We start from the raw sequence: 60,948 nt of genomic DNA on the forward strand, positions 1-60,948 counted from the left end.
GAATGATGCATACGCATGACATAACGAAACAGGGGTATAATACATGGTAGACAGGACAAGGGAAACATATCCAAACAATGTCCCGACGGAGAACAGACACGAACAGGGCAGCTTTATGCAATCATACACCGGTGAAAACAATCAGGAAACAATAACACAGGACTAATATGAAACTAATATGAAGCACAGCACATGTGCACACAATTAATTTAACCATCTGATTTTAACCATCACTTGGTGAGCAGTGGGCAGCCATAACAGGCGCCCGGGGTCAGTGTGTGGGGACGGTACTTTGCTCAGAGGCACCTTGGTGGATTGGGATTCTAACCGGCAACCTTCTGATTACGTGGCCGCTTCCTAAACCACTAAGCCAACACTGCCCCGGCTAGGCCACCACTGCCCCAGCTAGGCTTCAACTGCCTATGATGTGATGGAGTCACCTGCAACGGTTGTCTGTCATTCAAGCCAAAGCGGTGGAGTCGGCTGCGAATGGTTTGTCTGGAGACCCTAGTACCACTGCATCTCGTAAACAGGCATGCGGCTGGTTGGCAGTTGCATAACGATGTCTGAGGGCATAGGTCCTTTGATACTGGTCATCATTGCTGTCTGTCGCTCATGGGGCTCGACTCCTGGGTCTGTCATGAACAGACCCCAATTGGGGTATCACCCCAATACAATTGCTATATCCCAACAATATCTGAAGTGAAACCAACAATGTATATCCACTAAGTCTCTCACAATATCCCTAACCTATTGTGAGTAGTGTATATATATATTGGAATATATGATCTCATGTATGTATGTGTGTGTGTTTGTGTGTGTGTATATGTACGATGATAAGTCCAATTAAGGAAAACTTAACTTATGTTTTTAGTAATACATTACTTTGTTTCCCCCCTGAAAGATTGCCACCTTGTTGTGATCAGGGGGGTTGTGTGCCTCAGTGCCCTAGGCTCAGCCTTAAGGTGTCCCATCAAAGCTGGACAGGGTAGAGGCCTGAGAAAGTGCAATCCAGTTACATGACAAAAACAGTTATCCAGAGCACCGCACCTCATTTAAATTATAAAAAGAGGCTTGCAAATCCATTTTTGGGGCTGTTTTTAAAATCATAGCTATGTTAAATGCCTATTTAGGGTCCATTGAGGTTTATTGGGGCCTGTATGAAACAGATATATGAGCCCTGCAAACCAACCACAGAGATGAGCAATGGTGCTAAATATGTTCACATGAGCTCGGTGAAAACACAAGAGTATGTTTGACATCTAAAAAGAAAAATTGCGACACCATCATAAACACAGGCAATGGAGTCCTCATTTTAAGCCTTGTGGGGGTCATAACTCACACGCTGCACAGACAGCTTAAGAAGGCATTAGAAATTGATTTAAAACTGCAGCAAACTTAACAAGTGCATTTCAAGAGAACTGGTGTCTTTTTTCTTTCATTTTTTTTTTAACAGCTCAGAGACAGAAACATAATCTTGCGCCAATAGTCCAAGCGACCATTCACTGAAAACACAGATCCCTGCTCATCAGTCAAGACAGAGGAAATGACTGTTCACGGCTGTGGGGAATCTTTCAGAGCAGAGGGGAACTCTGGAGAGACTTCAGGTTGTAAAGGAGAAGCATCTGTCTCTGCTTTCTAATAACAAGATTGACAGATGGCCAGAACATTCATATCTTCTCCTTCAACCATCCCATCACTTGAAATATACACTTTTTTTTTTAATCTGTGAACATTTAAGGAAAAGCCTATTTGATATTTTAATGATTCTCAAAAACGAGGTTATTCAAACAATTACCTAGATGCAACACTGAAAACAATTTATGGTAATTATGAAAATGATACCACAATATTTAAATGTTATACCTGATATGCAGATGTCTTGCAAAACATATGTTTTTACAACCTTTCTCGGTTTAGTAATAAATAATATATATTTGTACACAAGCACACTAATACAAATACACCAAAGACACACCAACACACCAGCTGAGTCCATTTCTCACAAGCTCTTCCTGTGTGGAAAGATATGCATATTATTACACAGGGGTCAAAGGTGACCCCTCCCCAAGTTCTCTTAGATCAAAGTCATGGCTGCCATGAAGATTGTTCTGTCTGGGAGGCTGCCATGGCGATGAGTCTGTCTGGGACTCTGCTCACTGGCCACCTGCCCGGAATTCTTGGAGATTCCAGATAGACACACGGAACTCCATAGCCATGGACCATCGAGGTCTGATTTTGATTGCTGAATTGAATGAATGATGCCATCTTATGGGATCAATAGACAAATTGCATGAAAATGTAAAACACATCTGATGATAACTAAAAACAAAATGTCCAAAAAAACTAAACAAAAGAGCAACAAAATGATCATTGACTGAAACAATGGTTGCTGTGTTAAAGCACTTCCATAAACACAGCATGAGGGTGGTCTTCATAGGCCTTAGTAACTGTCAGCAACCGAGTTAAATGTGGAAAATGCGAGGGGAAAGAGTGAGAACTGTGGGTAAAATGCGAGCTTCAGTCTTTTCCATTTCCATCTCCTCCCAGTTTTACTGAAGTTGAAGGCACGTGCTGGTCTCTGTCATTTCCCTCCGGGCAGCACTAGCCCTCTACATTGATCAAACGAAGGAAAAAGGCCACACGGATCTAACGCCAACGTCTGTGCTCTGACCCTGTCTCAAACCATCCTTTTCAGATGGTGACAATGTAGCGCCACTCTGCTGACACTTGCACCCGGCCCTGAGTCACACTCTCGAAATGTCATGCAGTGCGGGGAACGAGGGGTCCAGTACTGCTGGATTCAAGCAAGGGCATGAAGATAAGGCTTAATTTGAGTGTTCAGGCTGCTACTGGCGGGGTCCTTTTTTCATTGTTGCATCTCCATAGTTGTGCTGTATTTTCATGGGAATTGGGGCAGGGGAAAAAGTTATGTGGGTATTTTCCCCAAAAGCCAGCTTGAATTGGAGGACTTGAAAAATATACACTGCTTCTTTAATCAAACAGAACCTGAAATGATCTTAGTGGAACAGATTCTTGGCACATTTGAGCTACATGTAGCTCCACCACTATTGTCATGGTATGACACTCTTTCCTTCTGGCAATAAGTGATAAATCAGCAGTGAAATTAACATTTCCTATCATTTCGGAGGTCAGCAGAGAGAAGATTGGTGACTGTAGACACAATGTCGTTATCTCCTTCTTCATCCAAGGATGCGCAATCTCAGGACCGGTCCAGAAGACCGGTTTCACTGGTCTGTCATAATTTCTGGAAGAATGCATTTTGTGTGTTTCACCTGTTTTCCAGCACCTACAGTCTACAGTTATCTGAATTCAAGAAATTCATACTGGCACAAGTCCACGTCTGCTCCTTTCCTAAGCGTCCTGTTTTCGCTCGCTCTCTCCCCTGAAATGTATGCAGATAATATAAAAAACAGTTCCAGATGTGCTCGTAGTGGAACCATTTGAATGAATCAACACTCTTTCAGACAACACATTTCTCTGCCCCTCACTCTCTGATAGACTTTCACTCTCTCACTCTCTTCTCTAATAAAAGATGAAACTGAGCCCCGTCATTCAAGGTGCTAACAGTTGAAAATGGCCACACTTTCCCATCACTGTGCCCCTCACTGCCTCGCAGAGGAAGCAGATGGAAACAGATGTGCCTCCTCTGCAGTGCAGAGGTATAATTAATTACCAAAAAAAAATTAATTACCAAAAAATATGCTCTGTTTCTCTGAAGTGACAGAATGAAAGAGGATGAAGCCAGCAGGCAGATTAGCATTGAGGGTCCATGCCTCTAAAGCACATCACGGCTGACATTTATCAGAGTGTTGTGTCAGGAACCCAACAGAGCCCGTGATTCCCCCGCCAAAGTCCTGTTGTCCATGTCACCTCAGATTCCTTCCATGAAGGAAGAATTGCAAAATCGCTTTGAGCTTGTGTAAATCCGGGGGCAGGATGTCATCCTGGTGTGAGAACAGTCATGGTACAACACTGAGAATGGAAGATGATTTGGGGCAGCTATGTTTGTGCATTTTTACAGTACATGACCATAGTTCATTAAGACTGACAAAAAACATAAAAAAAATAATAATAATCTTAACTTCTGACACTCCAAGCCTGTGAGTTTGAATCCCAGCTTGTGTGTGTGAAGTTTGCATGCTGACGCCAGTTTCTTCTGGGTTCCTACCTGTCATTAAAAGGAATGCACGCTAGGAGGTTTGATGAGTGAGTACTTTTTGATGTCCTCTTTTAAAACTTCCATTTTTGAAGGCAAGTATTTGCTTTTTATCTGAAAAGACATGTCCATTTTTTATAGAACGTAATTAACTAGTGGTCACTCACTCAACCACTCAACCGCTTATTAACTGCGTATTTGTATTACATGTCCAGACTCTGATCTTTTCAAGTCTGCAATACCATGTGCAGGTGTTCTCTGAGTTGGTTGTGGCCAGTGCCATCTTCTATGTGGTGTGCTGTGGTGGTAGCATGAAAGTGGCAGATAAGAAGAGACTGAACAGGAAAGCTGGTTCTGTGATGGGTGAGGAACTGGAACACAGGGAAACAGTGGCTGAAAAAAATAACATTTTCCAGACTTCAGTCCATCTTGGATTATGTAGATCACCCACTCCACAACGTGGTTAATGAACTGGAAAGTACTTTTAGGCACAGACTGACCAACGTAAAGTGCTCCACTGAAGTTACAGCCTTATTCCAAAATAGATTAAATGCATTTTTTCCTCAGAATTCTACACTCAACACCTCATAATGACAGCATGAGTTTTTGAGGTTTTGGTAAATTTATTAAAAATAAAAATACTGAGAAATGTGTATTCATAGCCTTTGCTCAATACTTTGTCAATGCACTTTTTGTCAATGCAATTTCAACCTCAGGAGTTTTTGAATATGATGCCACAAGCCTATCCTATCCTTGGCCAGTTTTGCCAATTCCTCTTTGCAGCACCTATCAAGCTTCATCAGGTTGGATGGGAATTGTCAGTGCACATTATAGGGTCCATTATAAGGTCTCTCCAGAGATGTTCAATTGGCTGGGCCACTCAAGGACATTCACAGAGTTGTCTTGAGGCCAATCCTTTGATTTCTTGACTGTGTGCTTAGGGTCATTATCCTGCTGAAAGATGAACCATCACAACAGTGTCAAGAGCACTCTGGAGCACATTTTCATCCAGGATGTGTCAGTACATTGCTGCCATCATCCTTCCCTCTATCCTGACTAGATGAAAAACATCCCCACAGCATGAAGCTGCCATCACCATGCTTCACTGTAGGGATGGTATTGGCCTGGTGATGAGCAGTGCCTGGTTTCCTCCAAACATGAGCATTCACACCAAAGACATTAATCATTGTGTCATCAGACCAGAGAATTGTGTTTCTGAGAGGCTTCAGGCGCCTTTTGGCAAACTCCAGGCGGGTTGCCATGTGTAATTTACTAAAGAGTGGCTTCCATCTGGCCTCTCTGCCATACAGGCTTGATTGGTTGATTGCTGCAGAAATGGTTGTCCATCTAGAAGGTTCTCCTCTGTCCGCAGAGGACCTCTGGAGCTCTGACAGAGTGGCAATCAGGTTCCTGGTCACCTCCCTAAGACCCTTCTACCCTGATCACTTCAGTTTAGGTGGCCAGCCAGCTCTAGGAAAAGTCCTGGTGGTTTCGAATGTCTTTCACACATTAATAATTTAATCTAACACATTTAATCTGTAGTGACACATTGTCACTATGGGGTGTTGTGTGTAGAATTCAATGGAAAAAAATATTTAATCTATTTTGGATTAAGACTATTACATAAATGTGGAAAAAGTGATGGGCTGTCAATACTGTCTGGATGCACTGTATTTGACATTGAGATGTACTGGAGTTATACCAGAGGTGGACAAAGTACTCACATTCATTATATACAATTTATGTTATCTTTTCAATTACATTTTTCGTACATCTATTATATAAAATCAAGTTTTATTTTTATTTTGGAATGCCATACAATTAAATTATTGCAAATAGACAAGGGATTCTAGTCAGCCTGACTAGTCAGCATACAGGCTCATCTGCCAGAAGGACAATAGATCGTGTTATTGACTTCATCCAGGAGCAATTACAAAGTCCGGAAATAGTACTTCTCAAAGGGACATAACTATATCTGGCACATTGATTCATATGACAAGTTAAAAACTTTTGCCGTGTGTAATGGATGTATCAATGACTTCTCATGAAAAATTATTTGTCTGAATGCCTACAAAACAGGCAGTGACACAAGAGATACTGAAGGCTATTTTATAGAAGCTTTAGAAATATTACATAACTGTCCTAAACTTAATATACTCTGTATTAATGATCTAGCTTCTTACAAAAAACAAAATGTCTCCCTCAAACAAATGACTGTACAATGCATGCATACACAACATTCTTAGTCAGATTGACGGGTTTTTCCTCATAGTTTGATGACAAGAAACGCAGAGCAAATTAACTTTCTTGTAGTTAGTTATCTTACTTTCCAAGGTGCTTTCTCTCTAGATGCCTGGTGAATGTAAATCCCAGCTATGGTGGGTGCAGTGGTCGCCTAGTGGTTAAGGAAGCAGTCCCTCAATCAGAAGGTTGCCAGTTCAAATCCTGATGTGCCACTGAGGTGCCACTGAGCAACGCACCGCCCCCACACACTGCTCCCCACTGCTCACCAAGGGTGATGGTTAAAAGCAGAGGACACATTTAGTTGTGTCACCGTGTGCTGTGCTGCTGTGTTTCACAATGACAATCACTTCACTTTCCACAAAAAATTGGTCTTGAGGCAAGTCAAGAACTACAAGAAATGTTACTCCACAAGGGAAAGTTGTACAGTTAAAATTTGGAAGTACTTGCTTTTACTGCATTTTTGCATTATTGGAACAAAACATACAACACTAATTCGTCTGATCAGCTTGTAGAACCTCTAGAATAAGGAACTGGTTAAATGTGACAGAATGAAACACAACTAAGCTGACAACTAAGGTAATCTGTTTATTTTTAATTGTACCACTACACACCCCACGAACCAGCATGGTAGGTGTTCTGACACAATGTACCAAGTACATTGACAGGGTTGGTTGTAGCCTAGAGGGTAACACACGTGCCAATGAACCAGAAGACCCAGTTTCAAATCCCGCTTACTACCACTGTGTCCCTGAGCAAGACACTTAACCAGGGACACTGTCCCTGTAACTACTGATTGTAAGTCGCTCTGGATAAGGGTGTCTGATAAATGCCGTAAATGTAAATGGAAGTACATTTACATTTACATTTAGAGCATTTATAAGACGCCTTTATCCAGAGCGACTTACAATCAGTAGTTACAGGGACAGTCCCCCCCTGGAGCAATTTAGGGTTGAGTGTCTTGCTCAGGGACACAATGGTAGTAAGTGAGATTTGAACCTGGGTCTTCTGGTTCATAGGCGAGTGTGTTACCCACTAGGCCACTACCACCCCTGAAGAAAATACATCACCTATATTTGCCAACCAAGTTGTGACAGCCTTGCTCATCTGCCAATTGGCAAATGATGAGGCACATTATGCAAGACACTGGATATCTACATTTTAATTAGGAATGAATTTATGTTTTGAGCTCTTGTGATTATGTTTGTGGCATAGAAGCTTCTGATCAACTGTCCCACAGCTGCTGCCACCATTGTCTACACATGCATCTTGAATAAAGACTTGCGATTGGATCTCCCTTGCCTACTTTATATGGAATCATAAAACTGAGCCAGTAGATGGTAATAACATGAGATTACTTTGATAATAAAGCTGCATTTCCAACATGGGAGGGATGTAAATTGGGAACATCAGGTATGAATATGGGCCATATCTTGTGTGTTCACACCTTTACTTAGGACAAACCAACAGATGGATTGACCTGGTTTGAAGAGCGTCTTCATGCTTAATTGTGTGTTCAGGACAGCGACTCTGTATAATACTGTCAGCTACATGAAGAAATGTTAATGGCCTCACTTTATTCTCATTGGGGGCTTGATCAATTTGGTCAATATAATTTGCTCGGTCCCATCCCTTTTAATGTATGCAACACGACCTTTGATGCTTTTATTGTAGACCCATGTAACTTTCCATACACCCTTCATACCCTGGAGTTCACTTCCATTATTAGCCCCAGCCATGTTCAGAAAGAAAATATAATGATTGACAAGAGCTAATTTTACTGCTATTCAATAAATCCAGCTCATGGTAAGGAAAGTATGTACTATGGGATCCTCTGTCTAGCCTTTCAGTAATAATAAGTAATGTATTTTTAATCCCATTGCGGGCCCTTTGGTGTTGTGTTACACGGTATAGAGAGCCTCGTAGGCCTGGTCTTTCTATTTCTTCAGAAAGGAGCAGTTGCTTGACTCATTTTCCCTTGTACCTGCCAATCACCCACCTGCCAACCACATCACACAACCTCCAAAAAGAGGGGGGAAAAAGAGTAGGTTCTGACCGTGTCGCCACGGTGAGCAGTAAATCCTGTCAGCTGATGTGCAGGCTGGCCATGACAGGGTGGGAAAGGAAATGGCTGGTTTTTATGGCGTGGCCATGGATAGCAGCCAATGTAAAAGGAGAAACAGCATCTGACTTCCTGCTGTCAACCCTGCTATATTAGTATGAAGAGTGCCATCATCAGACACACAGAAAACACACACAGGTCAAAGGCAGCACAACACAAGCCATTCCCAAAATTTTTCCTGGTTCCTTTAGTAGAAAATGGTTCCAATCTCCTGCATGTGGAATAAACTCTAATGAACAGGGATCAAGTGACGGCCCTGCTATTTTTCACTCACTTACACACTCTTTCAATCATCACAATGAAGGCATATAATCACCACATGCACACACTCCTTGTCTCTAAATCACCGTTACCATACAACTTGAACACTCCTAAACGTTCAATCAATACACAACTGGCTCGCTGTGTGGTCCCCGAGTGTCCCATTTTCAGGACCTACAGCACAGCATAGCCCGCAAGTATTAGGCTACCCATTAAAGCACAGCACAGCGCAGTACAGAATGTGTAGTGTATTAGCGGCGTGTAGTTACCCTGACACAATGTGCTGCGGAGTGCAATACAGCTCCCTATTGATTTACAATCCAATTTTACAATGCGCTGCGCAGCACAATGCATAATACAGTAATCTACACATTCCAAATCAATTTACAGAACACACACATACACACACACATACACAACCAAGCGTAGCGTGGCCAAGCTTGGCAAACTTTGTGAGAGGTGGAATAGAGTTTATAGGAGATCTGGTGTGTCATTAAAGGCACACATTCACATGCGAGACAGATTAACACACACAAACACACACACTCTAGTCTCTATTCACATAAAATACTTTTAATTACTCTGGGGCACGGTGTGTAGGCTGGACTGACGTCACTGAAAAAAACGGGTGCGAGGGAGAGCGATGAGGGCAGGAAAGCAAATAGTGAATACAGACTTGGTGCCATGGAAAGAGGACAAGAAACAATAAGCAATAAGATCAAAGTGAAACACGTATGAAAATGTTCATATTAGTGAAGACTGATTGTGTGACATGGAACGAAGCAACAATGAATGGAGTGCATAATGTAAAAATGAACGCACTGAAGGCAGGATGGAACTAGGGTAGAAATGCACAAAGAGATGGGAACTTCTCTTGTGGAAAGGAGGAATTCCGCTGGCATACTTCTGGAAGGGGAGATGGAAACTCAGTATTTTGTTTTCTGGAAAATGAGTCCAAGGAGACCTGTAACAGCCAACAGTAAATAATAACAACACACACACACACACACACACACACACACTTCTCCAGAAGACCCATGTTCATGTTGTCCATTGTTGCATGGGAGCAGATTGTGAGTTTCTCAGGTCTGAAGGAGTCTGGCTGCAGCGGAGAGCCAGACCTCAGCGGACTCGGCGGCATGAGGTCATCACTGGGCACCGAGCGCCTAAACATAAACACATCACGCTGTTATCCTACACCAGTTCCAGCTAATCATTTTAGGCTAATGTGCAGTGACAGCGTGACATGTGCACAGCGCTGACCTCACGGTGCAACGTTTCCAGGACACACTCCTGAGGTGAGAGTGTGTTTGTGTGTTCTTGTGATAAGAGTTTCTGTGTGCATGACATTCTGGGAGAAAATAAAAACGTGAGACCTCATGCTCAGTGTTTACGTGCATATTCTGTGTGTGTGTGTGTGTGTGTGTGTGTGTGCGTGCGTGTGTGTGTGTGTGTGTGTGTGTGTGATAGATGAGTGCAGCTGTGAGCCTCTGTGGATAGGTAATAAATCACACACAGCTTCATCCATCTCCATTTCAGTGCACACAAGCACTCTAATTCCAATCCTTTTCACTGCTTTAAAAATAACACACACACACACACACACAAATGACACAAACACACACATGCATGCACAGGACAGGGAATGACCTGGTGCATTGGAGGAGAGAAGCATGTGTGTGTGTGTGTGTGTGTGTATGGTGAGGGTGGTCAGTATGGACAGATGTGGGGCGGAGGACGTTGCTGACTCAGACAAAACACCAACCTACTGTTCCCTATATTTTTTTTCTCTCATGTGAAACATCCACCAGCTCTCTCTCTCTCTCTCTCTCTCTCTCTCTCTATTTCTCTCCAACAGTCACTGACCCTCACTCGTACCCTTCAATATTGTTTAAAATTCCTGTCTTTCTTTCTCTGTCTCTATAGAATACTGAACTCATTATTTTCTTACCTCTTACCCTCTCTCTTATATTAGTTAACACCTTTGGCGTGTGCAAACACACACTCTCTCCCTCTCTCTCTCTCTCTCTCTCTCTCTCTCTCAGTGCAGAAGCATGCAGACTCATCTCGGCGGAGAGTTATGTGGCTTTGAGAGAGCAGTAGCAGCGTAGGGAGACGGATCGGGTTCCGCAGGCATCACTTTAGTGCGGCAACTGAGCTCCTAAGTGGCTTCAGGTGAGCAGCACATGAGCAGCGAGCGTCCTGCACGTCCACGCCACTTTAAACAGCCACGTGTTACAGCCTGTACCTCCCGTAGCTGCTAACAAATCCAGCATCTTACAAAAAAAGGCAGCAGAGTGGCATGATGGTGCAGGGGAAGGCGAAGCTCATTCGCTTTCAGTTACTGAGGTTTCGGAGAAGGGTTAGGTTTACGTTTACTGTGTGAGTGTGTGTGTGTGTGTGTGTGTGTGTGTATTCTGGATCACATTCTGTCACTTGCTGGGCACAGCATGTTCCAAAAAAAAAGAGAGAAAACAGGGCGCAGGAAAGAAGAAAAAGAACGTCAGACTTTTTTTTTTTGTGAGACCACACACTTCTTTATCAGCGAGAACCCCCCCCCCCCTGATGGAGATGGCCATCTCATTAATTTATGATGGCTATAAACGCTGCAGATATCCGACTGCTCAGATTTTTGGCCGGTAGATAAACATCATGAAGCAGTGGGTGCAGAAAATATGATGCCACTAAAGGGAGGGGAGAAAAATGTGGACAGGCTCTCTGATAAGAGTGTGTGTGTGTGTGTGTGTGTGTGTGTGTGTGTGTGTGTGTGTGTGTGTATGTGTGTGTGTGAGAAGTGAGAATGAGAGAGAGCTAGAGTGATTAACGAGGCTGCTTGGTTGATGAAGAAGAACTTAGGTTCACAACATCTCATCACCAGCTGAAGCCCTATCACAGTTTAGTCAAAACATATCCACCTACGTCTTTTCAACTCTGTTCCTCCTTAATTCCCAAGAAATGCTACACATTTCATCTTACAATAACACCAAAATGCCATACACCTAATTGAAACACACAGATATGGTGTTATTCAGTATCACATTTTTTTTTAAGTGAGGGCAGGATGGCTAACCCAAAAATACTGTCTAGCTATCTATACATAAAAGCATCTAATGTAAAATAGAGTGGACATAAATATGTTATCTGCATAACAAGCAAGAAGTTACATTTTGGCACCAAAAAATGACCATATCCTGATATAATCTTTGATTTCTGATCTCTGTGTCATGTCTATTAAGAAAATATTTTTGTCATTTTAACTGTAGGTTTATATTTGTTATGCATCGCTCAATGGTCGTCAGACCTCAGTCTGATTTTCTGACCAATAATATTCAAGATACTCCCAATTCTATTGGGAAACCAACCAACTTTCATGTTTTAGTTTCATTCACCAGTGTTAACAGCACTCTATGGCCTACTAGGATCATAGATTTTGTATTTCATTTGAATAATCTGGACAAAGACATCTGCAAATAAGGAGCTATCAGGGATAACAAAAATACATTCCAGAACTTGATTCTATCTAATGTATAATAATTTGTTGTTATTATCTCCAACCAAAGTCGGTCAATATGTCTGATGACAGAGCTCTGACTGGACCATTCCAGGACACTTAGCTTGCATATTTTGGCTGTGTGTTTCATGTCCCTGTCATGTTGAAAGGAGATTTTTTTTTCTTAATCTTTAGCTTTCTGGCACCAACAATTGTTTGGTATTTGGACTCATTCGTTTTCTCATCTGTCTAGTCCCAGACATTTCCCCTGCTTTTTTTCCACAGTGGGCCCGTTATGCAGCTACCACCACCACTCTAGATCAAACACACCGTGTTTTGGGTGGCGTGCCTCATTTGTGCAAATATGTCTTTAGTTATGAATAACAAAATATTTGAAATCTGGTGGTGTTACTAGCATAGCGCTTAGTGTTCCATTTATTACCTTTATTTTTACATACCTCCTCCTTATCTGCAGTCTTATCATTCGAGGTCCCAGGGGTCCTGAAGAATATGACAAAGAGTCCTGAGAGAAACAACCTGTTTTGTTTAGGTGAAGTAACTAAAATGTGTAGGTGTACAAATGAAAAAAGTTTAGAAATCAATACTAAACACTAAAAATGCTATAAAACATGAGATGGGAGGAAATTATAAAAAAAATATATACTGGCACCCCTGGCTTCACCCACGTTCAATTGGCCCACCACCATACTTATACTAAGAAAGAGTTTCACTATGAGACATGGTTGTTGCAACCATGTTGAATAATATTGATACTGGCTCTCCTGAGTTTGCTGTCATCCAATGGAAATGCCTGGTCAGAAATAACTGTGAACTGTACAGTTAGGTTCCCACTATGGCACAATATCTTGCCCCAGACTTGCGGGGTAAAGACCAGCGGATACCTCCACTAACTGAAAAATGCACCTCACCTTATTTTCATCCCTTAATCTGAACCTTGGCAAAAGGAATGTAGCTCGGAACGCTGGCTCTCACGGCTTCGGCTGATGGATAGCAGGAGTCATTGCGGTGATGACAGAGTTTACCTGGAACATGTCTCACCTCCCACAGAACGAGCCAACCCTCGCCTGGCACTCCGACCCAGTATGCTTGTGTGTGGCATGAATGAAGGAATATTAGAGCCCAGGCTGAAGAGGACTGACAAGACCTGCAACCCATCAGGAGATAGTCTGCAGGTGGAGCGGGGGCAGAGCTTCTATTTTTTAGTGCTCTGAACTAAGGGCAGTGGTGGCCTAACAGTTAAGGAAGAGGCCCCGTAATTACAGGGAGTGCAGAATTATTAGGCAAATGAGTATTTTGTCCACATCATCCTCTTCATGCATGTTGTCTTACTCCAAGCTGTATAGGCTCGAAAGCCTACTACCAATTAAGCATATTAGGTGATGTGCATATCTGTAATGAGAAGGGGTGTGGTCTAATGACATCAACACCCTATATCAGGTGTGCATAATTATTAGGCAACTTCCTTTCCTTTGGCAAAATGGGTCAAAAGAAGGACTTGACAGGCTCAGAAAAGTCAAAAATAGTGAGATATCTTGCAGAGGGATGCAGCACTCTTAAAATTGCAAAGCTTCTGAAGCGTGATCATCAAACAATCAAGCGTTTCATTCAAAATAGTCAACAGGGTCGCAAGAAGCGTGTGGAAAAACCAAGGCGCAAAATAACTGCCCATGAACTGAGAAAAGTCAAGCGTGCAGCTGCCAAGATGCCACTTGCCACCGGTTTGGCCATATTTCAGAGCTGCAACATCACTGGAGTGCCCAAAAGCACAAGGTGTGCAATACTCAGAGACATGGCCAAGGTAAGAAAGGCTGAAAGACGACCACCACTGAACAAGACACACAAGCTGAAACGTCATGACTGGGTCAAGAAATATCTCAAGACTGATTTTTCTAAGGTTTTATGGACTGATGAAATGAGAGTGAGTCTTGATGGGCCAGATGGATGGGCCCGTGGCTGGATTGGTAAAGGGCAGAGAGCTCCAGTCCGACTCAGACGCCAGCAAGGTGGAGGTGGAGTACTGGTTTGGGCTGGTATCATCAAAGATGAGCTTGTGGGGCCTTTTCGGGTTGAGGATGGAGTCAAGCTCAACTCCCAGTCCTACTGCCAGTTTCTGGAAGGCACCTTCTTCAAGCAGTGGTACAGGAAGAATTTTGCATCCTTCAAGAAAAACATGATTTTCATGCAGGACAATGCTCCATCACACGCATCCAAGTACTCCACAGCGTGGCTGGCAAGAAAGGGAATAAAAGAAGAAAAACTAATGACATGGCCTCCTTGTTCACCTGATCTGAACGCCATTGGGGGTTCCTGTGAAGAGAACCTGTGGTCCATCATCAAATGTGAGATTTACAAGGAGGGAAAACAGTACACCTCTCTGAACAGTGTCTGGGAGGCTGTGGTTGCTGCTGCACGCAATGTTGATGGTGAACAGATCAAAACACTGACAGAATCCATGGATGGCTGGATTTTGAGTGTCCTTGCAAAGAAAGGTGGCTATATTGGTCGCTGATTTGTTTTTTTGTTTTTGAATGTCAGAAATGTATATTTGTGAATGTGGAGATGTTATATTGGTTTCACTGGTAAAAATAAATAATTGAAATGGGTATATATTTGTTTTTTGTTAAGTTGCCTAATAATTATGCACAGTAATAGTCACCTGCACACACAGATATCCCCCTCAAATAGCTAAAAATAAAAAAAACTACTTCCAAAAACATTCAGCTTTGATATTAATGAGTTTTTTGGGTTTATTGAGAACATGGTTGTTGTTCAATAATAAAATTATTCCTCAAAAATACAACTTGCCTAATAATTCTGCACTCCCTGTAGAAGGTTGTCGGTTCGAATCCCGATTTGCCAAGGTTCCACTGAGGTGCCACTGAGCAAAGCACCGTCCCCACACACTGCTCCCCGGGTGCCTGTAATGGCTGCCCCGGGGTTAATAACAGTTAGACTACAAGTTCTGTATGATTCTGTAGGATTTTTTTTCTGTTTCTTTGCTTCAGCACCATCCATGTTTCACCTATGTAAATATTGCAAATAATGTTGAAAGTAATGAACATTTAGTCTAGGACTAGGCTTAATCTATGAATAGGAAACTGACGCTGTAAATCTCAACCTACTAACCACACTGATTTCAGTTGTTGAGCAAGCAGATGAATGTCTAAAAAAATCAGTTTCATTAAATCACCATGGAGCAACTTGTGGAACCTCTTTTTACAAGAAGATTAAGATCATGCTCCAACTTTGCAACAGAGGGATCACCTGTACAATGCAGGCTCTGTAAAGGTGCCACTATTTTCAGAAACATTTTATGGCGGTTGCAATAATAGCATGAGGTTGTGCAACATGCTACAAATGAAAAACGATTAGTGGTCCTGTTTATTTTCATTCCATGATGTGCAGTCTCCACTTCAAGACACCTTGCTCTTCATCCAGATGGCTCGTAGCTGCTTATAATGATCTTCGCACAGTCGTGTCAACTCCAGCAGCCCAGATTGCTTTGTGGACTCAGAGGGTGGTGACCGGAGCGTGGTGCCTTCACAGCTGAAGGCCATTGTATGAAGAAAGAAAGCACTCATTTCTTATAGCTCCATTCAAATCTTCATTAAACCTTGAGGAACTGGGACAGAAAGGAACTATTTTCATCATATGTGTAAATGGTTAAGTAGAAACAGAGGAGTTGGCTTTGTTGCTATCAGACATTCTGAAACATAACATCTACCATATCTGATATGAAACCTTGCCCAAGAATGTGTTTATTTATGAGAAAATGTAAGGTTTGTGAAAGCTCAGAGATTCGCAGGAATCTTTGTGCTGATGAATCACAGTATTGCTACATGTTCGTCACACACAGTTTGAATTTATGGGGGCGTAAAAATGTGTAAGGCACTGAGTACCCCTATGTGATTCTATCCCAGCCCTTCAAATTACCTTAACTTTGAGTGTAATTATGTTTTAGATCAACATTTTAATAGATTAACTTACTTGTGTACACATAAACACACACACACATAACACACGTAACTTGCTCTGCCCGGTTTGCTGTGATACATTTCCTCTGTTCATTAGCTCTAATCACTTCTAAGTGCTTATTTATTATTTACAACTTTTCATATAAAATCGTAACCTATTACACACATTTAAACCTGTAAAATCTGCCCAGGGAGTTGCACAACTTAGCTCACGAAAACACAATGTTGCTCAGACACATGGCTATAACCAAATGGGGAAAGAGAGTGACAGAGGGCCTTATTTGGAATGTGCTTAAACATTTTGAAAATTTTTAGAACATAGGTCGCGCCAGTTTCTCACAGTACTTACAGCTCCCAAAATTCCAACTGTCATCAACATCACAAGTTTGATGTTGGACCATGAGAATAGTTTGTAGCTGTTGATCATAGTCATATGGGGCAGTAGTGGCCTAGCAGGTAAAGAAGGCACTTTTTAGGACCCATGCTCTTAGGTGATAAGGTGCCAGGGACACCTAGGCGTCACACCAATGCAGACCACAATAGCCTGATAGCTATAGCTGTTTAGGTGAGTTAAAAATTGCTGCATTTGCAACACTGGTGAAGACTCCAATGATAGCTGTACTAACAATCCCAATAAAATAAATTTCATGACCCAATTAGTATTGAAAGTGATTGTAATACACTACAGAACAGCACACGGTGCGCACAATGAAATGTGTCCTCTGCTTTTAACCATCACCCTTAGTGAGCAGTGGGCAGCCATGAAAGGCACCCAGAGGGAGCAATGTTTGAGGATGGTACCTTGCTCAAGGGGACCTCAGTGGCACCTTGGCGGTTCAGGATTTGAACCCGCAACCTTCTGATTACGGGTCCGCTGCTCACTAAGGGAGATGAGTTAAATGCAGAGACCCCATTTCACTGTGTGCACTCACTGCTGTGCCGTGGTGTGTCAAATGTGACAATTAATCACTTTCACTTTTTTTTACATCATATATTAAATCCATACCACATAGCATAAACAGTGTCTTATCCAATTATTTAGGACTGTAGCATACATATTAATTAATGCAACAAAGACATTAATCTGTCAACCCAACCCAGAGTAATGTGTTACAGATAACTGGACCTTTTCAATTCATCCATGTATTATCTCAAAAATTGTTAAAATTGGTTAATAATTTATAAAGGTAGTAGATTTATGTTTGCTATTGCACTCTCAAATGCTGCACCATAGTTTCAAAGAAACAAAATTTGAACCCTTCTGTGTACTGCAATATAACCTTTGTGACAAATTTGGGTGAATGTTGCATCACTATGTTATTAAGTTGTGCTCATATCATTAAAACAAAAGATGTCTAACTTCATCAGTAAAGCCCATTGCTGGCTAAATTATAACAAAATACAAATGTCAATTTGTTTAAATTGCATTCCTGAGCACTTTTTTGGACTGCCTAATACTGAAACTAGTAGAAAGTCTGTTTTATGCTAACAGAAGCTTTGTGATAACATCTTGGGTGTAGGACAATCTGACATTTTCTTGCGGCAGTGGTGGCCTAGCGGTTAAGGAAGCGGCCCTGTAATCAGAAGGTTGCTGGTTCGAATCCCGAGCCGGCAAGGTGCCACTGAGGTGCCACTGAGCAAAGCAACGTCCCCACACACTGCTCCCCGGGTGCTTGTCATGGCTGCCCACTGCTCACTCAGGGTGATGGGTTAAATGCAGAGGACAAATTTCACTGTGTGCACTGTGTGCTGTGCTGCTGTGTATCACATGTGACAATCACTTCACTTTTTAGATTTTCAGATTTTGCCTTGCATGGCAGTCACCATCCAAGCATAGAACTGTCTCCATGTTTAAACAAGTTTCAGCAAATTTCCTTAGCCTCCCCCTGGAGAGATCTTTTCATAGGGCCAGGTCGGTGGCCGTTTGTGTAACTGGTGATCTATTTTTTCTCTGCTTGAACATGGTATTGGATCTTTAACCCGCTGTGGAGGACAGTGAGAGAAAGAGGGGCAGAGATGATGAAAAATGCAGTGCACTGATTCGCTGTAGTGGTTTCACATTCTCCCAGGAGCTGATGCCAGCGAATTCATGTGGCTGCATTTACATCATATGTAAATCTGCGTGACAGAGATGTTGAGCTGAGGCCTGTTGTATGCTTTCTGATAAAGGCAGCCACAAGAAAGGAACAGACAGCACCACAGTATAATTAATGAACATCACCACATCATCACTGATCTCTCCACAATCATGTAGGAATTTCAGATCTGAAACTTCTCATTAAAATTCCGTTTTTTTTTCCTCACCTGGATGTTTCCTTGGGGCTATTACTTTCATAATCTGATAAATCCATGAGTCTGTTAATCCTAAAAAAAACAAAAACCTCTTAGCCTTCTGCTATCTTTATCTCCACAACATCAGTATCCCCACACAACTGTTACATTATAATGTTGTTCCAGGAAGAACTGAAACATGGAGACATCTGATAATTGAACGTCTGATGGGTGTGTTATTGAAAGATGTGTAAGGTAGTTCTTGACCTGTCCTTGTTTTTAAAAGAGGCTTGGTAATAAATTTGACATATTTTGACTGAACTATTGACTTGACATATAATTGCTGAATAAAACATGGTGAAAGGCTCCATTTTATTTTACTAATATTACTCCACTACTCTATTATTTTACTCCATTCGTCAAAGAAATGGTCATCTCTAAGCTCGACTATTGTAACACTCTTCTGGCTGGAGCTTCTGCAGTTAGCTACACTCCCGCACGCCCTCTCAGATCTGCAAACAAAACGAGACTAAAAATTCCCTCTTCACGGGGTCTCCGATCCCAATCAACTCTGTTCTCCTTTGTTGTCCCTGTCTGGTGGAACAACTTGCCCTGCTCCATTCGACCAGCCGAGACTACCACCACCTTTAAGAAGCAGTTGAAAACCCACTTGTTTAAAAAGTATTTAAAACAAGTCTAACACGCACACACACTCTAGCAGTTAACAATTCCCTTGCATGTTCTAATCTTGACAAGTTAGGCCTTATCAGGGCTCTTTGTTTTTGTAATTCATAATCTATGGAAACCGAATGAGAATTGCTGGTGTCTTCCTCTTGTAAGTTGCTTTGGATAAATGCGTCTGCCAAGTAAAGTAAAGTAAAGTAAACTTTGAGTTTAAACTGTCTCTGTTTTCTTCACTTCACTAATATCTATTTAGTTACAACTATGAGAGCTTGTTACAAGACGAATGTGTCCCAAATTTTAAGATTAAACAAGAGAACATCTGCACACCCAGGGGCTAGAAAGCTAAACTAAAGAAGAGAGAGAAAACGAGTGTGAGAGAGATTGTTGCTAATGAGTTAAGTAAAAGACCTATAATCAATTCCCTTATTGACCAGGCTTCTTTATACAAAAGTGATAGCGCATATATATATATATATATATAAACATACATTTATATAGACAAATGCAGTGCATTAGCCTTTGTTTTTTTGAGGTTAATAGAGAACATAAAAGCTTCCCTCAGTATGGGCTGACTGAGGTCAGTCTTTCAGCAGTACCTCTGTGGAAAATGAGGAAAGCACACTTGACCTTGTTCGTGTTTTCATAGGGTCATGGCTTCCTCTCAATATCCACAAAGCCCTCAGTCCCAACAGCTCAAAGCAATAGGGGGGCCACATGCACCTTGGCCCTAAAAATCCCCCTGGGCGCCCCAAACCTTCAGGACGGGGAGATTATTCACTCGGAGACAGGGCTTAAACTAAACGTGCGGAATATGCTCGGTATTCTCCTCCCCCTTTCCTCTGCCTTTCTTCTCCTTCTCCCTGTGTTCATTAGCCCCCTCTACTCACTTTCACCACTACTCCGGAATAACCCCTGTTACCCCCTTTCCAGACACAAGACCCCAAGCCATGTTCTCATTTCAGTAACATTTTTAAGAAGAAGCACTGCAGACATTTTCTGAAGATGTGTGTGTGCATAATTTGCAACTGCATAACAGATGAATTATGAATTTATGCAAGACTTAAACATCACCACCAAAAAATGAAAGCGGATGTACACAAAAGGGAGACAAACAAAACTTCTCGGTTACTAACCATGCAGGTCAAGGGTTTCTCAAAAAAGTGAACATACCCATGTTAAAATGCCTGGTGAAACTGCAATGAATAATTTTAGAAATGTTTCACCTTTAAAGACCTTGACAATTCAACAGAAAAACAAACAAATGTTTTTGTTTTTTTTTAAATAAGCTGCTTGCATAAGTGTGTACACCCTTAAACTAATACTTTGTTAGAACACTATTTGATTTAATTGCAGCATTCAGCAAATTGCTCTTGACACTTGATTGGTTCCCATAAACCAAAAACTTGTTAAGAAGCATTATGTTGCTCAGTAAATTTGTATTGTCATTTGATAAAGATTTTCTCCTTTATGTCAGGGACATGCCACCACAAAACATTGATTGTGGTCTTCGTCCAGCTTCTTCCGATTTGTGCCACGGTGGACCAACTGGTGTGGTTGTCCATACAATTGACATATCAAAGGTTATTCTGCCGGATGCCCTTCCTGACGCAACCCTTTTCATTTGGGATCAGCACAAAGGAACACACTGTCACATGCATCCCCAGTAGCTGGTTCGCCACCAAACATTCATATTTCTTAAAAAAACTCACTAACCGGAGTTCATATCTGATACCTCCATGCATTCCATATCAAGAGAGATTTTATCATTTAGAATCCAGATAAATTAAATCTACTCAGGCTAACCTACTTCTACCGCCTGAGAAAACCTTAGACATCACAGAAACTTTCCAGCTACGCTTTGCATGAAGTGCATTACATCAACTCATGCATCAAAGCAATGTGTAGCATGAAGCTTTACACTGATCTTTTAAAAAAGCCACGTCATATTAGGCACAGACCTCTGCCTCAAAAATCGCACGGCTTGGTTAACACACACTCGCCAGATCCTATGTAGACAAACACATGGGGCTGTCGGAGTTAATGGTTTTTGTTCTTAAAGTGTGGTTTTGTGGTAAGCCACAGTTCAGTCCTGTCATCAGAAGGGTCTGTGCAGACGGCCACATTACAGACAGAACAACTTTCATTTCTGGATTTCACTGCCTGTCTGGAGTCACTTATTTCACAATTTTGATTAAAAAAAAGTGTTTAAAATGTTTATGGGTAACGAGGTTGGGACCCAGAAGAGCACAGAAGAGCAAATAAACTGTGGCCCAGTTAGGCCAGTTAACACCCAAAAGTTTCACTTTTAGATCAAGTGAGTGTGTGTGTGTGTGTGTGTGTGTGTGTGTGTGTGTGTGTGTGTGTGTGTGTGTGTGTGTGTTGTGTGTGTGCGTGTGCGTGTGTGTGTGTGTGTGAGGGAGAGAGGGAGAGAGAGAGAGAGACAGTGAGCGGACAGCTTGGTCTAAGTGTTAACACAAAAGGTGGCCTGCATCTCTTCAGTGGATCTTCTCACACTGTTCTTCAAACTGCCTCTGTGGTTAAGGCTATTCAGAGCTTAGGCTATTCACAGTGTTATACCAACTGCTTTGTTGAACCACACAACATCTACTACTCCTTTCAGGCAGCTTAGGTTGTGTAGTCATATTGGTCAAACTGGTCTTAAGTTTCTTTGTGTACATTTCAAAATGCTAAAATATCCTTTTTAAGGATATTTTAAGGATACGATCTAATAGGGATCCAACTATAACTCTGAAATGTAGATTCCTTTGATATTACTAATTACGTATGAGAAGAAACACAAGTTTCATTAGTTTAATATGTATTATTATTACAAAAAATTTAGACAATAACAGGGATAGCCCCAAATAACAAAAATTGTCAGTAGAGGGTGTTTCCATCATTTGCCACAATGACAGCTTGATAGCAAGCTCACTATCCTCATGATACCTCATGTTGTTGAGGTAAGAACGTGCAGTGACTGAGCCTTGTACAATAACCATATCTGTTTTGCACTGATTGGTGATGCCTGCCCAGACTCTTGCACCTCCTCCACCATGTTGACCTGTATCGCTCACCTCGCCTTCTCCAGCAACGCTGACGCAACACTCATCAGTGAACAGGACAGTAGACAACTGCTGCATTGTCCAGGTCATATGGTCTTGTGCCCACTGCAAACATTCATGGCGAATGGTTTGTCTTGAGACCCTAGTACCACCGCATCTCGTAAACTGGCCTGCAGCTGTGTGGCAGTTGCATAACAATGTCCGAGTGAATAGGTCCTTAGGTACTGGTCATCATTGCGGTCTGTCACTCATGGGGCTCCACTCCCGGGTCTGTCATGAACTCTGTGACTTGATGCAAGTCTGCTGATGACACTTTGAGACGCACCAAGTTCACGAGCAACATCTGCCTGCCTGCCACTGACCCGAAGGCGCACCATGGCCACGTGACGCTGCTCATCAGTTAAGTGATGTGTGTTCATGGCTGTTTGAATGATGAACTTGGAATGACTAACTGACAATACCAGCTTTTTATACCCACATAATGTTGAAATTGATGCCACATTGAGAAAGGTTGTCTCTTGGTATTGGCCCCAATATAAGGTACACCTGTACACAATGAGACCATTACATGGAAAACACAAAATGATGTGTGTCTATCACCCCAATACAATTGTCTCCCTATCCCAAAAATGTGTGAAGTGAAACAAACACCATGTGTATGACATCCACAACATCTCTCACAATATCCTTAACTTATTGTGAGTAGTGTATATGTTAACAAAAATGTTTTAATTGTGATCATGATTAAACTATAATGCCAAAAAGAAATGCTACCATTTACTAGTGCCATAATAACATAAAAGTGCACAGAATAACTATAGAAAATGTGTGTTCTATATTCATACACATAAGGCCATAACGCATAGTAATGTGTGTATGTGTATGTGTGTGTGTGTGTGTGTGTATGTGTGTGTGTGTGTGTGTGTGTGTGTGTGAGGGGAGAGAGAGAGAGAGAGAGAGAGAGAGATGATGGAATACTCCCAGACTTAATCAATATGGCTGCCATTCAACAACAATACCCTATGCAGAAAGCCCTAGTACGCTCACCCCGGCGGAAACACCTACTCCCCGCTAATCATTTCCACATTTATTTCCACTGGAATGCTGATTCCTCCCTCAATTTACTCTTTTGTTCTTTCTTTCTTTCTTCATACACAGAAATGGTGCCAGGAGCCTTGAGGGGTTTAGACAAGTGGTTTTGAAAATCAAATCTGAAAAATTTCACTTCAAATACAATCAGCATTTCAAATTATTTGGAGAACTGCTGCCAGGTTTTATATGTGGGTCGGTTTCCATGTCACCCGTAATGGCAGTTTATTCTATTAAACATCTAATGTTGATTAATGAAATGTACAAACCGGTAAGAGGCTTAGATCTGGGGCTGAATGTTCTTATCCATCAACTTTACCCCAAAGGCCAAAAATAGCTTTATTAATTTTCGCCTAATTAGAGCTTCTCACCGCAGGTTTATAAGCCCATCAAAATGCTTGTTTAAAACTGTGAGCAGTAAAAAGCTGTGTAAATGAGTGTAGTTTCTCTTGGAGCAGCGCACCCAGGAGGGTTATGGCAACGTTTACTCTGCATGTGCTCATGAACTTGAAGAATGCAAAAGACATGTCAGAGTCACACGTCTTAAAATGGCATGGGGGGAAGGCAAAGGGGCTTCAATAAGTGAAAGCTTAAGATGAAAAAATAGACAAATACAGACACCCAGATCAGGCCAAAGAGGGCTCAAGATCACACGTGTGATATGACAATTTATTTTACTAAGAATAGCTTGCCTAACCTGCATGCGTTTGGACAGTGGGAGATAACTGGACCCTTTTAAATTCTTCTTCCTCCTTTGGCTGCTCCATTTGGGGTTGCTACAGTGGATCAACTGGTCTGGCTGTCCACAGAACTGGTCTGGCAAAGTTCCCTTCCCGGAGCAAATCTTCCCATTTACCCGGGCTTGGGACCGGCACCAAGAAATGCAGACAAGTGGGTACCCAATGGCTGGGCAATGGAGGCACTTTAAATTAAAGGTTGGAATTGAGAGTGGACTTACTGGGGATGCAATTCAATACAATTCACGATTTTAACTTCAAGCAAATCTGCACTTTTTTCAAACGAAATGCAAACAAATGATTGAAAATGTCAATTTGTTTGTATAAACTGTGGAGACTAAAATTGCATTATGGTAATTTAAACAAATAAAAATAAATGCAAAAAATACATTTACATTTACGGCATTTATCAGATGCCCTTATCCAGAGCGACTTACAATAGTTACAGGGACAGTCCCCCTCGAGCAATTTAGGTTTAAGTGTCTTGCTCAGGGACACAATGGTAGTAAGTGGGATTTGAACCTTGTTCTTCTGGTTCATAGGCGAGTGTGTTAGGCTACTATGCTACTACCATCTTTCCACCCTTTGCTTCAAGTGATTAAAATCACTTGAAGCAAATACACTATATCTTGAAAGTGTAGCTGTATTCCAACATTATTACTAAGTTTGCCGTCTGGGTAAAGCACTCAACGTGGAGCCAGTCACCGCAACATCCACAAATGTAGATTAATTTTTTTTCACACTGCTGTGAGAGATTGGCTGTTTCCCCTTTGGTCACTTGAGCACTAAGTAGCATGTTGAGGTGGCGGCTTTGACTTTGACTTTCTAAATCTAAATAAATCACAGTTTATTTCTAATCCTCACACATCGGTATGGCTTTTTTGCCGAGTCACGGTGCATTGGTACAGCACGTAACAGGACGTAACAATCCATCTTTTTTGAAACTTTGGTTGTGCACCTGCTGTGTACCACACTGCCTCTCGTGGCCAGATGAGGAACTGCATGTACAGCATGTCTGAACTGCAGCCTGACGTTATGTATTGACTATGCTTTCAGTAAAGTGTGCCCCTCTGTACCTGATCTCTCTCTCCATAAGTGAGTGAGTGTGTGTGTGTGTGTGTGTGTGTACATCGGGACCCTGTTCGATGGTACACTACGGATGGCTTAATCTCGGGAATTTGTAAATTAGTCTATAAAGCAGGCTGCTATTTTTTAAGACTTTTTTTTCCCAAAGCAGACTGTTTTCTCAGACAGAGAAAGTGAAATCTTGGGCCTGGTTTCAGGTTAAAAGCCTTATGACATGCACAACTGACAGCTTTACAGCTTTCTTCATTCTGGGTAAGATTGGGACAAGACAGAACACCACAGCCATCACCCTGCAGAGCTTAACTAACTGCTTCCTCTCACTGTCAAGCAGCGTAATGTGAAACCACTCTGTAACTTACATACAGAACTTTAAGCATTCTGTCAAATGCTGAAGGAAATTAGTTGCTATAGATATTAAATTAAGTAGTTATGGTTATGATTACTTTTGAATCTGTCTTTTTTTGTATACTTCAGTAAGGGTGAAATTGAGGGACCATTTGGCTGATTTATCAGGTTTGTTTGGTATAATAATGGGTCTGAAAGTGGGGGACAGTGAAAAATGTGTGAACCAAGATTACTACGGGGCACTACCAATAAAAGCAGAAAATGATCCAAGTGGGGCCGCTTTCTACTGCATGCCAGTTTCAGGTTCTCATTATCTCTCTCTTTCACTCACACAGTCCAACTCATATATAGTCAAAAGACCGACACACCAACAGACAGACAGACAGATCGAAAATCTGTGTGCTATTGCACTGCCACCCAGTGGAATCTAAAATTATAAAAAGACAATGTCACTCAGAGCTAAATGTTGGAGCTTTTAAACTGAAAACACAGAGTCATTAATAAAATGGCCATTCATAATGCAAAAGAAAACACGCACACCATTTGATAATTATATAGTTACATGCCATAAGACAGCTCAATATATTCATGCATAATGACAAAAAGATGAGACCACATGCGTGGCCAGACGCTTCAACCGTAGCACATTCTTGCAGGCACCACAGAAAGCCACTACCTGCCAAGAGTTTTATCTGTTCCTGCAACAGTCCTTCTGCTGATTTATGCCACTGTGCTGAGCAGCTCCACTCATTTGGCCAAGCACAACACTGTTCTGTAAGTTATGATTTCCAAACCAACATGACAGATTCCCAAAGACAAGCCACCGGGGCTCACTTCACACCAGTGAGATCAAACTGCACAACACATCCAGTCTAAAACTGTCCAGTAATAGCTGATCGAAGGAAGAAAGGCAGTGCTGCGTACAAGGAGGACAGAACTATTTTTTATGTGCTGGACACATTATGATTTCTCAAGACACCAAAGGCATTTGTGTGCTCCGAAAGAAAATAAAAAAATCTTTGCAGTCAGTGATATTTGTCTTGTGAAGGACATGAAAAATTCCATTTAATTCAGATTTATTACATTCACAGCTTTTTCTGCACCTGACATCTACAGGGAACATTGTCATGCCTAGAACTGAACACATTTCATTTAACACTTTTTAAACTTTATTATTGGAGGAGAGGATCTGCAATATATGCGACCTGGTTCAGCACTTAGATGTCTAAAGCGAGAAACTGGTATTAATTATGAATGCATTAAAGAAGAGACTTAATAGTGGTGAATCAGACCTGAAGAAAAATAAAGTTTTAGCCTTGTTTTGAACACGTGAGAGTTTTTGGAGTGTACGTGGTGATTATTGCCTAACCGCGGGGCTTTGTAGGAGCTGCCTAATTTCCATTTAATTTCTTTTCTGTATTGCCTTAGCAACAAATTCCACATACATTGTTTGAAAATGAAAGATTAGCAAAAGACAGACATGTGCACTCTACACTGGCAATGCCGGGGCTCCAGTGATGTCAACGAATAAAGACTGAGCCCAGATGTATGTGACTGCGAAAGAACAAAAAGCATGTTGGCTCACAGCATCACTCCCAAACAGCGGCAGAAAGCGACTTTGATAAACAGCAGATCTTGAGCAAGATGATTAAAAACACAGCGGGGTCGCTGTGATCCAAACGGGAGAAATTCCTGGACACATGAACTTTGGTGCCGGCTCTGGTTCCACTTTCATGTTCGTTTTAATTCCTTCTGCAGTACAGTCTGAGCCCATTAAATCCAGAATATGGTCCAAACGGAATCATTTGAAGATGACTAAATGTATTCATGATGTATGGCCAACAGGAACATTTTACAAAGACAAGAGGCAAGGATCACTGTTTATTTCCTTGTATGTTCAGAAAGTATAGGTGTACCTACATTTATAGGTTCAATAATTGTGTCATTCATGTTGAAACTATGCAAAGTACAAAAACTATGCGTATGAAAGCATTGGAAAACATTTTATGGCTTAATTCTGTTAACATATGTGGGTTGTACTCCCTCTGCTCCTTATTCACTACCAGTTGCTCTATACTGTTTTCCACAGACATTACTGAAATTCGCTGTGAAAGTGATTGTCATTGTGAAACACTGCACCACAGCACACAAAATGTGTCCTCTGCTTCTAACCATCACCCTTGGTGAGCTGTGAGCAGCCATGACAGGCGCCCGGGGAGCAGCGTGTGGGGACGGTGCTTTGCTCAGTGGCACCTCAGTGGCACCTTGGTGGATCGGGATCTGAACAAGCAACCTTCTGATTACGGGGTTGCTTCCTTAACCGCCAGGCCACCACTGCCCCATGTAGATTATACAAACGCGATTCAAGACCTTTATTAAGGCAGCATGAATTAGCTTTGGTAGGCATGGAACTATGGACACCATGCTATAGAAATACTTTTGTGGGCAGTGCACAGTTACCCCCTCCCTCAACCTGTCCTTTAAAGCTCACGTGTCAGAGCTGGTCAGATGTAAGGACTGGTGGACACCGCCATCTAGTGGTCACAGCTCATAGTAGTAAAGTCAAGATTCACCAACCTACCAACCTGTCACATGACGACTCCATAGATGCCAGGAGTTAGGCAGGCTTAGCCACGTAATAGTACCAATGATGACAAAATGTAGGTGCATCACATTAATCGTGTGATGCATATGTCTGTCTTATGTTTAATGTTTACTACATTATGTATAATTCATAAATAGTTACTATTCTATTATTATTATTATTAATTAATGAGGGAGCAAATCATAAATAACCCCCTACCCACATTGTTAATACGCTGACTGCCTCATTTCCTCTCTACTCTCCCTTCAGTTTTAATATTTAGTCACACTGTCTCCAAAATGGATGTGAGTAAAATCTTGTCCACATTGAAAACAACAATGTTCTACATTGTTCTACTGTTTGTGTTCAAACCATGGAGGTCTTGTAGCACATTCATCTGCAATCTGCCTGTGCACTTTTTTTTTTACAAAAACAGGACTTGATATGTTTAAAACTATAAATGTGTGCTTGCACCAAGTCAATGTGATCAAGAGGTTTTTATTTAACAACGCCTAAAGGGGGTCCACAATTCATGCACTTCACCAGGTAATTTTGTGCTCCTCGAGAGCTGCTATTGCCTGTTAGGTGTTTAGTCCTCCCTGCTATTGATGGTCTAATTTCGGTTAGGTTTGTCTGATCCTCACACTAAAAGCATCTTTCAGATGAGTTTTTTCAAACACAGTTATAAATATTTTTAATTTCTTCGCCTTTTCATATAAATACATTTATATCCAAGCAAACCAGCAGCAGTGTGGGCTCCACTGTGAATCTCTTGTAAGCTTTATATGTGTGCATGGGTACATTTTGTTATTGCAATGAATGCGTGTTGAGATCTTAAACCTATAATTCTGGTGTTCTAATGAGTGGGTGGGTCTGTGGCTTCAGTGATGTTGCCATGATGTTACCATAGATACACTGTGTGAAGGCCAACAGAGACTACGGTATCTGCCTCCTGTTCTTTTTGAACCCCAGGGATTAGCACCACAGACAGCTCTTAACCAAACACTCACTTTTATGGGGCTATATATAACACATAGCACACAAGCATGTCTTTGGGATTTATGAAGATGAGTTGAATAGAAAAACAAAAAAAGACTGCTTGCAAGTTATCTGTCTTTGAAGATTAGAAAATAATTTGTTGGAGTGTCATTATTTCTGAAATCCAGAAGACCACCATTAATGATTATTATTGAAAACACAACAGTTTTAATTAAATTATAAAATGATTCACTTTCCGATGTGCCATTATTACACACCCACGTGTTATAAATGCATCTGTCTGTTGAATTAGCTTCATAAAACTAGAAATGGGGTGTGGAACAGTATTGTGCACAGAAGAAGTCTAAAAGGCACATGGACAGACCAACCAACCCAAATGGCAATGCAATATTGTGTGGTGTTTGTCTGTCTGGATGATTGATATCTTTCCCTCATGGATGGTTGATGATCGTGAGGCCTGTATCCATGCTGTCCTTCTGCCACCTCTATGTTTCTGTCTGTATAGCAAGCTGAAAATGACACAGTTTCACATGGCCATCACCAGCTCTCTGAGACATGTCTTCTCACTTGCTAGAGTAGCCACAAGTGCAGCCAAACTAACTGCAGTGTCTAGACCTCAAGCAATTGCAATGGTTTCGACATAACACATGTTTTGTGTTCAGTAAACAGCTCTTTGTTCACCAACATACATGTGTGCTTGTATGCACTACAGTCACAGTAATTAATTTATCAAAAGATTCATTGATTATATTCATTATCATAAATTTTACAATTTATTTTTGCTGGGTTGCCACATCAAATAAAAATGTCACACAAAGATTAAATATATAATTATATAAAATATATAACATTTATTCAGCTTATTAACTGTACATCATTTGTAATTGTTTGTAAATGAGATGTTTTATCTATGTGTAAAGACATTTATAAATTATGTTTCTGAGAGCCTGCTCCCTTTACATGTACAGAATAAATACGAATTATGCTGCTTGTTTTTGCTATAGTTCCTTTTTTTGTAACATATGAGTTTTTCAAATGTAATATGCTCTCTCTGTTCAGTTTTGGGCATTGATGTGCACACATTAAATCAATATTGGCCTAGATCACAGAGGCTGTAGTTCTCTGAGTCTTACTTTTTTACAGACTGTTGGATTCCCACTTATGCATAAATACACATAATGAGACATTCTAAATTAGCATAGATACTGTCTGTTACCATGGGAAAAGGAGATACAGAAATGAGATCTGTTCCCAAAGGAATAGTTTGCCATAACATCATTAAAAACGCTGCCTTGTATTAAAATTATTTTAATCATTATTGAACAAAATGTACATTTTGTACATCTTGAAATAATGCAGTGTTGAGAGGAAATAAAATGTTCATCGCACAACATTGGTGAAAACAGTGTGGTGTGAGAGAAGGGATGAACCCCCAAACAGTTTAACCTCTAGATTAGATTGTGTCCTTGGTGCCTGTATTTTGCTTAAGGTCTCACTGCAGGACCATGTTAACACGTCATGTTGCATTGTCTCTCGCTGTCTCTCTCCGATTTCTCCCCATGAACAGAATGCATTTTGGATGGATATGCCTGATATGCAGGTTTGAAGTAGTAATTCAACAAATAATTGAACATTGAACAAATACGTATCAAAAATGTAACAATGATGGGAGGTAGCTTGACCATAATGACATACCACTTTTATAGTAAACACTCTCCATAGCACCATACATGAAGCTTTTTTTTTTTTTTCAAAATTATAGACAAAGCTATGTAACAACGTAAATTGTAAACACAAGTACAAACTGATGAATGTAATCAAATATTTACAGTTGGAAAAATCTGATTACTTCCTTCAGTTTCAGAATCAGAATATCTTTACTGTCATTGTACCAAGTACAACGAAATTAGCCGGAGAGGTATCTTCAATACTGTGTGTAAAAGCTAGCTTAAAAAGAAGACAAAAAGCAAATATATAACACTAAATATAATACAAATATATACAAAATAGAAAATTAAAAGGTGAGGTAGAAACCTTATTGCACTTTTTTGGCAAACAAAAAAGTGTCTTCAACACACAAAACGGGAAAAATCATGGATCTAGTCTTCAGTCGTCCATCTCCAGCTACAGACCTCATCACCACCCCACTTCACATCTCTGAACACTTCTTTCTGTCCTTCTATATCACCTTGCCATCTCCACCAAAAACCAACAATCATCACCTCACTCTGTGCAATCTCCATTCAGTCTCCACCTCATCCGTTGCTTTGCATGCTCTTTCACTTCTAATTCTTGAATCAGCCACAGACACTCATGTCCTTGCTCTCTTCCAACATTGAACCTCTCTGTCCTCTATAATCCAAACCCAGGAGGGTTTCTCCCACTGCTCCTTGGCTCTCAAATGCACAAATTAGCAATTGTAGGGGAAAGGAAATGGAGGACGTCACAGTTAGACTCAGATTTGTCATTATATTGTCATCTTAAAATAAAATTGGCAGTAACTTCTTCAAAAAAAAGTTTTAACAAATTCACTGGCCATATTCCACCACTGATGCTCATGTAGTTTCTCCTCACTGGAACACTTGACATCAGCTGAGATCCTACAACTCAACATCCAACCCAGCCACCTGTTCACTGGATCCAACCCTTCCAAGCACTCTACTCAGGGCTCAGTACTTGGCCCTCTCCTGTTCTCCCCATACACTAAATCTCTTGGGTGAGATCAAATCCTCGCTTGGATTTGTCCTATCACTGCTATGCAGGTGACACCCAACTTCTCTTTTCTGCCATCAGATGTACACATGCCCACCAAGATCTCCTGCCTGTCTGACATCTCATCCTGTGTGATAGCTCATTATCAGAAAGTATTATTTATTCAGCACAGGTGAACACATCTCCTATTGACTGATACTCGTTGTCTCGAACCATGAACCAAGTCCCCTACCATAGTCGTGGGATTTCACAAGTACACGCAATCTATATTATTACAAAATGTGCTCTCTTGCGTTCCACAGCACTGAGCATTGAGCGCTTTTTTGCGTGGAAAAAAAAGAAGAGAGAAACAGCCCGTCGCCATGACGTCACGCCGGGAGAGCGCAGGGGAAGGACGGGCAGAATGGCTACCCAGTGCCGTAGCTCCAAATGCACGGCAGAAAGGAAGGGGTTTCGGCGGGAACTCGACTCCTGGCGCCACAAGCTGATACACTGCGTGGGTAGGTCGGCGGAACTCGACCCCCGCGCTGCGTGTCCGGCCGCCAGCTCGCTGGAGCGTTTAGCCAGGTAGCTAGCGGGCTGCAGCTAGCCTGCTAGCCCGCTAGCCTGGTCGCTCAGCCCTCGGGCTGTCCACTCTCCATTTTCTTTGTCCCATTGACTCGTTCGGCAATCCGGGCGAATTCGGGATTATCCGGTGTTCCTTGTTTCAGAATGACGGAACTGTGCCCGTTCTCATGCGCGGTTGTTACGCGCTCTTAATGTGCCGCCAATGTTATTGAACTCGTTGCATTGATAATTGCGCGGGTTTATGTGATTTGTGAGTAAATCTGACTTGAATCTTCAATTATTCAAAATGTGTATTCATCATAAACGAAATGGCCGAACACGTTGCGGTAGCGAATTGTGTAAAATGTGTAGTAAAGCTTCAGAAGGTTGCAGCTTTATAGTTTTTGAATACGCATAATTGCTCGTTTCAGCCTGAATCACATCGACATATATTTTCGCTCGTTGTTGTTCTGTTGAAATCGCGGCGAAAGTCTGCATCCATGCGACCCTTGTGGTCTTGGAAAGAGAAAGCAGCCTTATCGCCTTCTAGCTGTCATGCGTTGTCACGAAACCGACGATTTCTGTCGCAAAAGCGGCAGAAAAATAGACGCCTTGTTGCAATTACACTCCTATATAAATGATTTACTATGTGACGTATGCATTTGTATACAATACATAAAATTAAAGATTGCAATAGTTGCTAGGTGTGAGTTGCTCTTCGATGCAAGTTGATTGAACATGGTTTTGCATAAGAGGGCATTTAGCAAATATTCAGTGCAGATTCATGTTCATTTGATGAATTGTCTTTTGTAGGGTTTGAAAGCATACTGGAAGGAATCTACGGACCAAGACTGCTTAAGGACCTCAGTATATTTGATGGTGAACTTTTGTCCTGTAAATCCCGCCGTGTTTTTTTTTTTTGCTAAACCATCTGCAAAAAAAAAAGAATAATTCTGTGTTGCCACCAGTTTCCATACCCAGGTTAATAAGTTACTTCTGCTTTGGTAAAACTGCAAGTTAGTTCTGTTTCATTTTTCAGACTGTGAGCCTGAAGTCAGCAATGATTGGTCATTGGATGCAAATTGTTCCTTCTGTAATCTTCAGCTTGAAAAGCTAAGTGTAAGTTGAAAAAATTTGGTTAGCAGGTAAAACAGTTGGCACCGTGACACTCAAGTCTTGTTCTCTGTATTCTCGTTTTTCTATGAAGCAGGACCACAATCCCACAGTTGCCTCACCTCAGTCTCCTTCCTCTGCGGAAACCCCGCCACCTCAGGGCCAGTCCAACGCTGGAAAACTCCAGTGCCAAGCAGACCAATTCCTCAATGCAGTTTTTCGCAAGAAAGGTACTTTCAACATCTACAAACATTATTCATTCGGAAATCAATTATACCTCAGATGGACTGGTGGTGCGTACGTATGATGATAAAAAGACATCGCGTGAAACAATGTTAATGCAAAAACCTCGGGGTGGTAGCGGGTAAGACACTCACCCATGAACCAGAAGACTATAAAGACCCAGGTTCTAACCCCACTTTACTATCATTGTGTCCCTGAACAAGTCTATTAACTCTGAGTGTCTCCAGGCGGACTGTCGCTCTGGATAAGGGCGTCTGATACATTTTATAAATGTAGAACAAGTTAATAGTTTGTACAAATGCAACCTAGTGAATTTAACTCACAGGTGCCCAGGAACTTATCAGCATTTGAGTAACTGGGAATAGAGTGAAGACAAATGTATAATTAGATGCTTTCAGGGCGTGAATCAAAGCATTTTGTTTTTTTATTTGTGTTGGAACAGAGTTGTCACAGAGCTGTGACTCCAACATTCCTCACGTGGCTCGGGAACTGATGAAGAAAATGATCAAGCAGTTTGCCTTAGAGTATGCATCCAAGAGCCATGACAGCAAGAACAATGTCTGCGATGACCACGAAGACCCTGAATGCTGCGGTCTCCCCAAATGTCCTGATGAGGACATGCCTCTGGACCTCACTGTCAGTCGCAACCACCTGGAGGCTGACTATGGTAAGACGAAGGGTTCTTACACTCATTAAAAACAGTCATGAAATTTGAAAAGGAAAATTTCCAGGAATACAAAATAGTTATGGAAGGGTAATTGAAATCTGACTGACAATGTTCACTGCTCAAAAAATAAAGGGAACATCCTAGATCTGAATAAAATATTCTGATTAAATACTTCGTTTTTTTACACAGTTGTACGCGTGGCCTGCTGGAGGTCATTTTGCAGGGCTCTGGCAGTGCTCCTCCTTTTCCTCCTTGTAGAGAGGTAGAGGTATCGTCCTGCTGCTGGGTTGTTGATGAGCTGCAATACCTGAGCCACTTGTGTGGGTTGTAGACTCCATCTCATGCTACCATGAAAGCACATCCAGCATTCAAAAGTGACCAAAACATTAGCCAGTAAGCATAGGAGCTGAGAAGTGGTCTGTGGTCCCCACCTGCAGAACCACGCCTTTATTGGGGACGTCACCTGTTGTCTATTTCATTTGAACAACAGCATGTGAAACTGATGGTCAATCAGTGTTGCTTCCTAAGTAGACAGTTTGATTTAACAGGAGTGTGATTGACTTGGAGTTACAGTGCGTTGTTAAGTTAAGTGTTCCCTTTATTATTATTTTTTAGCAGTGTATAACAAAGTACATAGTTCCTGTCAGACTGTACAAGAAACGTTTTTCAACGTTTACAACTAGTGCAGGTCTATAGTATCTTAGCTAGCTTTACATAGTGAAGCACATCACATGCTACTACATTTCTTTCATATTCCAGCACCTCCGCAGCCACGTGACTCTGTTTTAAAAGCCATGTAAATTACAGATGATTATATTTGCTCGAACCTGATGGGGGACCATTTTACTCTGGCTTGGGCTTGCTTGAACAGAACATGAACAACAGTCACAGAAACATGTGGTCATTTAAAGTTGCACTAGATTTATTGAAAAGTCAGTTGTAAAAATCTGTAAGAACCCTGAAGATCAGTTTGACCCATGACTTCATTTGAACCCTAATTGGACTTAGACTTTAATTGAACCTACATACAGTTACACTTGGCAGCTGTGTTCATTTCTGGTTTGGTTCTGGTTGTTGTTTCATTTTTCCACAACAAACAGTATGACGTGGTATATTTGTGGGGTGCGCATCTGGTTACAATGCTTCTCAAACCACTTTCTGAAGTGCATTTTTGCATTTTACAATGGCAGCGTCTTTAGAACCAGTGCACATTATACAGATCATGTACATTGGGTAGAAATAATAATGTGTACATGTACAGGTAATGGCTGTCTGAGAAACTATTGTAGTTATGGTATTTGAAGTATTAAGTGGAAACCTAATTATGACTGATTGCATGAGGTAAAGTTTTGTTGGCCGACTCCTGTCTGAAGTAAAGTTAAAGTGAAGTCACTTGTGATACACAGCAGCAGTGCACACAGTGAAATTTGTCCTCTGCATTTAACCCATCACCCTGAGTGGGCAGTGGGCAGCCATGACAGGCACCTGGGAAGCAGTGTGTGGGGACGGTCAGTGGCACCTTGGCGGATCAGGATTTGAACCGCCAACCTGATTACGGGGCTGCTTCCTAAACCGCTAGGCCACCACTGTTTATTAAGTCAAAAATATCAACCTCAGAATCCAAGATAGCTGTGCCTGTATGCTGTGGCTGTTCAACATATGACTACAGCTTTCGCCATTGTTTGTTTTGTGTTTTTATTATCTATCTGAGTATTTTCTTTGACATTATTAGACAATCTGTAACTGTTGCAATGGAGGGCTGAGTATCTGTTTTATTGTGGTCCTCCATGGCATCTGCTGTATGAAGATTTACTTGATTTTGCACCAAAAAAAGCACAACAATTTAGTACCCAGTCCTATAGTTATGTTGTTTGTGTTGTGTTATGAACTTGAATTATGAACATTGGTGGTTATCTTTGTTTTCTGCATTGTACTGGATGCCATCAAGTCATGACTTCATTCTCAGCTCATAATGATTTTGTTTTGAGGTCAATGGAATTATCAACAATGAGGCATTAATCAATTATTCTGTGAAATCAAATGTCAGTGCACGTTAACTTTTATTTCTTCCTCCAAAGCAGATGGCGTGCTTGACCTCTCAAGAAAAAAAACTGTTGGTTCAGCATCAACCAATGCATTCTCTCAGAAAACTGTGGGGTGAGTACCACAAAGCTCTCGTGTTTATTTTCCTGACCGTTCCACATTTTTGAGGTGCATGCATTCATTGGAACTATAGTGTGTACCAGTTTTCATCATGATCGATATCGTAATCTGATTGGCACAGTCAGGTTTAAAATACTTTGCTTTTAGTATGATGTGTATGCAAAGTCTTAGTTTTTGTGGATGCATGTGTTTTGTTAGTCAGTTTATAGATTTTACTGCAGTTTTTTTTGTTTGTTTTTTTTGCACTGCCAAAGGGTTGACTCTCTTATCGCTTGTTCGGAGGTAACGTCACATTTGTCAGCAGTACAAGATCATACATGTAAAGCTGAAGATGTATTGGTTTACTTTGTATTCCTCTTTGTATTATTATGTTGATTCAAAGTAATCTTGGGAGCAGTAGGATTCATGCCATGCAGTCCTGCACATTGCTGCAGCTGCAGCATTGCAAAGAATAGAAGGGTGACCATTTTTTTAAACGTTTTTTCATTGCACATTTGGAAAGGAAACGTCCTTCCAGGAAGTATCGTTTGCATCATAAAAACACACACACACAAAAAGTTAAATCCCCACAACTCAGAGCAAACCAGTGGGATACAGTGATGTTACCCCCAAAAATGGGCAAGGCATAAAGGAGTGGACCCTGAAAGTGTGCAAGTCTAGTCATTCGTCAGCTCATCACCCCCCCTCCGTTTCCCTCCATCTACCCTCCCCCTCCTTAGGAGACTGCAGAGAGAGGACTATTTGGAACGCAGCTCTGAATTTTCAGAGGGTCTGCTTTCGAAGGCCTTGAAAGACATTCAGTCAGGATCACTGGATGTTCACAAAGCAGCCATACTTTACGGTATACCTCAGAGAACCTTGCTGCTCCAGCTGGAGACCTTAGCATACGAAGACTCCAGAGCCCCGCAAGGCACTGCACCGGACAACGGTTCCGATGCCGGTACATGGGAGAACAGGGAAGCACAGCTTGTGCTGCAACGGGTGGCCGCATGGGCACGAGCCCAGGCGGAACGCACAGACCTTGGTAAAATGCAAGCAGAACACTTTGATTTCAGGCTTCCAGCCTCAACCTCATACTTGCACCAGCTGACCTTGGAGAAGGTGGTCACCCAGCTCCGGGAGAAGAACGAAATCCTATTTGCTGCCACTGAGAACCCTACGCCTCCACCTAGTCCTGCCACCACACATATCAAAATCCCCCAGGTGCGCATGGGAGCCCAGCCCAAGCCCCAGGTAGATCTGGGGGGCTTAATGGATGCCATGCATCAGGTTTCCAAAGCCTCAGCCTCCGATAACTCTGCAGTGCTTCATAGGCTCAAGGTCATCCTGCCACAAAATGTTCAGCTGGAGGCTCCTGCATCCCTGATGCAGTCTGCAGCTGAGTCCTGCCTCCTCCAGGCAGACATCTCCACAGCGTTCTGCCTCAGCAGCATACGGAACCACGGGAGCGTGGGCAGCGGCGAAGACGGAGATGACGGGGATCGACGTGACAAGCAGCCACGGAAGAAACGCGGGCGCTACAGGCAGTACGACCACGACATCCTTGAGGAGGCCATCACCATGGTGATGAGTGGGAAGATGAGTGTGTCCAAAGCACAAGGAATATATGGAGTACCTCATAGCACCCTGGAGTACAAAGTGAAGGAGCGGATGGGGACCCTCAAGACCCCGCCAAAAAAGAAGCTCAGGTTGGTCGAGCAGGGACAGATGGTTGCAGCTAATTCAGGGACGGCATCCAGACGGTTCTGAAGAAACCACAAATCCTCAACTCTAAAATGAACACTTGAATCTTACAGGTTGTATTTACATAGAACATTTTCCAAAAATTCACAACACTTGCCTTTAAAAACCGTCTGTTCAGGGTTTGCACTGTGGGACTTAAATCTCTATATAATATATTCAGCTATGATAATATTCTGTAAAGCACTGTTTTTTTATATTTATACTGTAGCTCTTGGATTTTAAATGGGAACTTAAATATGTCTCTTTGTGTTGTGCAGCTTTTACACTGGGTAGCCAGTTTCAACTAGACAAACTAGAGACCCTAATGTCTAATGTACCCAAGGATGTGTACAGTGCATCACTTCTTCCACATTTTATGTTACAGCCTTATTCCAAAATTGAGTTAATTAATTTCCCCCCCTCAGAATTCTACACACAACACCTCATGATGACAATGTGAAAAAAGTTTACTTGAGGTTTTGGCAAAAAAAAAATTTTGGCCAGTTTTGCAGCATCTCTCAAGCTTCATCAGGTTGGATGGGAACCGTCTGTGCACTGTGCATCTCTTCGGAGATGTTCAATCCGATTCAAGTCTGTGCTCTGGCTGGGCCACTCAAGGACATTGAGTTGTCCTGAGGCCACTCCTTTGATATCTTTCATTGTTGATATTGTTGTCCTGCTGAAAGATGAATTGTTGTTAAAGAGCGCTCTGGAGCAATTTTTCATCCAGGATGTCTCTGTACATTTCTGCAGTCATCTTTCCCTCTATCCTGACTAGTCTCCCAGTTCCTGCAGCTGAAAAACATCCTCACAGCATGATGCTGCCACCACCATGCTTCACTGTATTGATGACCAAAGACCGGAGAATTTAGTTTCTCAGAGTCTGACAGTCCTTCAGACGTCTTTTGGCAAACTCCAGGCAGGCTGCCATGTGCCTTTTACTAAAGAGTGGCTTCCATCAGGCCACTCTACCTTACAGGCCTAATTGGTACACTGCTGCAGGGATGGTTGTCTTTCTAGAAGCTTCCCCTCTGTCCACATTGGACCTCTGGCAGAGTGACTTGGATTCTTGGTCACCTCGCTGACTAAGGCTCTTCTGATGGAGACCAATGTTCTGTGTAACAGCAGTGCTATGCAGCAGCAGAAATGTTTCTGTAACCTTTCACAGATTTGTGCCTCAAGCAAATCGTGTCTCGCAGGTCTACTGACAATTCCTTTGACCTCATGCTTGCTTTGGACACTGTCAACTGTGGGACCATGTATGAACAGGAGTGTGTTTTTCCAAATCATGTTTTCTCCACAGCCGGACTCCAATTAAGATGCAGAAACATCTCAAGGATGATCAGAGGGAACATTTTGAGCTTCATGGCAAAACCTGTGAATACTTTCTCAGTTTTTTTTTTTTTTTTAATAAATGCCAAAACCTCATTTTGTCATTATAGGGTATTGTGTGTAGACTTCTGAGGGGGGAAAATTTAATAAATTTTGGAATAAGACTGTAACATAACAAAAAAATGTGGAAAAAGTGATGCGCTGTGAATACTTTCCGGATGCACTGTATATTGCAAAATGAAGAATCTCAAATTCCTGCAGGAGGTAATTGCATAGCATGGAAAAATCTGATTTAAAAAGAAAATCGTAATATTTATTATTATTTATTTAATTTTGTACTCTACTCAGCAGTCTAATTTGGAATGCATCTTAATGCATGCTGGAGATGTGCACATTTATTTTAAAAATGAAGGGGAAAACTAAGGAAAAGGGGGGGAAATAAGAATGGTAAGTTCTAATGAATGTGGGCTGTTTTAAAAACGATTTATGGTTGCATTTTTACTGTACTCCTCTACTACAGACCTCGTTGAGTGTTTTTTTACTGCTTGAACTTAAATGCTTATTAGAAATTTGTTTATTCGTTTCAGTGTTTTTCTTTCTCACCTGGATGTCAAAGGGCACCATTGCTTTATTTGTCTGCTGTAACCAAAATATTAATTCAGGGTCACATTACATTTACAGTGCACAAAGCTACTTCAGTCACAGTTCCTTCTGACGTCAGTCTTTTCTACATTCGCTCTTCACTTCCTAATGGACAAGCATTATGATTGCAGGAAATACTGTTGATGCCAGGCAGTGTGTTTTGATTCTGTTATTTGCTGTAAACCATACCAACTGTAAATGCAGGTATTGTATAATAGCATGGAACTGACCTCTATTGATGCAACATGAAGGATGAGATTAGTATAAAGTGTGTATTGCAGAGTTTTTAATGTACTGTGTTTGTCCCAGTATTCAGTATTGTGAATTTCAGTTTTTTTTTCTCCTTAAAATGATTATGCTTAAATCTAACTCAGCAGTTTACTGAATGTTCTTTACCTTTTCATTACAAATTCACAGTGCCTGTCTGCAGTACTACTCAGCTATGTAGTGCAAAAACAGCTCTCAGTAGTTTTACCACACATTCTTCAGATGTGTGTGTTAGTTTACAGATACAGCATCTACTCAGATTTATTGTAGTGTATCAGCTGTCCTCAGAATATCACTCAGAGCCTTTCTTGTTTGTTTGTTTGTTTTTTTAGATATATATTGAACCATTGCAGGTATATGAAATGACTTGGTAACCACCTATTTATGCATAAATCAATTGCACTATGATTCATAAATTATTTATATGGAATTGCTATAGCTAAATGTTTGGTGTCTAAGTGTGATTTATTTATTTTGTTGTAGTCTGAATTTGTGATTTTAAAAAATGACGTAATTGTATAAAAGCACTTTGCTTTTGCACATCAGAAACATGAAATGTGCTTTACTGCATGCATGCATGGCAGTAAATGTCATGGAGAGAAATCTTTATTTCCCCCATTTATGCTTGACTTGTTTTCTATATTAAATCATTTTAAAATGTAACCCTTTTATTAATTATATCAAGTTTAAGTTTCTGTAGTAATGTTGCAAAAGTTTTGTTTGTGAGACCCTTTCTTGTTCATGTTTCAGGGCTGTTTCTCTGCTCTCTTTTTTTCATTCTACTTAAGGTTTGAAATGTTATAGACTGGATCACTCTTTACCTCAGTTCAGGCACTCCTGCTTTTTTTTTTTTTTTTTTTTTTTTTTTTTTGAACGAGTTGCTCGCAAAGTTTTTTAATTGATTAAATTTGTAAGTTTTTACAGATTTATGAGATTTGTTTAAGCGTTGCAACAATCGTTATCCTCTGCCTTCAGTAACATTTCAATAAAAATACATAAAACATACAAAATATATGTATCAGTTTCTGAATATTTGGGTAGGACTTTCTTCTATTGCATACTGTTATTTTATCTTTCTCCACTGAAGTTCTCCATTGAAAAGCCTTTGGTTTCAGATTGGGGGAAATTTGTTTTAGGGAGAATTACAGTAATGTTTCATTTACGCATTATAATCTCTCTGTATAGTTCCCTGGAATCATCTGGATCAAACCAAGTCCAAGAGGTTGAATCGGAAGATACTGTGTTGAGATGTGTCCTGTCCTGTCTTTGTCTATACCACAAACAACTTCTGTTCAACATCCTGATGTGTGCCCGTGAAGACTACCTGATGTCGGTGGCCTTAAGAGATGCACAGAGGCGGATGGCTGCCTCACAACCCCTCTGTGTGAAAAAACAGTGTGAAGAAGTGCCATGTGGCACGTGCTGCCTGCATTCCTGCAGAGTCACGGCTTGTCCCTCGATTTCTTTGTGTCTGAAAAACCTCCACAGCCTGTCCTGTCAAAGCATCACTCTGAGTTGCATCAACAAAGCCTGTCCCGCCTCAGCCATCTGTTACACGCATCACAAAACGTTGCCATGTGCTTACCACTCTTGCGCCAATCATAGCTACATTACCCACGTGAGGGGTGTGGGGAACGTCCCTCTTGTCCCACAGAATGTGAGCAAAAGTCGCTGCAGCCCATCACCACCACCTCTGTCACCCATCCCTGTGGAAAATGATTTAAAAGTGACAGGAAGCAGCACAAGCTGCTGTGCTCAGGACAACAAACCGCTTTGCATCCTGCCACCTTCCCTCGTACCACATGAAAAGGAGGGTAAGGACATGCGTGTGGACATTTTCAATCAGACAGATGTTTGCACAGAAGAGAGCAAACAAAAAGCGGGCCTTAAGAGTGAACCGCAGGAAATGTGCGAACAGAATGGATCTTTGGGCGATTTAATGAACCGGTTTACAGAAAAGCTGAAATGTGTCACGCCACCAGAGGTGGAGCAGACGTTGTTTCTACCGCCTAGCCCTGACTGTAAAGATGACGTACACCTGAAGGAGATTATAACAACAGTGTTGCACAGTGGCAGTGACAATGATTACAACTTGAACGAGCTTTTCCAGCAGCATGAAAGCAAATCGCCACAGACCCGCTCACGTAGCAGACAGGTGGCACGAGCTGCCATGACAGATTCTCCTGATCAACCCTCTGCCCGTCGCCAGAATTTACAGATCAAGAGGGACCTTGCTAGGTTGCATCCACCTAAGTGCAGGAAAAGACTCAACATGAAGAGAAGTATGTGTGCTAGAAGCAGTGAGTTAGAACAGATCTCAGTCTGCTCAGAAACTGAATTTACTGAAAATTCAGAGATGGATGTAGAGGAAGACCACTTAGACCATCTAAACTTTGCCATTAAAGATGCTAAAATGCATGAAAATACAACCAAGAGTCATAATAGCAATAATGAGATCAAAGAAGAATGTGAAATTATGGTTGCAGAACCCTCTGAAGCTGGAGATGAAGTGAACACATCAAAAGACAGTAAATATCTTAGGTCAAAAAGAAACATAGTTCCTCCTCAGCGTTTCTCATTATATGTCACAGAACCTAAGAAGATGTACTTGTACTCATGCACATCTGAGAACATCCTTAACAGGAAAAGTCAGAAAGTAAATGTTTTGAATGAGGTCAGTTCCTCCACTGGCCGACCCTTCAGCTCCTTAGATGTCAACTCACATGATACCTTTGTGTGCAAATGTAGTCTTGACACTCCACTATGTGAAGAACCAACCTGTAGCCACTTTCCACCAACAAATCAGTTTAATGAATCAGATATTTTGAAGAGATTGCACACTGATTCAGAGAAGAAGAATGAGCAGAGTTGTCCTTGTCCAATGGAAAAATCTCCCTTCACACAAAGTCAGGTCATTGATCTACCAACTGGAAGCAGCTTTGACTCCAATTTGGATGCTAGTGCAGAAAGCATACCTGACACTAAAGAAGATCAGCCCAGAATTTCCTACACAAGTCCAATAAAACTAATGTATGTGTCAACAGTGGTCAGTGAGCAGGGACTTAAATACAATCTCAAGTCTGCTGCATTTGGCCTCTCACATGTAGAAGCATTTGATCCATGTGAAGCACCATCATGGGAAGGACCATCTGAAGTCACTAATACCCAGGACAGCATCTTTACTACACCCTCAAAGGTCGGGCAGTGTGGAAGAGACAAAAATACTTCTCCAAAACACTTGTCTCCTCCCGATGGACCAAGATTTACAGGCTCCTTGGACAATGAGAACCCTGCATCTCCATCTCTCATACGTGAATCAAGCCCTTTAAAAAGACGTCCAGGACGGCCCAAAAAGTTAGGGCCACAGATGCAAAAGCCTGCTAAAAGGCCAATAGGCAGGCCTCCCAAGAATAAAACTGCGAGTTCTAACAGTGCTACTGTAACAGGTGACACGAGTACATCAAAAGATAACAATTCTGACATTTCCACTAAGAATCTAAAAATTACAGTTGTTTATGGAAGATCACGAAGGACAAGGAGGCTTGTTTCTGAGGACAACAATCATACCAATTCAGAAGAGAATATAAATGAAGGAGGCTGTGGCCACTTAAATCACAACCACCATCTGAAAATGGAGACAACTTTGAAAGAGAATGTTGAAGAAACTCCTCCACATCCTGATTTACCCAAAGACAATTCAGAGAATTTTCATTTTGTTAGACCAGTCAAAGAAAAGAAAGCCTTAACCCATGCAAGTGGAAAAATCAAATGCCAAAAGCAAACTGGTATTATGACCATTAGGAAGCCGGGTAGGCCTCCAAAAGTCAAGATTTCAGGCATCTCTGTAACCGTTACTACTGTATCTCCAAGGCAGCGAAAGATCCATGTGAATAGAGACATGAAGGAATCCCCTCCAAGCAAAAGATCCCTCATAACAGAATATAATCCTCCCAAAGAGCCAAAGACAATCAGAACACAGGAAGATATATGCAAGGAAATGACCAATGACAATCAAAGAAATAGTGAATTGAAAGTCAGGTTCTCGGTCAGAGAAAAAAAACCTTCAATTCACCTGCTCCACTCAGTTGCGACTTCAAGGTCCATTCGTCACAGTAGTGCACTTTTGCGTAGATCTCGCAAGCTCCTCCTAAACAAAGCCAGTAGTGGAAGTAGAGGTGATGAAAAGCCTCAAGGAACATCAGGGAAGGCACTTTCTAAACACACCGCTAAAAATGTTAAAAGCATTCAACACATTGGTCATTTTTCCAGAATTTCTGTGGAGTCCATATTTACGTCAAATGCACCTTTCAGGTGGTGGCCCATATCGGCATCGTCAGAGACATTGAATGAAGAGTTGTCTAAAAGAATCAAGCTCATGTCCAACACATGGGTTCCAAGTGCAATAGAAACAAGCAAACTTAATTTAATCGAGAATGGTGGTGGTCCAAAGCCAGAACTGAATGAAAAAGGCAATGGCTCCAGCAGAAGAACAGCTTCAGCAGTGAGGATGCTCTTTGAGAAGCACTGTGACATGGATAAACTGGGTGCCTGGTTCATGCAGACCACAGAGACCCAGTCATTGGCAATTGTCAAAAAGGCAAGTACAAGGAACCCATATGAAATTGTCCAGTACAACCCAGTGATGAGTGCAAGCAGGGTTAACGTCTGTCCAAGTACCCAGGCGGAGAGGCTGAAAAAGCATGCTAAGAAATTTGCAATGATAGTTCCAAAGAGTCCCATAATGCATCAGAAAGCCCAGAAGATGATGTGCAATATAAGGAGGTTGCGTGCTAAGAGATGCCTTCAAAGGCACCCAGCGCATGCTGTTGGTGGTCTGAGGAGACTCCTAGAAGCTAAAGGTGATCCTTGGGGAAGATACAGAGCAATATTGCATAGAGTGAGGTCAAAGTTCACAACTACACATAAAATTGTGACGGCCCAAGATCTAATCAAACAGAAAACTGCATTTAATACTGGCACCCAAAAAGACAGAGATCTTTGTTTCCTAGAAGAGTCCAATTTGTCTCATAATGCTGGGTGGGATTTCTTGCCTTCCCTCAAACACGATCACACGACCAACCTCTCTGATGAACAATTCGGAACAACAAACATTAGCAGAGAGGTGAGGATCAGCTCAAAGGCATGGAGTCCTGAATCACTGAAGGAATGTAGGGTGTTCTTGAAGAAGATTAACTCCCCAAACAACGAACTGACTGCTGAAGAATGCAACATTTGCACAGTGGAGCTCTGTGATGTGCTGCCCTCCAAGTACAGCACAGAAGCAGATTACAAGGACGAGGCCAAGAAGGCGGCCCGGACTACGTCTTATTCCCAGACGCCCTCCTCACCCCAGAAAGGGCAGGATGTGGGCAGAGGGAGAGGGCAAAAGCGGAAACGTCACAGAGGTAGCACGTCACTGCCGGAAAAAAGAGCGCGACAATCTAGGAGCTGCAGAGGATTATCTGCAAAGAAGTGGTGTGACTTTGTAATGGGTAAGGACTGTATTTAATTTTTTTTTATGCTTGCAACATTAAAATCCTGTGACTTTACATCAGTACAACGTAATCCAAATACACATACAGTAAACCAGAGTACTCTTTAAATTCTGTGTGCACTGTAGCTCTGTAAATTCTGACTTACGTGCCGTGTGATGGAGAAAGGATCAAATAAAAGGCCCATTGATTGACTTGACCTTGTAAGTTACTACAAATATAGTAAGTTGCTATATTTGTAATTACAATGCATTATCATTATGTTTTTCAGGAAGCATCAAATAAAGCAAGTTCCTGTTACTGTACTCAAGTGACTATGTGACATACAAGGTGCCTTTCCGTGGTCCTCAGAATTCTGAGAGTGTTTTGACACTGAATCTCAGAAAGTATCATGTAGCATTAACATTTAAGTTAAGAAATGTTGTGGTTGCACTATTTAAATATTCTATGTCCCCTTTTTCTCTTTTTAAAGAATAAATGTAATATTATATTTCATGTAGCTGTTTTGTCTAAAAAGTTATATTGTTTTTGTTATTTACAGTATTTACCCCCTATTTCTAATGAGATTTAATAAATGTAGTTAAACTATACAATTAAGGCTCATTTAAAATCAAGCCTTTTCTGCTATTTGTTACTGAGTGTAACAACGAGTAGCAGTTAAGTTTGCCAGAATGCTGATGGAACATAAAGGTTCTAAATCCAGTGTTGACGTTCCATTATTGTGAATGTGAATAAGATCTACCTTCACCAACCTGTATTGGTGACAGTGCTGTTTGTAATGGCACCAACTGATATATGTTCAATATTCGTCATAAGAGTTTATTTTTATTGTTTACTTGTGAGATCTGTCCAAGCATTATCAGGCAAATGCTGTCACAAAAGCATTAATGTTCTTTTTATATGCAGTGTTTTGTTGCACTATCCAATTGTAGCTTTTCCCTTCTCCACTCTAGTCACTCATATGATGTGCGTTTTTAGAGGTGCAATTATTTACACTTTTTCTCAGTTCTCTTAAAATGTATAGGATGCAAACCATTTTTAATTTAAATATAAAGCTTTATGTTCACATGCAAATGTCTGCGTACAGTACTTGTTGCTGTATGATTTCTCGGTTGATGGTCAAAATTCCATTAAGTAATTAATTACTGCCACGTAATTGTTGTCTGGTTTAGTTTTTGTGGCAATACCTCAGTGGCACATACATTTTGGAGTCATTATCGTGTTCATGTAAAGTAAACAAACAATTTCTGACCGTATTGTGCCCTGAGCAATTACATAAAATCTGTTTGTTTCTTGTATGTAATGTGTAGATCCTGAAGGATTTGACCTGACTTTTATAGGCTGCTAAATGTTTTTATTTTCTGCTCTTAGTACTGCGTTCCCATAGTCTGGTTTGACTCCCTTCAAATAGTTCAGCAATGTATGGGTCTAATGCAAACAGATTCTGGCCAATCTTAATTAGTGCCACAATATCAATGGATATATTTTCCCTCCGGACAGCTAGTCACACACTGAATTTTGGCCTTTGATTTTTAAGTAGCACATTCACCTACGTACTGAAGTTTATGTTTATTATTTGATTCATGTGTACATGAAATGTACCCATTTTAAAGTCACATGTGATAGCATCCAACTTTGAATGCGAAGGAACCAGCTCGAAATCTACTGTAAGTCTGTGCCTACACACTTTATTTAAACATCTGTAGTTTTGGGATATGATGGAAAATTTAACAGTTTCAGATGGATTATTTGGTGCTATAGTGTGTGTGTACATTAATGTAATTTTTACATATTGAAAAACTTTTATATACTTACCTTAAATGTGAGAAAATTGTCCGTAGCATAATAAAGATTCATATGAAACAAATGTTTGATGAATGTTGTTGAATTTTATTTTAAAAACACATGAAAAAAAAATGAAAACATTTTGAAATCATTTTACTAACACTGAAGTAAATGCAGGAAATTGACTGACTTATGAACCATTGGCCTCTCTGGTCAATAAAGCAGAAAGGTCCTGTTTGGTTTTGTTCATGGCTGCCACCTTGGCCCGACGACTTGGGCGCTGAACTGGAGTCGGTTCTGGAATGTTCTCTTCATCACTGTAAAGAAACAGTTAGGCATGAGACAAAATGTCACAAAGAGGACTTATTCTGGGGATTGTGAACTAAAATAGCTAAGATATGTAACATCTCACTCACTGCAAGACCAAATGAACACAAAGTTCTACATTTAATAAAAGACTGACTGCCTGTTTCATAGCAGACTGGTTCCATCCCCCCCAGCACTGTATAGTACAGTGTAATACTGAGTATTGATGCATGCATCATTAGTTTAACAGTTCAGGGCTGATAGCAGAAAACAATCCTGAGTGTGCTCTCATGAAAACAGTCAGTACCCACCTTTCCTCTGAATCAATCACTTTGCTTTTCTTTGCCACTTTGGCAGTAGTTGCTTTCTGCCGGCCTGAAGGAGAACACAAGTGGGTTTAAGCAGGTAGAACCAAAAATACATTCCTTTTGGCCTACAGCTAGAAGGCACATTTGACCACAACAGAAATTGAGAACAGTAGCACTTCCAGATCAATTGCCTGTAATATAATTTGATAATACTGTACCGGTCCTTGGCTTTTTGCATGACTGAGCTTCATTTGCAGCATCTAGGAAAAAAAAGGGTCATACGAAAAATGTATAACTTTATTTAATAACACAAGCACATTTTAACTCATTTGGTATCGGAAAGCTTTAAGAATATAAACTGACCAAGTATGGTTTCATCTTGAGCAAGCGAAACATCCTGAGTGGCAGCTGTTTTGCTTTTAACCTTTAGTCTGCTGCAGACCTTCTCAATTGCTCGCACACAGATCTTATCCTTCACTTGCTGAAAATATAGAACAGGGCACACAGGCATATTTTAGAAAGACTGGATTAAGCCAGTCGAACTCTTATGCTTGAGATTAAATAAATCAGACAAATGTTCATAGCCACAACCTCTAGGATCTCTTGGAGTAGCTCATACAGATCTTTGTTTGTTGGGCAATCCTCTGTGCTCAGTTCCAGGCAGCTTAGGCATTTTGTGTAGAGACGAACCTCTGGAGCCAAAGGGTCCCTCAGAATTTCATTACACAAACGCACCGCCAAGCTATCATGTACAGACAGACCCTGCGAGTGAAACAGGAGATGGTGATTGCAATAAAAAAGCTTAAATAATTTGAGCTATTTGAGAAATAACTGAACAAAACATTTATTTTTCAAGCACATTAACCATTTACAACATTATTATACTCCATCTGAACAAATAGTGGAGAAGGTGTAGTGGACAGGAAGTGATCGCTCACCTGAAGGGCAATATCTTTGTCAGGTTTAGAAAGTGTGGAGGACCGGGTCAGGTCGACCAAAAGCTCGGCGACGTTAGACACATCAACTTCAGCCAAGGGAGAAGTGGCAGGAGCGTTAAAAAGCATATGCAGCGTAGGCAGGAAACTTTCCTCGATACACTCCTGATTCGCCCTGAATGGATTCAAATGTGCACAAAATTAATGTTTTGTGTCTTAAAATTACATTACTGTCAAACGTTTGGGTATATCTACTCAGTGGTGGTTATGGAGACCAAGATGGGGGCCATTTTAAAGAATCTAATACATAGAGCATATTTATTTATTTACTTATTTTTAAATTGCTGGAGAAAGTGAAGTATTTTTGATGAATCTGTTTTTTGCGTCTTTTTACCTTCATGACTGCTTTGTTCATTATAGTGAAAAGCTGCTTCATGAGATGCTCATTAACATAGGTGAAGGATAAGAAAGTGCTAAACTTTCAATCCTTGTTGTCTAACTTAAGGTGGTCAAGAGACCATAATAATAAGTGAAATGAGTAGGCGTGTCCAAACTTTTGACCGGTAGTGTAAATTCATGAAACTAATGAATCTGAGCAATCTTATTTTAACAGATCATATCAAATCATACTTTTTATTATAAAAATAGTGTACGCATTGAAATAAAATCTCTTTAAATTAAGACTGTCTAATGCTAATAAAAGCTTGATGCAGATTTTTACATATGGTATGTGAAATAATTATACTGAAAATAGAAATACCTGCTCCCTCTAGCATAGAGTTGAAGGAAAACACCCAAGCAATGGCGCAGTCGGATGTCATCCTCAGTTACAGGATTGTACCACAGCAACACCAAACGGGACATAAGTTTTGCACTGGTGATCCTTCCACAGTACATGAGCTTTGCCAAACCCTCTGCCACCTCTGTACGCAACTCTGTGATCTGTTGCCAAAAAGCAGGCTCAAGCACTTCAACATTTATTTTATTCAATCCATCATTTCTGATGCAATGAGGATAAATACCTCACTATCCAAGAACTCAGAGAACATGACCAGAATGCTCTGGACTGTGCTCTGGCTGTCCTCTTCTCCTTCCTTTGCTGCCGATCCGTCATCTTCCAGGGAATCTGAACTGTTGCCAATCTCTTTGGTGGGATTTTGTCCCATGATGTCAAAGCCATTGAAGAGGAGCTGGTCAATCAGGGCCTTTACAGCAGTAATTCTGACTTTAGGTTCATCCAACTGGCTAATCTAAATCAAAGGCATCAGAAACATAGTCGGTTTGACAGCCACAACCAAAACTGTTGCAACAAACAGTAAATGCAACAACGAACCTGCAGCAACAGCACCAAGTGTCGGTTGGCCAGGTCTTTACTGTGGAGAGCACAGGTTCCCAAGCACAAAACAGCCATGTTTCTGACTGCCGGGATAGGGCTAGCGATGCTTGGCAGAATCTAGAAGTCAAGAGTCATACTTAACTTTTTACCAATAAAAGCCTACAATTTAACTAAAGATGTTTTAATAAAGCACAATAGATAAAGAGAAAGGAGGATGGCCTTACCAGAGATTCAATAAGGCCATTTATGGTCGGGCTTATGCCCTTCCTGATATTCATCTGCTTCATGAGTTCAGCACACATGGTCAAACATTTCAGCATGGTCTCAGGGTCATTCTGAAAATAAATGCACATTACATCAAAGATACAGTTGTATAACTTGATGACACAAAATAAAATCATTTCTACGAATGTCACTCTTAAGGGAAGCTTTACCTGAGGGAACTTTGCATTTGCTCCATTTTCGTCATTTAGAACAGAATGGCCCGATGTGGTGTCTGAAATTGAGGACTGACCCCAAAATACAGCTCTTTTTGTTACTCCTCATGCACAACTGACCTTTTTGAGTACTGCAAGCTTTTGTATTTTTTAAAGTGCAGAAGCACTGAAATTTTGGTGCGGAAGCATGACAGAGCACCGGAAGCTACTCAGGTCAGCAAAAAGCTATTTAATAAAGGCTGCTGCAAGAAATCAGCTAAGAACAAGAATTCACTTTCAAGTCAAATCAGAGTAGAACATGCATGAGGTGCATGCAACCAATATTAAAAGGTCACCTATTATGAATTTCTATTTTGCTATTATATAGGTCTTAGTGGTCCCCTAATACTGTACCTGAAGTCTCCTTCCAAAATTCAGCCTTGGTACAGAATTAAAACCAGTGTGTGTACCTTTAAATGCTAAGAGAGGCGGGACTAGAGAAGCCTATAGAAGTGAGTGGGCATTCACGGAAATTAAGTCAACAACACTTCCTGTGTCAGCAAGCAACTGCAATGCTTTTCAATGCTTTTTTTTTTTTTAAAAATCACCATTTCTAGCCACTGCAGGATCATATAGAGGCCAGGGGAATTCATATTAATGTTACATCAAAAAGTGATTTTCATAATAGGGGACCTTTGAAGTGAATCAAACCAGAAGAGGTAAAGGCGCTCAAAATTGTAATAATCTGTAGCCTTATCCGTGTGTAACATTTTATAATTGTGCAAAATCAAAATGAATATTAGCATAGCCTATCTGCAACCCTTCAAGCATAAGCTCTTTGGACAGGCAGATGCAGCAATAGATGAGCATGTAATAGCTGGAGCTGGGCAAACCAGGGACCCTATTCATACCTTCTCTACCCGAACCTCCTTCAAGTCGGGCTGGGCAGCTTCCTGTATCAGCTGGTTTCGCATGTTTTCTAGCCCAGTGATGCGGTCTTTCAGCTCAGCTGCACGGCTGAAGTCCTGAGCACTAATGCAGTCCTCCAGTGTCTGCTTTGCCTCTAGTATATTAACCTTCATCTCAGCAAGCTGATAAGAATTAAACAAAAGAAGGAGGGAATAAAACACTCCCTTTAGCTCTTTTACAGTCTCAGAGCAAACTAACCCCCCACCCCCATCACTGACATCTGCAGACATCTGAGTTCAATGTCATACATATTCTTTTACTAGTAGCAATGCACTCTTCATATATGTTTTCATTCTAAAATTGAATGTCCATTAGTACATGTTAATGCAGTCATTACAGAATTAATCATTTTAAAGAATAAAATTATCTAGTACAATATCATACTTTGATGCACCACCGTGTTTTAGGGAACCCCTAGCAGATAAGGTATAGAGCCTCAACAAGCACTAATGGCTACTATAGATGAAATATAAAGCAACATGTACATGTGTATTAATACTAGCAGTGCACGGTTGTACACATTTTGTTACAGAGCTGACGATGGTACAGCTCACCTGGACTTGTTTTCTCCGGTTTTCACTCTCATTGGTAGGTTCACTGATTTGTACTATGGGCTCACGCAAATCAGAGATGATCTCAGCAATCTGACAAAAAAAAAAAAAAAAAAAAAAGGAAGAGATTTTTTAAACTGTCTACAAGTTTCAGTATCAATTAAAAAAAGCTACTGCTGAACTAGATCTGCACCCATAAAATGACTAAAGCCTTAATTTCTCTTGGTTAAATGCAAATGGATTTCACTGATTCCTTGAATACATATACCCACCACTTGTGTACGTTTGTCATCATCCTTGAGCACACTAACAAGTTTCTCCACCAGCAGTGGGATGAGGGAATTGGGCGTGTTTGGCAGGCCAAGCATCTCCTGAAGCACAGCAAACACTCGCTTCCTGTGTTAAAAACATTATAGGAAACATTACTAAGGAAAACGATAACCAAGGATTTTTAATCTTAAATTTAAGACCTTCTTAAGACTACTTTAAATTAAATTTAAGACCAATGGCGCACCTTTCCTTTCATATTCAGGAAATATATGTGAATACAAATATATACACTCACAATAAGTTGGGATATTGTTATTTACATGAGCGCTTCTCCTATTTGCTCTGAACTTTAATGAAATAAGTAAAAGTTCCCTTTGATATTACTAATAATGTATGAGAAGAAATACCATTTTCATTTGTTTAATATTTATTGCCCACAGGGATAACCCCAAATAACAAAAATTGCCACAATGACAGCTTGACACTAGCCTCATGATATTGTTCTGAGGTAATGCGTTCCACTCTTCCACAAGTGCTACACACAGTTATGCCAGGTCACGTGGGGGTTGGGAACAATCATTCAGCCTCTGCTTCAATTGGTCCCAGACGTGCTCTATGGGGTTCAGGTCAAGGGACATTGATACCATATGAGGCACTTCAACTTCCTGAAGCTGAGCTGTGACAATTCTGCCACGATGTAGTCGAGCATTATCATCCATTAACAGAACGTTGGGGGTGTGCTGATGGAACTGGGGGATGATGATATGTTCCATGATGTCTCTGAGGTAAGAACGTGCAGTGACTGAGCCATGTACAATAACCAAATCTGTTTTGTGCTGACTGATGATGCCCAGACTGTTGCACCTCCTCCACCAAAGCAAACACTGGGGACCATGTTGACCTCAGCGTATCGCTCACCTCGTCTTCTCCAGCAACGCTGACGGAACACTCATCAGTGAACAGGACAGTACACCACTGCTGTATTGTCCAGGTCACATGGTCTTGTGCCCACTGCAAACTTTCACAGTGAATGGTTTGTCTGGAGACCCTAGTACCCCCGCATCTTGTAAACGGGCCTGCAGCTGTGTGGCAGTTGCATAACAATGTCCGAGTGAATAGGTCCTTAGGTACTGGTCATCATTGCGTCTGTCACTCGTGGGGCTCCACTCCCGGGTCTGTCATGAGCTCTGCCAGTAGTTCTGTGACTTGATGCAAGTCTGCTGATGACACTTTGAGACACACAAAGTTCTGCCTGCCTGCCACCGATCCGAAGGCGCGCCATGGCCACGTGACGCTGCTCATCCGTTAAGTGATGTGTGCTGTTTGAATGATGAACTTGGAAGGACTTACTGACAATACCAGCTTTTTATACCCACATAATGTTGAAATTGATGTCACATTGAGAAAGGTTGTCTCTTGGTATTGGCCCCAATATACCTGAAAAATATCTGAAGTGAAACAAACACCGTTCGTATGACATCCCCTAAGTCTTTTTGCGAGTAAAATATAAAGATAAGGCTCCATAAATCTGCCCTGCCGGGTGACATTGCGGTTCTAATGCATGAATGAAATTTAAGAACAGCCAGCAAAATTAATTTCAAGGCCTTCATTTATGAATACAAAATGTAAAACTTTTGGTTTTGACACTGGCACTAGTGACACACTCCACTTAGGACATTGCTCCGAAAAAATAAAAGAAAGTTATACAACACAATGTAAATATAAGTCAACGCAAGTCAATCACACGTCTGTGAAATCAAACAGTCCACTTTGATAGCAGCACTGATTGACAATCAATAGTCTGTTGTGCAAAAATCCCCAATAAATGCGTGATTCCGCAGGTGGTGACCTCAGACCACTCCTCAGTTCCTATGCTTTCTGGTTGATGTTTTGGTCACTTTGCTGGCAGTGCTTTCACTCTAGTGGTAGCATGAGACAGTCTACAACCCACACAAGAGGGTGCCAGGATGTTAGCTGTGGCAAGAAGGTTTCCGGTGTCTGACAGTAGTGTCCAGAGCATGGAGGCGCTACCAGGAGACAGGCCAGTACATCAGCAGACATGCAGGAGGCAGTACGACCCAGCAGCAGGATGCTACCTCCACCTATGTGCAAGGAGGAACAGGAGGAGCACTGCCAGAGCCCTGTAAAATGTCCCCCAGCGGGCCACAAATGTGCATGTGTCTGCTCAAAGGGTCAGAAGCGGACTCCATGAGGGTGGTATGAGGGCCAGACGTCCACAGGTAGCACGTTTGGCATTTGCCACAGAACAAGATTGGCATTAGGTACCAAGATGAGATCCTCAGACCCTTTGTGAGACCATATTCTGGTGCCCTTGGCCCTGGGTTACTCCTAATGCAAGACAATGCTAGACCTCATGTGGCTGGAGTGTGTCAGCACTAACGAAGGCATTGATGCTGTGGACTGTCCCGCCCGTTCCCCAGACCTGAATCCAACTGAGCACATCTGGGACTTCATGTCTCACTCAGTCCACGAACACCACGTTGCACTACAAACTTTCCAGGACCATCTGGCACCTGATCAGAAGCATGCCCAGACATTGTAGGGAGGTCATACAGGCACGTGGAGGTCATAAACACTACTGAGCCTCATTTTAACTTGTTTAAGGACAAAGTTGGATCAGCCTGTAGTGTGTTTTTCCACTTAAATTTTGAGTGTGACTCCAAATCCACACCTCCATGGGTTGATCAATTTGATTTCAATCGATAATTTGCATGTGATATTGTTGTCCTTACATTCAACTATGTAACAGTATTTAAGCATTTATTAAGAATATTTCATTCATTCAGATCTAGGATGTCTTGTTTTTGTGTTCCTTTTTTTCAGCATTGTATATACATTATAACAAATTGATCAAAACCCTGTTAACTTTTCAACTTTTTAATCTAAGGCCTGGACTGACCGGGCCGCTTCTTATCTACATTTGCAGCTTTTGGCAGACACTCTTATCCAGAAAGACTTACATATAGAATATGAATTACTTTAGAATTCATATTCAAGTTAAATTAGATTAGAACAGGCATGAGGTGAGTGCATCATACCAAAATGAGGTACCTACACTAAATATAGTCACATATATGCAGCAAAAACCTCTCAGGTAAAAAAAAATTAAAAATAGCCCATTTCAAAGGCATAAGCTCTTAAGACAGGCAAAAGCATAGAGAGAGAGTTTAGCATGATTATTGGACTAACCGGCCCCCTTCTTCTGCAGTGTCCAGGCAAGCCACCATCAGGATGAGCTGTTGGCCAATGAATTCCTTGGTCATCACCAGCTCCAGCTGTGCATCATCTGCCATGTTCTCATCAGTCAAGATGGGGATGCTCTTTAGATACCTGAGACACATACAAATTCTTTCCATCTGTCCATAAAGCATTACTCACTGGTCCTGAAGTACCCAAAGGCATAATACACTGGGAAATGTGTAATCACGTTCTAAAATGTGTTTGACAATAAATCAAATCAATAAATACCCATAAAGGTATTCTGCAAAAATGGCAGCCTCTGGAACCAGATGGTCTAGTATCTCCTCGCCCTGGTCTCCTTTCTTTTTAACAAACTCACACAGGGCTCTCCAATATAGCACATTCTCACAGGTCAGAGAATCCTCAGGAATCAGCCTTCTGCAAAAAATAAATAAATAAAAATAGGTACAATTACTGTCATGACAACTGACCTGTTGACATTTTACGCAACATTTTAATGAGGAAAAAGTCCAGTCACTGATCTGTCAAAAGCAATCATTTGACCTGTTATCTAGCCTGCCCCCATCTTGTTGGAGCTGCTCTGGACTTGTTGCCATAGAAAAGAGTGCATGTAGGACATCAACAGCAGTCTGTGAGCAGTTTTCCACATCCAGCCTGTGGAGAAGCTCCAGGACTTTGTCATCCAGCATACGAAGCCATGCAGGAAGCAGATTCTTTTGAACAATGTCTCTAACCGATTCTGGGGAGAAAATCCATCAAATCCATTAAAACTGAAAGTCTGACAATCCACTTGGTGACTCTGAATACACCGCAGTCCCTGAATCATGACTTATATTCATTTGCACAACAGTGAACAAAGTATCACACCAATATTTCAGCACTTCAGCAATACCTGCTGAATCATTTAGGCCCTCCTGTAGCAGACTGACTCTCTGGGCGATGGTGAGCGCACAGATGTGCACTTTCTCTGCCAGGACCTGAAAATATATAAAAATATCAGGACTCTTGTCCCATACAGAACCAGACTTCCGTGATAATTTTGTTAAATTCAAAATGCAAAATTATGCATTTTTATGCAAAATCAACAAGTGAAAGTGAACTTATTGTCATTGTGAAACACAGCAAGCACAGCGCACACAGTGCACACAACAACATGATGAGTCCTCTACATTTAATCCATCACAGCGGTAGGCTGCCATGAAAGTTACCTGGGGAGCAGAGTGTAGGGACTGATTTTTTTTCTCAATGGCACCTAACTGACCACCATCTGTTTATGGGTCTGCTTCCTTACCCTCTAGGCCACCACTGCCCCAAAAAAGATAGATATGTCCAAGTTTTGCACAGATACCTGATATGCCAGCTTTCTAACTTTCTCCTTCACATCTCTGGTTCTCCTAAGAATTTTGGGAAGAGTCAAGGCTGATGGAGCAATACATGACAGCACAGCCCGACGCACTTCAGGGTTGGAGTCATTTTCCAGGATCAGGAGATAAGCTTTAAAAAAAAAAAAATAATAATAATTCATTTGAAAAGTAAAGCATATGGTTGACAATGAAACTCAAATTATGAATTATGTGCTATAGCGCTTTATAAAAACTATGCGCATCAGAGGACAAAGTACCTTTAATAGTGAGACATTGTGGGTTCTGGGGCTCCTGAAGCCTGGCCATGGCCAGTGCGGCCTGTATTCTGATGTTAGGGAATTTGTCTGTAACACGGACCAGCATGGCCTCGTGGATTTGGTCAAAAAGGTCATCGTCAATCTGGGCGTTTTCTCCCAAGTTGCCCAGGAGCTTATTGATGAGCTGACAAACGCGGAAACGCACAGCATGGCTGCTTGCATTGTGAGACTAGAGAGACAAAAAGCATCATAAGGTGCCTGGTCATCAGTACAATGTTTCCATTTTTTACTTCAAAGTAAATTTAATTGCTCATCAGATACTGTAATCTCATGTGTCATAATTATTTTAATCACCTCTAATAAAAAACTGAACAGGAAGGTCAGGAATGGATTCTCATCCTCTTCATCCATGCAATCCTGATCCTTTTCCGGTACTTCAAAGCTCATTGCAAACTTGCAGACAAAATCGATTACATGCTCCACAGCAGGTTCCCGTTTATAGACTATCATGCCATATTTCAGGTAATGAATGAACTCTTTGTGAAACTGGGGTTTGTCTTCCAGCTGACAACACATACAAAGAGCAAATGGGTCTAATCAGAATCACACAAAATATTTTGGATCACACATGTAAGGGAAATAAAACGTGACGTCACATTTATCACATTATTATCAACAGAAGTGCAGGACGAGCCCCTTCTCGACACGTTGTTAGACAAATTCACGCTCACCTTGTTGTACCTCTGTTTCAGGATGGCAGCAATTTTGGCTCTGTTGACGTGCGCCTTCTGGGCACGCTGGAACGCTTCCTTTATCTCCGATTCAATGTCTGCCGTCATGGTTCTCTGCTGATTATAAAACGACAAGGCCAGTGCGCGGGAGACAGCCACTGTTATCCTTATTATTCAAATAACTTTCTTAATCAACGCAGCGCAAACCAGTTGGATATCAGATAACCACCAAACCGGTAACAACAAACCCCGGAAATGAGCAAGTGCTGAACCTCCCCACCGCGTTAGCGCTGTTAGCGCACCAGGAATAACCCAAAAAATCCAAAAAAGTGCGCAGAGGTGACACGGTTCGGACGAACGCGACCACGGGGCCCGTGAAAGCGTCGTTGTAACTGCCGAACACGTACCGTGCTTAAAAACGCGAGTTAAAACGCGCCGTGGAGGATGTCCCGTTGCGCCCGTCCGCCGCGCGCCAGATTTCAAATCCTCTTCTCGCGAGATGAGAGGCGCAGAACGAGGGCGGGAAGGGGAGAAAGGAGGAGGGAGGGAGAGGGAGGGGGTGGGGGAGAGAGGGGGAGAGAGGAGGAGAGAGGGGGAGGGCGGGTATTGGGGAGCTTTGCTCGCTGCTTTCCGTTTTTCGGCGTTTTTTTTATGTTTTCTCTTTGGGCTTTCCTTGCTTTATTTTTTTTTATTTTTCCGGGTAGCCCTCGGGCGGCGGGCTGTGTCGGGGGGGAGTCTGCCAGGGTCTCCCGGGGCGGGCGGGCGGGTGTGGGGGGTTTTTTCTCGGCGGCTGCTTTGGAGGGCATTGGGTTGGGGTTGTTGGGCGGAGGCGGGGCGCGTGGGGGGTATGTGAATTGAGGGGTGGTGTTTGTTGGGGGGAGAGCGGGCCGGACCGTGGGTCGGGCTGGTTGGGGTCGCGGGGGAGGGGGGGCGCGGGCCTTTTACTGTGCGGTTTTTTTTATTACATTTATGTCCTTTTGTGGAGAATGAAAAAACAATTCGACTTTACAATCAAATGTATTCTTTCTTTTGTGTTGTTGTGCAACATTACTTACTTAAAGGCAATCGATTTTGTTTAAACAACCTTAAAGGACGTTAAAATGTGGAAATGAAGACCCTGCTGCTATATATCCCACATGTATTAAACTGTATTAATCTTCAAAATACGCAAACTATATTAATCATTAGTCTCTTGGATGAGAAACAGACCCCTTTCGGGACTGGGAGGCAACCGTGGGTTGGGATCTGGAGGTTTACGGAATCCTACGAGTGAGAGAAGGCACGGGGGTAAGTTGACTTCTTTTTAAAAAGAGGTTTGAGTGGTAACAAAAGGTTACATCAAAAGGACTCCCTGCTAGTTAAATTCCGCAGGGACAGTGGAGTCCTCTCGTAAAGAGTTAAATTCTGCGAGGAGGGCGGACTCCTCTGCCAGCAATAAAAAAGTAGTTCAATAGTACAATAATTGTTCAGACTCACACATGTATATGAGTCTGCGCGCCGGTGTGAATGTGTGGATGAGTCGGGGTGAAAGTCGCTAGACAGACACTCCATGCAGAGGCAAGGTATTCCCACCCCAAAAGATTTCAGGTAGAAGTGGAATACACCACGGGAGGAATTTTGATTAAGTACCAGTGTTTCAGGATACCCCTGGTACAACAGACACACTGGTCCAAATTTAGGTTAAAATGGGTAAGGGGTACAGTAAACCAGAGCCAAAAGAAGAACTAAAATGTAAAGATTGGAAATATGTAGAGCAGATTAACAAAGACTACGTCAAGCCGTTAAATAAATGGATAACAAAATACGGGTTTGACGGACAATTAAAGGTAAAAAGTTTAATTGAGTTACAGGGAGCCATAAAACAGAAATGTAAAAATAAGGAGGAACAAATGAAGCGAGAAGGTGTCGGACCTTTAATACAGTGGATGAAGATAGCAGGAAAGAGAAGAGAAGGGGAGAGGAAGGTAAGACAAGCTAGAGAGAATGCAGCCAGAGAGGAGAGAAAGGAGGGGGGGGGGACGGGCAGTTAAAGAAGCGGAGGGGGGGCGTAGGGGAGGGGGAAGGAGTAGAAGAGGAGGGGGCGATGGGGACGCCAGGGGGGACGCCAGGGCAGCCACCAGCGCTTCCCTCTGCGCCTGCAGCTCTTCCCCTGTATCCGGATATCAGTAAAGTGGAGGAACCCCCTGCTTATGATCTTAGTGCCAGCGCTCCCAGACCGTATACTAGATCTCAAGGGGAGGTGGGACGCTGGTCTAAAAAAGTGGACGGACTGTTTGAAAGTCCCCCCAAGCTCCCAAATTTAGAAGTGGCAAATCCTAACGTGGGTGAACCGGGACATCCTCCTGCCATTTTGGTGTAGCGGACCTGGACGGAGGAGGATATAAAAAGAGTGGTAGAAGGCGTCACTCCCTATAAAGAGGATATGCAAAAATTTGAAGAAGCTATGGAAGGGA

General features: G+C 41.6%; 2 protein-coding genes across 9 annotated transcripts; one reads left to right on the forward strand and one right to left on the reverse strand.

Moving 5' to 3' along the window:
• The first annotated feature begins 32,223 nt into the window (after positions 1-32,223).
• lcorl (ligand dependent nuclear receptor corepressor-like) lies at positions 32,224-47,912 on the forward strand. 6 transcript variants are annotated; one of them, XM_028976773.1, is made up of 8 exons: positions 32,224-32,358; positions 33,218-33,283; positions 33,444-33,523; positions 33,612-33,747; positions 34,203-34,427; positions 36,506-36,584; positions 41,739-46,045; positions 46,317-47,912. In XM_028976773.1, the coding sequence occupies exons 1-8, from the start codon at positions 32,262-32,264 to the stop codon at positions 46,328-46,330; spliced, it is 5,004 nt and encodes a 1,667-aa protein (XP_028832606.1). In that variant the 5' UTR covers positions 32,224-32,261; the 3' UTR covers positions 46,331-47,912. The 6 variants fall into 6 exon arrangements, with proteins under 6 accessions (XP_028832606.1, XP_028832608.1, XP_028832607.1 ...); XM_028976775.1 differs by having other exon boundaries at positions 36,509-36,584; XM_028976774.1 differs by having other exon boundaries at positions 33,615-33,747.
• A 38-nt stretch (positions 47,913-47,950) lies between these two features.
• Positions 47,951-58,981, reverse strand: ncapg (non-SMC condensin I complex, subunit G). 3 transcript variants are annotated; one of them, XM_028976779.1, is made up of 23 exons: positions 58,903-58,981; positions 58,496-58,612; positions 58,119-58,328; positions 57,765-57,993; positions 57,492-57,637; positions 57,036-57,120; positions 56,687-56,882; positions 56,411-56,560; positions 56,132-56,272; positions 52,924-53,047; positions 52,655-52,744; positions 52,043-52,222; positions 51,150-51,224; positions 50,940-51,050; positions 50,713-50,832; positions 50,402-50,629; positions 50,140-50,321; positions 49,383-49,554; positions 49,036-49,206; positions 48,808-48,925; positions 48,663-48,704; positions 48,448-48,511; positions 47,951-48,147 (listed from the first exon to the last, which is right to left on the reverse strand). In XM_028976779.1, the coding sequence occupies exons 2-23, from the start codon at positions 58,601-58,603 to the stop codon at positions 48,021-48,023; spliced, it is 3,069 nt and encodes a 1,022-aa protein (XP_028832612.1). In that variant the 5' UTR covers positions 58,604-58,612; positions 58,903-58,981; the 3' UTR covers positions 47,951-48,020. The 3 variants fall into 3 exon arrangements, with proteins under 3 accessions (XP_028832612.1, XP_028832613.1, XP_028832614.1); XM_028976780.1 differs by having other exon boundaries at positions 58,496-58,609; positions 58,903-58,963; XM_028976781.1 differs by lacking the exon at positions 51,150-51,224 and having other exon boundaries at positions 47,954-48,147.
• Positions 58,982-60,948: the final 1,967 nt, after the last annotated feature.

This window comes from Denticeps clupeoides, chromosome 4 (genome assembly GCF_900700375.1).
Source record: "Denticeps clupeoides chromosome 4, fDenClu1.1, whole genome shotgun sequence".
Classification (NCBI taxonomy): domain Eukaryota; kingdom Metazoa; phylum Chordata; class Actinopteri; order Clupeiformes; family Denticipitidae; genus Denticeps; species Denticeps clupeoides.

Coding starts and splice junctions, on each gene's coding strand:
- lcorl (XM_028976773.1), top strand. CDS start 32,262: ATGGCTACCCAGTGCCGTAGCTCCAAATGCACGGCAGAAAGGAAGGGG. Junction 32,359..33,217: donor CAAGCTGATACACTGCGTGG/GTAGGTCGGCGG, acceptor TGTCTTTTGTAG/GGTTTGAAAGCATACTGGAA. Junction 34,428..36,505: donor CCACCTGGAGGCTGACTATG/GTAAGACGAAGG, acceptor CTTCCTCCAAAG/CAGATGGCGTGCTTGACCTC.
- ncapg (XM_028976779.1), bottom strand. CDS start 58,603: ATGACGGCAGACATTGAATCGGAGATAAAGGAAGCGTTCCAGCGTGCC. Junction 56,561..56,686: donor GGGGGCAGGCTAGATAACAG/GTCAAATGATTG, acceptor TATTTTTTGCAG/AAGGCTGATTCCTGAGGATT. Junction 50,630..50,712: donor ACTTGGTGCTGTTGCTGCAG/GTTCGTTGTTGC, acceptor CCTTTGATTTAG/ATTAGCCAGTTGGATGAACC.